Below are 72,089 nucleotides of genomic sequence, written 5' to 3' on the forward strand. Positions count from 1 at the left end.
AGGAAAAACTGTGTATATCTCTTATAGTGCTATTTAACAAATATTTGCTTTTTGATAGTTTGATTTTTTAAAAATCTTTTAAAATCATGATTAGATGCTGTATTTTAAGAATATTTTAAAAATGCAAATGAAATTTTATTTTTCATTTTCAAATCAGGAGAATGAGCATTAGTTTCTGATTCTTTGCTTCAAAGGCCTTGTTCTCCTTCTCTTCCTATGTGCTTCTGGTGGTGTTTTTCAAGGGAAAAGTTTTTATTGGTATACAATTTCTGGCTATGGGCATTTATATTGCAAGCTGGGAGGATAAGCAAGATTGCTCAGGAGTATTACTGGAAGTCATTCCCACATCAGTCACCTAGCAATGAAATAAATGTCTCCAAAAGCAACTATAAGCCAAAGAAATATATCTAGGACACACAAATTAATTGATTTCCCAGCTCAATTTCCCATTAACTGGATCCCAAGAATGCCTCCAGCTTCTTCAATATAACTAGCACTAAATTAAATTGGAAACAAAGGTAAATAGGGAGTGTTTCTGTTGTTTTAATCAATTATAATAAAATTATCCTGATTTTGACAACTTTACACAAAAGTATGGTCATATAATTATGTTGCTAGTATCCTTCCACCTTCTTGGAAGGTGTCCAAAAAAGTGATTGGCCCTAAAACTTAAGTTTCTCTAGCTTTGTGATGAATCTACCTCAGACTCTGAGTATAAAATGGTAAGATTTGTTGTTGTTGTTGTTTTTGATATAGCAGAGTACTACCTGGTTGGTAGAATCAATATATCCTCTTTGACCTTGCTTTTAATTTTTAAATTGTGTATACCATTTTAATTGTGTATCCAATGTTTTTGGGGAGACAGATCCAATAGTTTTGTTGTAAGTAATTGACTCATGCAGTTCTGCAAGCTCAATGGTCCTGGTCCCTAGTTCTTCAGCCTGAAGGCCTGAGAAACAAGAGAGTCATATGTGTAAGCTCCAGACAGTCCAGGTCCAAAGGGTAGAGAAGGCCAGAGGCCCACTTAAATATAATCATGAAGACAGAAAAAATCCTCTCTTATTCAGACTTTTTATTCTATTTAGGCCTTTAACAGAGTAAAGCAGACCTAAGTACATTGCTTCACTTGATCTAGTAATTCAAACAATAATTTCATCCAGAAACTTTATATACACACAAAATAATGCTTAGTCAAATATGTGAGCACCCTTCACTCTAATCCAATGAATATACAGATCAATCACCAAAAATTCATTTAGGAACTTGAATATGTGCGTATTTGGACATGTTTGTGTGTATGAATGTTTTCTTCTATATTAGAACCCAAGTGAAATACCAAGACTTTTAATTAAGGGCTTTTAAAATTACTTGTGTATTTTCTTAATAATCATTTTTAGAGGTGTGGCCCTGCTATTGTCTTATTAATCTTTGGGACCCTAGCGTGGTGATTTAAAATGGATCACTCTCTATTGGAAATACAGGACATATCTGTCATTCTCCCTGTAACTCTATATTGTCCCTGGTTGTGCCCGGTGTTGAGGTGGCCAAATTTTGTCTTCATACATCTTATCATTTGGGATACTTGATTGAATAATAGCTGCTAAAAACTACCAAATCTTACTATATGTATTATTTTTCCGGAAGATCCTCTAATAAATTTTCAGAAACTGGAATAAAGCTCCTGAAATTTCTAACCCTTAATATTTTTGAGTCAACATTACTTTTTACTATTCAGTCCTTTGGGCACTATATGATTTTAAGAGAATTGTCCTAATGTTAGCAAATTGGAGAATATGAGACAAAATGGTGGTGTAGCAGTTGTTTTGTGAATACCAAGCACTTCCTCATCCTTACTTTGGTATGCTCATATAGGTGACCACATGATTTAAGATGAACCCATGAGTACCACATTTATGTAATTATTGTGATAAGATAAAGTTTGAGGGTAGCATTAATTGGACACATTAATTCATTCATCAAAAGTATTTATTGAGTTCCTATTATGTGACAGATACTGTGCTAGACATTCATTAGAATGGTCAGTAAAATCAACAAATTAATTTTTCTTGTGGGGCTCAGAATTTAAAATGGGGGAGGGTAACAGTAAATGAAGATAGAAAGCACATATTTAGTTTCATAAAATAAGGAAGGACTGAGAAAGTTTCCATTTAAAAAGTTAGTAGGGTAAACAGAATTATGTTTCTCCAAAGATTTCCATTTTCTATTCCTCAGCACCTATGAATATGATAACTTACATGGTAAAGGGACTTCACAGATATGATTAATTTAAGAATTTTCATATTGGAGATTATCCTGGATCATCCCATTATATTCCATATAATCATGAAGATCCTCATAAAGGGAGGCAAGAGAATCAATTAAGAGAAGACAATATTATGATGGAAGCATGGGTTAGAGTCAGAGAGAGAGAGAGAGATGTGAATATTCTGCACAACTGGTTTTGAGTATAGAAAATATTCCCATTAACCAAGGCATGCAACCAATCTCTAAAACCGAGAAAAGCCAACACAATAGATTCTACCCTAGAGCCTCCCAAAGGAATCAGACTGTCCAGCCTAGCAACCTTAACTCAACAGGACTGATTTGACTTCAGCCCTCTAGAACTGTGAGATATCGAATTTTTTTTTTTTTTTTTTTTTTTTTTTTTTTAGTTTAAGCCAGTTAAGTTTCTAGTGATCTCTTCTCACATAGGATACTACTCAACAAAGCAGTAGAAAAGGAAAACATTTAGCAAGAACTAACAAATGGGTCAAGGCTATCTTATCAAAAAGGGTAAGAAAGAAGAGTCTATGCAAAGACAGAAGATTCTTTGGTTAGAGGTAGTGTCCATTTAAGAGGAGATCCATTGAGGGTGGGGGAAAGCATCATTTTGGTGTTGCGGCAAAGAAGATAAACAATCTGAAAGAAGTTGGAAAAGGATGGAATGATCACAAAGCACCTGACTCTGCAGGACATGTTCAGGGTTCTGGGAGGCCATGGATGCTGCTGGAAAGACTACGTGAGTGGAACTTAATCAGACTTGCTACTTGAAACTATTTCGGTAGTTTCACCTGAGAGCATGATCTGTGTGTCTTGGGGATGGGGTGGGACAGGGGATGTGTCAGGCAACTTAGGAAAGATTGTAGAGAGATGGAGACAACTGACCTGAGTGGAAGTGCTGGAAGCAGGCAGACGCTGACATACCTGGAGAGTATTTGAAAGATAAAATACACGGGGCCAATGTGGCAGTGAATGTGACCCATACCCTCCCCCCGGAAATTTCATATGGTACATTAGTAAACTGAGAAAGGCTCTGAAAGAATGTTATTTGTGTGGCAAAAGGGTGCGAGCAGTTGGAGGTAATTAAGTACAACACAGAACGAGAGGGCAAGAGGAAGGGAAGAAGGAGACACATGACAAGAGGGAGATAGGAAAGAGTGGAGGAGAGAGGAGTGGACCCAAAACTGAGATAAGTCATTTTAGACCTTGATTTATTTCTTCCTGGGACCTTCCCATATTTTGGGTATAGAGACATTTTCCCCTTATTCTTATTTTTATTTATTGTCCTATAAGTAGCTCTTTGATGAACACTAATGCAATATGAATTTGAGACAACATTTCATAATGTAAATGTCTTTAACTTGCTGAGCAGATATGAACCATCTTCAACTGACTATGGGAATATATGTGTAGGTTCCTGATTATACTCTAATATTGTAGAGAGGAGGTTTGTGACTTCTCTTACACAAAAAGACACACACAGACACACACTCTTATGTGGGCCAGTTAGTGGAGAGCCACAGTTGACTCTGGAAGGCATGCCCAGCTTGCACCTTTACTAAAGTCCTAAGATTACACGACTCTGAGTTCTGCCACCAGACATGTCACATCCTCAATTAATGTAAATCTACTATAATTTTTTTTAAACTAAGGGTTTGTATTATCTCCATTAGTAAGTTTAGTAAGTTAAAATATATAGAATGTCAATTACTTGTGTATTTGTCAGTAATTAGATAATTATGTAGTCATAAATTATCTTCCTAGGCCCTCATGGTCTAAAGTGAGTGTGGACGTTAAGAACAGGAAGCAAGCAATGGGCCTCCTCTTGTATTCTAGCAGAGACATTAGAATCCATGTATGTTGACAATCAGAATTCAATGCTTCATGCTTGGTGTTTTCAAATACGTAGATTTTAGTTTATTAGAAAAATCGTGTGAAATACTTAAATCCCAAATGATTCAATTTTAGCACTGATGTACATATCTTAAATTCTGTCATAATGCACATTCGTTATTTTATTAAAGAAGACTCAAATATTCACATTGATATGTATTTTGGCTATTAATGAATTACGTATCTTAAATATTTCTCACTTCATTAAATTATCTTACTGCTTCACTTTATATTCGTAGTTTTTATAATAATTTTCAAGTATAGAAAATTTTGATGATCAGAATTCTACCATATTGACATAATCAATGTTAGCATTTAGTATATATTGTTAAAATATTACAATGTTTGTGTATATATTTGTTATTGTACTCTTTATTGCAAAATTTGGATCACATTGCATATATTTATCCATTTTTCCATTTATATAACACTATAGCCAAAATATTTATTGATACTAACATATATACATTAGCAATTTCAGGTCTATGATTAAGATTTCATTTTCAGCTATACTATAATTTACATAGCAATTGTCTGATATTGGTCATTTATATTGCAGTAAATGTTTTGATATTTCCAGCAGTGTGATAATGAATATCTTGGTAACTATGCTTTCTGTTAAATTCACATAAATGTAAATTCATCTGAATTTTGTGAAAATTATTTTTGGCTTTGATTTAAAATTTTACATTTAAAACAATAATAGTCTATTCTTCCCTACTTTTCTTGTTTAAGTGTTTTGTTTAGAGAATTTTGTAGAGCTTTATTTCACTGTCTTTCTCTAGTTATCACACCCAAATGGCTCTTAAAAGTTCTATCTTCATCTAAACCTAATGTCAACATTGAAAGCAACAATGAAACAGTGTTAAGACTCCATTGTGTCATCTAAATGTCACTAGATCATTCTTTCAACATTGACACAAAAGCATTAAAAGTGCTTTAAAAAAAAATTTCCCAGTGCTACTTTTATCCAGAGTACAGGCAAATTAAATTTCTAATAGTATCAATTTAAGTACTATGTACACACACACACACACACACACACACACACACACACACATACACACACAGAGAAGTTCATATATATTTTTCCACATCCTGAAGTCTGCTAGCTTGTCACCTGCTATCATTTAATGCATACCACAATAATAATACTTTTAATTACTTCAAATAAAATTGTTATTTGAAATGATTGATATTGAAAATAATTTCTAATAACTTCAGTTTTAACAAATGAAGTTATATATATGTGTGCATTTGTACATATATATTCACATCAATATAAGGTACATGAACATATATATATACATATATATATAGTATGTGTACACACACACACACACACACACACATACATACACAGAAAGAAAAAGAAACGCACACATAGTAAGTCAGAGCATAGACTACAAGATGTTCCTCAATATCCATTGTCCTCCTTCTCCTAGTCAAAGCATGCTTAAGTGTCCAAATGGTTTCTCCAAAGACTATGTCCAGCCTCTTTTACAAGACACAATCATGTTTAAATTTTAGAAAAATGATTATTGGTGGAAGCTGGGAGTGCACACCCCAGGAAGCATCTTTAAGGCAAGAGCTTGCCTTTTTTCTCTGTTTTATTTTCTTGTCAACCTCAGCATAGGAATTTCAGCAACTGTACTGGAGACACAGTTTCAAGCTACTTGGGGGAAGATTCCACTTACAAGGGACAAATGACATAGAAAAAAGCTTGCATCTCTAGCAAGTCAGCTCTGGACTATTTACTCAGACTTTTAAATGAAAGAGGAGGAAATATCTATCTTGGATTTCTGTGTGACTTATAACTTAAATAAAAGTTCCCTGTATGTAAAGGAAATACAAGATATTTATGTTTAATACTTTATTAACCATCACTTTTATTATTTTCTAAAAGAGTTGTATATAATGGATCTGTATGTACTCTGTGCACACGTGTATAAATAAATAAATGACATAAATAAAAAATCATAAGGATAAATAACTGCAAAATTCTGAAATAAGTTGTATTCTAAATATGACATAAAAAACATGACATAAATTCAGATATAATGTGACTATAGGATGCTGTGATAACTTTAAAAAGATTTTTAATCTATATGGTTATCATTTTAATGTATTTAACTAGTATATAAATGTGACTATTGACCATGAATGACATTGTTTTCTTTTCTTTTCTTTTTTTTTTCTTTTTTTTTTTTTTGTCGTGCTGGGGATTGAACCTGGGGCCTTATGCTTGCAAGGCAGACATTGTTTTCTTTAGACATTAGGTTTGCTTTTTATTACCAGACCATGAAAGTGCTCTAGAAGCATGATTTCCTTTATTCAAAGATAACATTCTAAAGAGTAAAATAAAATATGGATGTAAATCTTCCAAACTTTAAAATTCTCCTTGAGTTTCTGAAGGGGGCTTTTAGGAACTGACTTGGGAGATTCTGTAGAAACCTTTTGAAACATAAACATTCAGTTTTGTTCTATGTTTGAAGCAGGAATCTTACTATAAAAGAATTTCTAATTCACCCCAGTGGACATGTTACTAAAGATGGAATAAACCTTTTCTTATCTGCTACTATTTATGTTGTTATTACCTATTAAAAATCATTCACTGCTATATTTCCTATGAACAAGACACCATTTCTATATTATAAGAAAACTTCTTTCAAGGGCAATTCAATCTAGTTAAAATGGAACTTTTCAAAGAGTTTTTTGCAAAGTTAAATCTAATTGACTTACTAAGTTGAAGAAGAATAAAGAAACTTGCTAAAAATTTAGAATTCTATAAATTTGCCAAAATGAAATTCTTCACTTACTGATGAAATCATTGCTTACTTCTAGGTGAGAGTGTACCCACAACATGACTATTCTTTCCTCTATATTGATTAGTGACTGAGAAGATCTATAGTTAACCTTCACCAGACTCCTTGCTTAGCAACCTCAGCTCCAATAAGATAAATGCACTTGTCGAAATTCCACCTTCATTTTCAGAGATGAAATCATTTTAGTGCCAGTTATTTCAGGGTCAAATTTTTTAAATGTCCTTTTTATTTTGGCATATGACCTTTGGATGTCACAATTCTATCTGGGGTTCCTAGCCTTTAATTTCTTAGTGTTGTTTTCTCAGTCTTTTTTTTAATCTTATTTTCCTCAAGTAATTGCCAATTTACACATGTTTCTTGATGATCTCTTTAATCCTTAGATGAAATCTTTCATTTTTCATCCTGACTTGCCTGAATTATTGTCACTATTTTTCCTTCACATCAATCCATGGTTTGGGCCTGTTACCACTCAAATACTCAGATAGACTCAAGAATACACGTAGGCACTTTTTTTAAAGTAAGAAATCTTTTTGAACTATCAGCTCTGACTCAGGCCTACAAACAAATCAAATATTATCAAAAAGTATTTTGGCAAATTCTTAAAAATAACTAAGAAATAGAGGTTGAGAATGAGGTTTAGCGTAGAGTGCTTGGTTCATATGGCCCTGGATTGGTTCCCCAGCATTAAAGAAAAACAACAACAATTAAAAATAATAAGCTATTTCTAATTTACAAACTACAAGAATTCTTGATCTATACAAACATAGATTGTCTTTCATCCAAGGAGAAACGAAAATATGCAGATTTTCTGGTAAAGGATTAGGACTTGTATGATAAGTTAATTCCATTACACAGACAATAGAGTGACTAAATTTTAAAAAATTGATTTACCTTGTGTTGCTAAGGATATGGAGAAATTAGAACTTGTGATAGCATGTTAGTGGGACTAATAACTGGCAACACTACTTTGGAAAATTCTTGGGCAGTGGATGCTAATGTTGATCTTTTGCAGTGTGTATATTTCAGAAATTGTATTCCTAGGTATAAACAAATAAGTATGTAGAGATAGAAGCACCAAATTTACCAAGAAAGTTCAGAGAAGAAATACTGTCAATGTTCAAAAATTAAGAAACAATTCAAATATTGAATGATGGAATGAATAAAATTAACTTCTGGTATATTTAAATAATGGAATGATATACAGTATGAAAATTTAAAAAAAGCTTTAACAGAATGTCATAATAAATATCTTGCATGCAGTATTGAACTTAAGAAGCTAGAAACAAAAGATTTAATTTATCTACAACTTGAACAGATCTAAACTAACAGGCATTCTTAAATATTTCCTAACTTGAGAAACTCTTGGAACATAATTTTTATAACTTTTTCTTGTTTACTCTTCTTTTACACATCTGTCACTGGTTTCTTTTCATTGATCTACTTCTTAATTGTGTGCACTCAAGAAAATTGTCCTTACTCTTGTATGACCTGTATTGATACATAATACACTCACCCAAGCAGAGATTAAAAGTTGTGGGTTAAAAAGCAACTTCAACATGTGATTGAGCTCAGGATGGTGCCTACCCTCTTATTAAATCAAAATAAAGTTCTAGAAAAATCGTAAGTATAAAAACAAATACTGAATGGTTATAACATTAGCAAATGTTCACACGTAGAAATCCACATAGAAATCTGCACAAAGATATTTATAGTAACTTCATTCGTAATTGTCAAAACTCAGAAGTGAAAGAGAAGCCTATGAGTAAGTAGTGTAAATAAGTTGGTATATACAGATTAAAAATAAAGGCGGTATGAAAAACATGAAGCTTAAAGGTCTATTACTAACTGAAAGAAACTCGTATAGTATAAACATTTCATGTACCCAATAATATTGTGGAAGAATCAAATCTATGGAGAAAGTTAAAAAATCAGTGATTTAGAGGGGTTTCTAGAGAGACAGCAATAAATAGGCAGAGTACAGACAATTTTTTGAGAAGTAAAACTAGACAGAAGATACTGTCATGGTGAAGGTATGAGCTAGATTTCAAAAGGCTCATAACACTGATGAAATAGAAGTTACTCCTAAACCCTGAGAGCGAAAGATCACCAATCAGGACACATATTCAAATTTTGATAATTTACAATTCTTGCTAACTAATTCTAGTCATAATTAATAAATACTTTGTATTATGGAAGTTGTAAAATAATTTCATTTCTTTGATTAATTGTACAAATAATACCACACAGGTATGTTTTTCCTCATAGTCATTATCTTGAGAATTGTCACATGTCTTCCAAACACTGTTCTTTACTTATAGCCAAAAAACTTAGAGAAACATCTGCCTAATTAAAACATTTTTTTCCATAGAAATATTCTACTCTTAATGCTAAATATAGGATTCATAAAGGAAACTGCTAGACTTATAGTGCTTAATGACATAACAATATAGAGTATTTAATAAGAATGCCATCCGCAATATCGGGTTGTTTTGATTATGTCTCTAAATTTATTCATTATAATTCTTGAAACTATAAATCCTCATTAAAATCTGCTTGAGAAATAAATAAGTAAAAACCTTTGGTTGATTGTCTCTTTATGCCTTAATTATATTTGAAATCACTTATTAAATATTAACACATTCACATTTTTTAAAGGTAAAATGATAGTGTTTCCAGATGGACTGGAAATCAGAAAATCTGGCTGTTTTCAACTCTGTGACATTAGATAAGTTACTTAATATTTCAGAATTTACATCCCCTTTTGGGAAAAAAAGTATTGGAACAAAGAAGCTAGAAAATATATTCAAAGAATGAATTTTTATCAGTCCATCCAAAAATATTTGAGAGTTCAAATTCAAAGAATTAGAAGAGAGTAATCATTTTGAATTTGAACATTGTGTGATTTACCTATTTACCCAAATTTTGTTTCATGGAGTCAGAACTGGTTTTCATATTCTCTTAAAATGTTGGCATTTTGAAATTTAATTTAATTGTAGAAGGCCAGATAAAATATTCATTTTACCTGTTTCCTCCAGGTATTTTTCTGTTTTCAAAAGCATGTGATATGCTATATTGTACTCCAGGAACTTTTCAGTTCAGAGGCTCTTTTAAGAGCCTGTAGGCATGAGAGAGACAATCCAAGTCAGATTTTGTCAACCTGGGATGTGAACTCATAATGGGGCACTCTGTGAGTCACGGGAAACCAGGAGTGGGCTGTTCCTTTTGTTCCATGAAGGAGCAAGAGCCCTGTGATAATGGGCATATTTTCAAGAGGAATCAGAAATCTGTATTTGATATGCAGTAATATCAATGAATAGGCTCATAATTTAAATCAATCACAGTAAGAACTCAAAATAAAACCCATTTTGAATCAAACACAATGCACCAGTGAGAAACATCCTTAGGGCAGAGTTAATATAAACTTCTCATAGAGCTCTAAGGTGTCCTAAGAGCATATATAATCCAGATGATAAAGCATTAGCAAAACTTTTCTAAGACAGTTGGTAGCAAAGTTCAAACTTGAGTATGAAACCTATAATTTAGATGAACTAAAATTTCTATATAATATTCATAGAGGTTTTGAGCATCTTTAAGCTTTTCAAGGAAAAATCCAAATGGCACAATTTGGGGAACTTTGTTAGAATTAAATATAGTTGTGATTAGAAACTGAATGAAAGGAAGCAAATTACACTGAAAATCTTTCATTTTATCTGTTTTCACAAAAAAAGCAGAGGAACAGGGGCGAGCAGGGATCAGAATGGTATGTCACGAAAGGGGACTTGCTAGAAGAGATGCTAATGATGTGCAGGAAGAAACCACAGGAGACACACATGATTCCACAATGTGTTCCATTTGCACGAATCCCTTCTTGTTACCTACCTCTCATTGTTCTGTCATGAATATTCCACACCCTTCGTTGTCTTGGTGTAATGGCAGCACACCCTCACTTCCATGTTCTCCCATTCGCTTCAGTTATTGCATAGGAATTATGAATATTTCATCAAGTGTCCTGGTATGGTCTGCTCTGACCTGTGATTTCAGCACAAGTACAAAGGTCATGTCAGACAGGGTCGATGACAAAGGAAGCAACGAACTGCACAGTACAGTGTAAAATATCAAAGCGGTGACACTACAGAGACAGGAGGTCAGAGGGGAGACCCCAGAACTGGTGGGAAGACTGCCTATGTCCTTAGGTGGACATGAGAGCTGGCGCTGTCAGAGAAAACAGAGGACCAGAAATCTGCCAGCAATTGGTCAGAGGTCCAAAAGGACAATCCAGTGTGGACCAGCAGGGATTCATCACAAATAAAGGACAGGTGTTGCCTTCTCAGAGGGAAGCAAAGTCATTCAATCTGACTGGTTCAGAGAAACACTGTTTTTCTGTTTGGGTATAAATAAACTATTTAGGGAATTTATTCAGTTTTCTTTCCTGTTCTCTGGAAAACTTTCCTTTAATAAGTGAGTTGTTTTGTTTTGTTTTTTTTTTTCCTTAATCAGTTCTATTTTCAACCTATAAAGAAGTCATTTATAAGTGATGGGTGTATCTATTGGAGCAGTTTCCTTAAAAATGAGGCTGGGAGATAAGGACCCTTTTAAATATGTACACAAAGGAGTAAAATAAATATAAATTTTCACAAGTACCCTGATGAAACCATGATGTTCCACAAAGTAACAGTAAGAAAATCAGTGACAAACGTCTGCTCGATATTTATAATGGAAATGATTTTAGGAGACATGAGGGAAATTTGATGTCCCAAAAGGGGCAATTTCCCTCCTTGCTGTGGCCAATGCCATCTGTTGCTGCTATTTCTTCTTAAAACTCCAATCATTTTAGACCACTAAGAATTTTTCCTTCCTTTCTTTTTTCATTAGTTATATATTCTCTGTATCATTTCAATTTCTTCTTTTACTTCTTTCTTTCTTTCAATCCATAAACTTGAGGTATTTTCCTTTTTTCCTCCCTCGATGATTTCATTCTGTTTCAGGCTTACATGATAACCCCTCATTCAACATGTTTATATTTGCACCCTCAACCTCCTTCTCTAACTCATGTTTCTGTATCGAATACCTTTTTAAGAGATGATTAAGCCCAACCTGTTTACATCGAAATCTGATTCCTCCACCCATCTTTTGCTTAAGAGAAACTATATCCTTCTCATCATCCAGATCTAAAATCTTAGAATAAATTTTGATTTTTATATTTCTTAAGTCCTCCCTATGTTCAACATCAGAAAATTCTATTAGCTCTGTCTTCAAAATACAAACAGAATATGATTCCTTCACCTGCATCTCTTTCCAAGAAGCAATACCTTTCCAAATAATTTCCTTAGTTCTGTTCTTACCTCTTATACTTCTACATGCTGTCCCCAAAACAGTAGCCAGGGGGGGCCCTCTAAATGTAAATCCCATCATGTCACTCCTGATCAGCATACATGGGCCACTCAGTTCCCTGAGCAAAACCCCAGGTCCTAACAGCAACTTACTGAGCCCTGCTGCTTTTCCCACTCCTCTCAGTCATTCAGTCATTGCCTATTTTTTATTCTTTTCTTCTTTCTTTTTCTTTTTTTTTTTCTTTTTTTTTTTTTTGTAGCTGGGATTGAACTCAGGGACACTTAACAAGGTGAACCACATCCCCAGCCCTTTCTGTATTTTATTTAGAGACAAAGTCTCACTGTGTTGCTTTAGGCCTCTCTAAAATGCTGCAGTAGTCGACTTTGAGGCTCCTGCCTCAGCCTCCCAGCCACTGGCATTACACACATGTGCCACTGCACATGGCCATCATTGCTGTGTTTTATTTTTTTATTTTTATTTTTTGTATTTGTTTTAATTAGTTATACATGACAGTAGAATGCATTTATGCATTTTGATAATCATACACAAATGGAGTGTAATCTCTCATTTTTCTGATTGCACATGTTGTAGGATCACATGGGTCATAGAGTCATATATGTACAGGAAGTAATAATGTCTGTTTCACTCTACTATTCTTCCGACCCCATACCCCTTCCCCTACCTTCGCTCTCTACCTAATATAAAGTAACTCTATTCTTCCCTATCTGCCTCCACCCCTTGTTGTGAATTAGAATCTGCTTATCAGAGAAAACATTAGGCCTTTGGTTTTTTGGGTTTGGCTTATTTCACTTAGCACGATGTTCTCCAATTGTCATTGCCTTTTTAAACCTGTCTGTCTGCTTTTCTCCTTCTGTCCTGTTTTGCCAACACATGTCAGAGGTTGATGTTGTTTTGGATTTCTGGAAGATTCTTTCTCCCTGGTTAGCAGGCTCACTCCCTCATTTTGTTTACCTTTTTGTTTCAACTTGTTTCACTTTCTCAATGATGATGAGGTGAAATCAGTCCCACACACATTCCACATCATCAAGTTTTACTTTTTCCTATTTTCAATATTCCTCAAAGTGAATCCAATTCTTCATATTACATTAATTTTTCAACCCACTGCAGTCTAAATTCCATCCCATTTTCTCCTTGAAAATATCCTCTGAAGGGTTACTTTTAAGTTGCCATGTTGCAGATCACAGTTTAAATGTCATTTACTCAGACAAGCTTGTCTTAACTTTCAAATATAAGTTGGGAAAATCTGGTCATTCTCTGTTTCCACTGCTGTTCTTTTTCCATTTAATGCCCAAAGTAATTTAGTATTATTTTTTTCTTTTGTGATTTTCTTCCTTGCTCCATGTAATCTCCAAAATGAGAAAGAGCATACGTGCTTTCTTCTCACTGTGTTGGTAGTGCATAGCATATAGCAGAATATGTACTGAGGCATATACATTTACCAAAGGAGGGAAATCTCCAATGGCAGCAGTATTTTTAGGCATTGATTTATTTATTATTTAGGTACCTAGGATTGAACCCAGGGACACTTAGCCACTTAAACACATCCCCAGTCTTTATCATTTTTAATTTTTGAGATAATATCTCACTAAATTGTTTAGGGCCTTGCTAAATTACTGAGGTTGGCTTTAAACTTGCCATCTTTCTGTCTCAGCCTCTGGTGCTGCTAGGAATATAGGCATGGGCTACCATTCACAGCTAAACCTTAACTTATTGAATAATTTGAACTTTGGCATTCATTCTTTTTAACATACTCCACTCCCTTTTTAATTGTGTTTTTCTAACTAACCTTTCTCTGTCTGCTACGTGTACCACATTTTGGCTAACCACTTATATTTTTATTTCATGGAATTTAGTCCAAAGCTAAATTATTTTTCATTCTATCATCTCTCTAGATGATCTCAGCTAAGTCCATTCCATAATCTAATAATGATAAATTAAGATTTAATTATTATTTATTCTACCATCTCCCTAGATGATCCCAACTAAATCTATGCCATAGTCTAATAATGATATATTAAAATTTCCCAAAACCATGCCATTCTCCTAGTTTACTTCCATGACTATCAAAGACATGGAAAACTCCTTCTCTGGAACCCCAAACTTAAATCATGAAAACCTGAATTCATGTCTTCCCCATGAATTTTCTTCTTGTTTTATGCACTAAGTTGCCAGCCCTCTTATCCTCTCCATTTCAACAACCTAACAAACTTTGTTCTCTATTTCTTAATCTTTACAGCTGTTTTACGAGGTTTTGTGCTTTTATGTTCTTAATACTTCTCATTCTCCTTTTGGTCATGAATATCTTAGAATAGAGCACCATCTCCTCTCACCTGATGTACCACACCACATCCGGATGGGTTCTCATCCCGACAAACTCATATGTGCATGGAATTCCATTTCAGTTCGTGATCCCTCCCCCTTTCCCTTCCCCTTTCACTCCTATTCTTCCCTCCCTCTCCCATTCTCCTTCCTCAATTCTATTAGACTTCCTTTTGCTCATTTATTTATTTGTACTTAATTTGTTCTTCCTACCTGTGCATTAAGGTGAAGTTCCCTGTGGTGTATTTATAAATGCGTATAACATGATTTCTTAAGAATTCATTCTGCATTGCCTCCCCTTACCCATCCCTCCACTCTGCCTCTCCACTCTGGGTAATGGATACTTCTGGTTCTGAACCATGGTTCTTTCAGTGATATGCTGGGTAAAATATCAACTAGCTTATGGATTTGTGATTTTTATTAGATGGTAAAAATTATATATAGCATGTTGCTTGTTGTAGATACATGATAATTATCAATAAAGTTAACAAAATAATAAAAATATTTCCATATATCTAATTCTTTCTGGAGAAATAGGAAATATAATCGTTTTGTAAAATAATCTTTTCTTTTTTTAGAATTCAATTTTAAATCAACACTATGGTAATAGCACTAAATTAAATGTCAGAAGCTTATTTTCTGGTCTAAACTTGGTAACGATTTTCAAGTTGGAAAGCTGAATAAATCCTTATGCTTTTAAAAATTTTTTTTATATAAAGGGAAAGTAGTACTTTTATGATTATGAAGGGAAAATAAAAGCTGTTTTGCTGGAATTTTATTTAGAACTTCTTTTTGTTGATTTGCTAAAGAAGCAAAAAATTGGTGAGTGGCAACAAACTTTGAATCTAAGTTGACAGTTTAAAAACCATTTTTAAAATTTGAAGTCATTTTTAATTGATGTATGAGGCAAAATTAATTATTTTTCTTTCACTAAAATGTGGTTTCCATTTCAAAATATGTTTGTGTATTTTATAATGGATCTAGTTTGATACAAAAATTATACACATTTATGCAATATAATGTTTTGATACATGTATACATCATATTTACAATAGGATAAATATATTTAGCTCTTCAATTATCATTTCTTCGTGGTGAAAACATCCAATATATTTTCTTTGAGCATTTTGAATTCTATTGTACATAATTATTGTCTATAGCTTCTTGACCAGAATCTCTTGCTCCTATCTAGCTGTAATTGAGGACCCATTGATTAAAGTTTCCCCATCCCACCCTCTACTTTGCTCTCCCCAGTTCCTAATAATGATCATTTTATTTTCATCTTCTGTGAGATCAATATTTTATCTTCCACACACGATTGAGAGAAACCATTTTTTATGGTTACACTTTCCTTGATTTAAACCCTAACTTTTCCATTCTCTGAGGTTTAGACTGATCACATGATTTCTCTAGAATTCAGTGTTATTTGTTAACTGAAATTATGGTAAACTTTAAACGAGAAAAAAAATGTAAAATGCTCTGTGACAGTATAGTGTCAAAAATGTATTAATTTTTATCAGCAATCTACATTTTAAAATTGTGAGATAATAAATTAGACTTGTAAAATACGGTTCATTTCAGTAAAATATAAGTTAAACTTGTTGATTTTCAAAATATTTTCACAAACTGAGTAAAATATTGTCATTTTACTTTTCAGATAGATTTTTGCAACTCTTTAGACTTCACTCTTACAGCATATTCTTGTAACGATCCTTAGTTTTTATACCTTTAAGATAGCAAATCAAAAGTCAACACATGCACTAAAATTGTATGATATATTAATGAATCACAAGATTCAAATATATAAAGTTTTTGAACAGTTTGTGGATTCAAGGTAAGAATTGAGGGAGAATTTTTAACAAATAAAATTGCAATACTGAAGGGAATGGTTCATTAAATGATTGCTGGAAGGAAACATAGAACTAAGAGATATTCCTTCTAGGCTACTTGTTTATGGTCAACCATTCCTTGTTCTCCAATTCCTGGAGAATGATTCTCATTGTTCTTATGTGACCTCTGCATTTTTGTATCAGTCATTTTGCTTTTTATCTTTTTCTTTGGGGAAGAAAAATATTTCTTGGCAACTTTTTTGATCTCAGTTAAAGTAGTCATGTTATCATTTGACCAATCCCCTGTACAGAATGAAAAAATATATAGAAAATTAAGCTCATTTTTAGAGTTAGATTATTTATGTTTTAAGAAATTGTAGGAGATTTATTGATGCTGTTTTAAATCAATTACCATAACAATTGAATCTTTAAGGATTTTGCTTTAATTTTTCTGTAGGTACTCTATCAATAATTTTGTATTTTATGTCATACAATACTTGCACTTAAACTTTATCTAAATGTAAAATAAAGAATGATGTATTCTTACATATTCTCATTTTATCCTCCCTTTATTCCTACTTTTAACACTGGATTCTATGAACATATACATATTGCTGTAGAGAAGAGATGCTTATCTGCATCTACCCACATAAAGTACATAGTTATCTGGTGTCTAACAAAGAATTCTTGTTTGAACATAAATTGATGCACTTATGACTTATTTCTCTTCAATTTACCATTAGAACACTTTATTTGGTTAAAGTTTAGCAAATTTTTTAAAAATGAACTTGATTTACCTAACGACTAATTGAGAACTATGCAATACATTTTCCTGTAAGGCTAACTTTGTTTAACTTGAACATACATATTAATAATGCTATAAAATTATATTACATCTTTGAGTGCCTAATACAGAAGGATGAATGCCCTAGAGAATATTTTAATGTCTCACTTTCAATAACCTCTTTCTTCCAAAGCATCTTTAAAATTAACCTTTCCTGCAAGACAATCCCATTATTCTACAGGAGGTTACATTATCTGAAAGTTCCTCTGCTCTTTCCTCTACACTTTACATTGTTAATTTCTTCCTATTTAACTGGTCGTGTTTCAGAGCAGAGAGAAGTTCTGAAATGGAATCATAAGCTCGAATTCAGCTGCTAACGGAGCCATTCATTTTGAATTTGAACTTTGGCAAATAAAATAGCCTGCTTATTTATAAAATGAGGGTAATAAATTTGTCTTGTAGGAGTGGTGAGAAGAGTAGCTAAGATAAAGATAGAGGACTTTGCAAAAAGCGTTTGGTCCTTAATAAACATTGATATGGCTACATTATTGCAGTATGCTGATTTTAAGTCCTTTGGGTATAAAGCAAGGAGTGGGATAACTGGGTCAAATGATGGTTCCATTCCAAGTTTTCTAAGGAATTCCCAGCCACAATTTATGAATATACCTTTTTCCCCATATCCTTGCCAACATTTATTGTTGTTTGTATTCTTGATAATTGCTATTCTGACTGGAGTGAGATGAAATCTTAGAGTAGTTTTGATTTGCATTTCTCTAATTTCTAGAAATGATGAACATTTTTTTCATATATTTGTTGATCAACTGTATTTCTTCTGTGAAATATCTGTTCAGTTCCTTAGCCCATTTATTGATTGGGTTATTTTATTTATTATTTTTGGTGTTGAGTTTTTTTTGAGTTCTTCATATAGAGAATGGGAGTCCTTATATTATGGATAAGATAACTTTTTAGTTATATGTGTTCAACGTATTGTTTATTCTTTTCTTCACTTTTTCACTCATGATAAAAATAATTTCCTTGTAAGAATGTTTTCTAGTTTTTCGGCCTAGTCCTTTATGAGTATTTGTATGTACATGTGTTTATGTTTATGCTGTTTAAGAAATGCTTACTTATCAAAGTTTACAAATACATTTCCTTTGACACTTTCTATAAACTTTATTATCTTAGCTTTTAAATTTACATATATATATATATATATTGAACCTGGAATTGAGTTGTTTCTGGTGGGGAATAAGTGTGAAATGCTACTTGTTTTCTATATGTTACATTTATTGAAATTGTTCACTGACCAACTTTTTCTCCCTGTACAGTGTTACTTTTGTTAAAAATCAATTGTTCACCTATGTGTCTCTTTTTTGAAATTTTTTATTCTTTGCTACTGATATTTTTGAATTCCAGTATTTCCATTACTTAGTTCATTTGACTTTATAAGGAATATTATATTTAGGAGGTAATAAAAATCCCTTTATTTGTTTCCAATATTGTTTGTCTATTCTTCAAATTCCCACAATAAGTTTCAGAATAAACTTGGAAAAATGAAAACATAAAAACAAAAAATTCAAGCAAAAGATTGGAGTTTTGTTTGGAATTTTCACTTAATCTTATTGTTTTCTTGTACACCATGCTTATCTTTATAGTGTTGAGTCTACCAATTCATAAATATGGTGCATCCTTATCTTGATTGGTTTTTTATTATCACGTGTAGTACTTTATGTTTTTTTTGTATATATTTATTTCTTTTTAAATGATATTTTATGTCATTTTTAATGGTTTTATTTTCCTACTTTTTCTTTTTCATTTAGAGGGGTCAAAATTAAAACTTACTTTATGCTCAGTAATCCTGATAAATTCACTTAAAATGTTTTAGTAATTTATTTATAGGTTTTCCTTGATGTCTGACTTTCACATATGTGTGACTTGAAAAGACAGTTTTATTTGTGTAATTTCTTAAATATTTTTATTTAAATTAATAGTAATAAAAAAGCTTTCATATCTAATTTCTAATCTCAGAGAGTAGCACATCACCCATAAATATTGTTTATGGTATTTTTCCTTTTTTTGATATCTTTATCAATTAAGCAAATCTTTTTCCTGTCCTAAATCGTAACTTTTCTTTTTTAATCAGGAAACAGTATGAAAATTTTTACCATTGTTTCATAGTATTAATTTTGTTCTGTGTCTCTTCATTTTTAGAAATTGATTAATCTTATTTGTACTATTAAAATGTGTATATCTTAATAATACTTCTTGACAATCTACTTTAATGCTGGAAAATTTCTACATATATAATCAAAATTTTTCAGATTACAAAACTTCAATTGCCAATTATTCCTAGAATTTTATTTTAGTCTCTGGATCATCTCATTATTTACTAGCTTAGGCAATGATATACGAAAGTATGATTAAACATTATTTGAGTCTTGTTTGTTTGATAATTGAAGAAAACTCAATTACTTTAGTTGTCACCTTTGAACACATTGTTAAACTTTTAATTTGGAAACATCATTATGTATGATTTAATGCAAAATAATAGCATTTTATATTTAAATGCTTATCTGTAGTTTAATTTTTGTATTTTAATAGCATATTTCTCAGGAAAATTTTCACTCTTCTAAAGGAATAAAGCAGTAATATAAAATTATCCATATATACCAATTGTGAAAACGTTAGAATATTTTTCATTGTCCTGTTTCCGTGATCAATATGAGGCCTTCTTCCCCCTGCAGAATCTATGGCCTCAAAAAACTGAGAGTACTAACAAAGATTACTTCTAGTTTTCTTGATTTTCTTTTCTTCAAAATGATCACTTCCTGATATTTTTCATAATTATTTTATTCATTATTGTTATTTCACTAAAATATAGGTTCCATTACAACATGCATATTTTGTATATTATCATGGATCTAACCTGGTACTGAAAACAAATGTTTAGAATATAGAGAAAGAGAATTCAAAGATGGTATCAACATTTCTAGCACAAGGACAGGGAGTATAGCTAAGTGATAGAGTACAGGATTAACATGGGCAAGGCACTGAGTTTGATCCCCAGCACTTGGAAAAGACAATTCTAGCATGAGCAGCATAAGCTCACTAATATTTTTTGTTGAAATTATAAGAGGGATATGATTTTTTTGGGAGGGTCAGTGATGCAATGGAATAAGTTGGAGGTATTTAGGTTGTAGAGTTAACTCACCTGGTGTTTTAGGATAATATTATTGCAGTATGACTAATAATTATTATTGAATTTTCTATATCCATCAATTGGTTTAACTGAATTTAATTTACTCTGTGAGACAAAGTAGTCATTACTTTGTAAATTGCTTCACTATTACTGTTAGGTGGTATCAGGAATTCCATTTTAATATGAAGAAACTAAAAATTAGAGAGTTTAGGAAACAGTCTCAAGTTACATACTAAACAAACTAGGGTTCAAATCTACACTAATATTCAAATAACATCAGTGTAATTGTAATTTTATTCCATTAAAATTGGTGTTTTAGGTAGTTTTGCATCACTGTGACTAAAATATCTGATTGGAAAAATCAAACAAACAAAACAAAACAAAACAAAACAAAAACAAACAAACAAACAACAACAACAAAAAAAGAACCCTTAGAGCAGGAAGTATATTTTGGCTAATGGTCCCAGAGGTTTAGTCCATTTGGCCAAATTAGGAATGCTCTGAACCAAAGATTAAGCAGAACATCATAGAGGAGGTCATGGTGAGGAGTGCTTCTCCATTCATAGGAGCCAGAATGCAGAAAGAGAAGGGAGAGGGAATCTCAAGGGTATGCCCCCAGTGACCCACCTCTTCCAGCCACACCCCACCTGCCTATAGTTACCACACACTTAGTCTAGTCAAACTAGGATGGACTGATTGGGTCACGGCTCCAATAACCTAATCATTTTGCTTATGAATATTCCTACATTAACATAGTAATTTTGGGGGACACCACATATCCAATCCATAACAGCTGGTAACAGGGCTGACATTAGACTCACAGATGGATTTTTAAAAGTTGCTTGGAATCTATATCAAATGATTTTGATTTTAAGGATCTATATTTTTAAGAAAGTCACCTAAAGGGCTGTAGTTCAGTGGAACAGCCCTTGCCTAGCGCGTGTGAGGGACTGGGTTCAATTCTCAGCACCACATAAAAATAAATATGTAAAGGTATTGCATTCATCTACAACCAAAAAAATTTAAAAAAAAGAAAAAGTTACCTAGAAGTTCTGATAAGTAGCCTGAGGGGGAAACCAGAGGTATATTAGAGTTTTCTTTCTTTCTTTTTTCCCTCTTCTTTTCTTTTTGCAACTTGGTTTAGTCTAAAGAAGAGAAAAATATGTTAGTACTGCAAATAAATTAAAAGAACAGAAATTGAAAAAGGTGACTTTTAGAAATAAAAATCTCTGAATGATGAAATTTAGGAAAACAAGATATTTGCTTGATACAACTATCAGCCAGGGTTCAATTAATAGAGCAGAAATCAGAATGGTGGATACTATACAATAAAGAATTACATTTCACACAATTATGGAAGAGTTAGAAAACTAAAAGTCTGACAATGCTATTAGAAATATCTGAGGATGTTTAGGCCCTACCCTCATTGTAGGTGGCATAATTAGAGTTTACAGGGAAATCCAGGAACTAAATTCTCTATATGCTATGAAAAGACCATGATAATGCGTGATATCGAAGCTGAAAACAGAATGATGGCTTTATGGCTACTGAATTTGCACAAAAAGCAATTTAGCCCAAGGTGACTCTCAGCAGGTCCAGCACTCAGAAAGGAGAGTTCTTAATAATGCAAGAAACAACAAAAATAAACTAGACTTTAATAGGCCATCTCTATCAGTTTCACATTTTCTCTGACCAAGAACTTTTGGAGGAATGATTGCTCCTTTACATCCATGTCCTAAATAAATCAGACATATTTTCACTGTTGGCCAACTATCTTCAAGGATGAGATTCTGGGAACACAGCTGATACAGAATGGTATAGCATACTTAGGCAGAAAAAAAGTTAGTGTTGGATGATGTCATACAGGTTGATTGGGCAAAATTTTAACAACACAAATGCAGTATGCTTATACTGAATTAAAGGATATGAGGCAAAATTGAGGCATGAGTTGATAAAATTGTTTAATGCATTTTTCTTTCTAATACACTATTTTCTAATTCACATCCTGGTCAATACTTACTCAGGATATTTATTAAAAATTGAAATAATTGCAACATTAGAAAGTACTATATACATATATACATACATACACACATGTATATATACATATGTACATATATATGCACATTATGCATACATATGTAGCTTTTTGTTACCTCTATTTTCTTGTTTAATATAGGGATGACAAAATTCCCTACATTGGTTGTAGAGAACTTAAAAAACATTTCCTCATTCTTTTCTATGTCTTATATAGTATATCTTCTCCCTGATATATGATGTAGTTCCTTCACATTTACCCATGAGACATGACCTATTTCCACTTTTTGTGATATTTCAATTTATCTTCTCTATTGCACTGAATTTAGTCAATTTTTTCTCTCTAGTTCATTTTGTTTTCTCACAGTTTCAAAAGAGCATTATTTAAACACCGAACAATTTTGAACTTTATAATTTTTAACTTATTTTCTTTTATATTTCCTTCTCATTAAGCTAACCTTATGAATTTTAATTATAGTACTAATTTTGTTTTTCAAAAATGGGCTCCTTTATAATAATATTTTCAAGTACATTTGCATTCATTTTCATTTAACTATTTATTTTAACTTGGCTGAAGGACATTTTTGCCTATTTAATAGTTTCCACTAGGATTATGTAATCTAAAATATGCCTGGAAGTTTAAATCCTGGAACAGGTAAACCAATTAGTCAATGAAAATTTGGAAACTGAGATATTTGAAATCAGGCATTAGACCATAGCTGAAAATTCAAATTAACCTAATTTTTTTTGAGAAACTCTAAAGCCTAGGAATTACAATAAAATTGTTCAGAAAGGCTGTTTTTAATTCAACTAATTGTCTGTTAATGGAAATACTAAGTAATGATCAGAGTTCATTAGTAGGATCAGGTTTAAAAGTAAGTGATTATCCAAGAATCCTCACGCTGCCTGTGCTACAGTATGGGTCTTCTTTTCTCATTAAGAAAAAAAAGCAAAAAGCTTTTGTGTCTGGAGAGCTTACTTCATCTACTTTTTTTAATCCTGTCACCTCTGCCAAGAACACACCACAGGAATTTGAAGCAATTATTGCTTAATAACTCATTCTTAAGTAAATTAGTAAATATATAAAATAATAGGCATAGTAAATGAAATACCATAGAAAGAACAAAGCCAAGTTCAGAACTTGACCCTTAGGTAAAAAAAAAATAAGTAATGGAATCCAAAATTATTACTTTCACTATCAAAGCACTTGAAATGTTTCAAAGCTACTATCTCAATTTTAATCAGGCTTTTCAATATGTCCCCATACACTTATTTGATTTTATGGCATTATAACTATTTTCTCTCATTCTTTATGCTTCTAAATGTAGATGAAAAATCAATTATTTCTGAATTGAAAATACTGAATGCAGTTGAAATGAGAAGCTCACATTAAGTTTACAACCCTATTTGTAATCTAAGAGATGATTAAATTTAAAGTATATCTACTTCATGGAAAATTAAGATAAGTCCTGCTAATAACTGAGTTGTTGATACAATGTTGGAAGTTCAGTGCATTGACTTGAAAAGTCTTCCCATTATTCTGGTGGGTGTCTGTATTGAAGAAAACTATTGCTATTCTTTTAAATATAGGTATCTCTTAACTATTACAGGACAATATTGGTAACAGGCACAAACAGCATTAGAGAAGTTCAGAGAAGAGAAAAAGATCATTTGGGTAAGTCATTATTAGAGCGATAAAGTATCTGAACATGAAACTTCCACTGTAGGGTCTTATTGCTGATATAACCCTTTTGTTCACTTAGATTTTGTCATAAATATCACAATTTTTAAAATTATTTCTTTTGAAAAGATATAAAAGTAATAGTTCATAGGTATGTCTTGAAGGGATTTTTGTATAGATCTTTTTTTTTTTTTTAGAATTATTGTAATACAGTTAGGAACATTAGACTGTAAGATAAAGTAGAATATTCCAGGAATAGTTATATGTGAATTTTAAAATTTTCCATTTATATGTCTATAAACTCTTTTAACTACTAGCTTTTGACCCTCTATTGTGTGCCAGACATTATTCTAGGCACTGAGGATACAGAACAGTCTATTTCCTGTAAAGCACAGACTACATCAAAAGACAAATAATTGATACAATAAATAATTGAATTATGGAGAAATGTTCCCAACCTGGTTCTGTTAGTATTGGGGCCAGATAATTCTTCGATGTAGGAGTCTATGTTCTATAGCTTTTTAACAGCATCCTTTTTCTACCAAATAGATACTAAGATTCCCTTTAGTAGTTATGAAAATTAAAATATATATATACTGTATATTAGAATGTGCTATGATTGAAGCCCAAAGTCCCATGTGTTCAGAGGGTGAGGCTATTGGGAAGTGATGTGATCATGAAGGATCTTACCTCATCAGTAGATTAATCCATTGATCACTCCAATGGCCTACTGGGAGGTGAAACTTAGTGAGAAGTAGGTCACTGGGGGCATGTGATGAAAGGATGGATCTTCTCTTTGGATCCTTTCTTTAGCTCCCTCTCTGGTCCCTGGCTTCCATGAGGTGAGCAGCTTCCATTTGCAACACACTTCCACAATGAAAGATATAAAGTCAGCTAACCAAGTACTCAAACCTCTGAAACCACGAACCAAATAAATTGTTAATCCTTTAAGTTGTTCTTTTCATGCATTTTAGTCACAGTGATAAAATACTAATACAGAAATTGCTACCAAGATGTTGTGGCAATGCTGTGACTATACTAACCATGTGGTTCCCAAGTCTTTAGTCTTTAGGAATGATTTTGGGGAGAAGTTTCAAGATGTAGTTAATGCCCAACAGAGGGGAGCAGAAATTATGCATCTTCTCACTGACTCCTATTCTTCATTCTTCCATTACCCTGAAACCACTGATAAGCAACAGTTTTTACAAATCTCAATATCTATCCTTTCCATGATTTGCAGATTGTTATTTCCTTTAATATGCATTTAAAGCATATTTTGTTTCTCACCTAGGGGTTCTGTTTTGGAGATTAGAAGATTATACATTAATTTGGTCATGAAACCTTTATATAAATTACATGCAGTATTTCTAAAGCTCCCAGCAATATTACAAGTTCTGTATGAAGTTAAGGAGCAGGTGCTTACCATAAGGTTTGCATTTATGTTTGTTGGACTGCAAAACTCATGTTCCTTCCACTTTATCTCCAATTGTAGCAACAGAAGATTTATTTTCACCTGTTCATTGTATTTTTCAGAGTTGGTAATGCCCAGTGAATGTGGTACGTAGAGTAAAAGTCATCAGGAGACTTTGTGGACTCAAGTATCAACTCTGAACTCCAAGTTGCAAAGGTTTGGTTCACCACTATTAGTGATTTTTACTGTGGTGATGGGGTGACTGAAAATTGGTGAGCAGAGATCATGGATATGTAGCGTTACTCTGATTGTTTACTACAGATAAAAAAACACCCTAGAAAGTCTTTCTTTGAGGCAAACAACATATTCTCAGTGTCTTTAGCACATATTTAATGTATAAGAGATCTTTGCACAGTTTTTCTTTCTTTTTTTTTTTTTTTAATTTTAGCCCCGTCAGTACAGAGAGCACATATTCACTTACATGGGAGTATGCAGCGTAGAAGCTTTATTTCCCTAGCTAGTTAGCACATAGTACAGAATTTTAGCTTGGGGTTCTCAAAGCAGTTACAAACAATACCTTTTACAAATAATAACATCATTAGAATGATTGATTATATAGCATCTTAATGTGGCCATTATAGAATGAATATATTTTTAATTTTGATAGTATGAATTCTACCACTTATTGAACAATTAGTTATAAGCATGACATAATTCCTGTATGTTCACATTTTCTGGAATTTTGAGCATTTTGGGGGGGTGCAGGGACCAGGAATTGAACTCAGGAACACTTAACCACTGAGTCACATTCCCAGCCCTTTTTAAAATATTTTATTTAGAGATAGGGTCTCGCTGAGTTGCTCAGTCCCTCTATTTTCCTGAGGCTGGCTTTGAACTCACCATCCTCCTGCCTTAGCTTCCTGAGCCTCTGGGATTACAGACGTGAGCCACTGCACCTGGGGAATTTTGAACATTTTTGAAATGACTCTAGGACTGTGAGAGGAACAGCCAAATGCTGTAAATATGACTGATCTTCATCTACAAGGTCCCAAGAGAACATCTGTCATTAAAATTTATAATTTATTTTGCTTGCAGTCTTTCATTTATACTACAAACTAAGTATTACTCTCAGTCTCTTTTAGTTTACATGGTACATTGCATCAAGGGTAAATTTATATCTTAAAGACACAAAACATGTTTTTGTTGGTATGGAGAGTGAATAATAAATTGTTTACAAAACAAACTATGGAGCTACATAAATTGTCATTCTTATCCTATGATGTCATGTTACACTGAATGAGATTGAAATACATCTAACATTAATTCAGGAAAATGTATACACTAGTGTGTGAGTACAATTCATCTTTCCTATTCAAATTTCTCTGCTCTCTTCAAGATTAATATTGCACCAACTGGCATACTGCTCTTTCTATTATTACTGTGACATTCAGTTTTGCCAATGAGTTCTTAGATGGATGGTGTAAGTCATCTATGCTAATTAATGATACTAAAATACTCTTAAATGTTAAATCATGTTCTTGGTATATTTAAGACAAAGGCCTTTCCAAGGTGCTCTTGGAGAGGTTTTTCTCTCTCAGCTATTATCCTTAATCCCTAAATTAATGTATTTGGCATTTCTGTATTGGAATGCTAATTTATTCAGTTAGCAAGAAAAAATGATGGCAAATAAGTTTTCTGTTCATTCTTGGGATAATATCCAGATCCAAGAGAGAAATCCTTCCTTCTTCTTATTCATCTTTTTTTCCTTTCCATTCTTTCTTAATTCCTTTGTCCCTCTTCTCAACCTTTCTCATTTTTTCTATATTTTTTCTATATTTCAGTCAATTGATAGTACATTTTCAAAAACACATGGTGAGAGTCCTCAATTATTTGTTTCAGTATTAGCAAATCACAAAAATGTAGTGACTTAAAAACAGCAACCATATATTTATCTCGCAATTCTGCAGGTTAGCATTGGTCTGGACCCAGTTGAATGATTCTTCTAATCTGGGATGGACTCACTGGGATTATTCAGGTTTCTACAGTCAATTGACAGGTTGGTTGGTAGCTATCTGGTTCCAGGTGACCTCACTCATGTGTCTGGCTGCTGGATGCCTATCAGTCCGGACTATGAGTACTATTAGGCCACCTTTTTCTTGTCATTCATCATGCCTGCTTAAGATAGTTCACAGTGCAGCTTCAGGGTTTGCAGAGCAGCAAAAGGCCAAGTTCCGATGTGCAAGCTCTTCAAAATCTCTTCTCATGCTATGTGCTATTGCCTGTTGATCAAAGGAAATCATATGATGAAGTGTGTAATTAATGTCTATTGCCAAAGCATCTTCCACCTGAACCTATTTTACTAGGTTATCTCTGTTGTTACTAGAAACAGAATTTGTATAACAGTGAGCAGTACAAAGCTAAGCATCTATGTAGACTGAGGAACTTCAAGAAATTTAAAAAGAAAGTTAAGGAAATTTTTAAAGAAATTACCAGTTTTGAAATTTTGCCTTCTGTATCCATGGACTATTAAAAAAATTTAATATCACAAAACACTGTGAGGTGGGGTATATATTTTTGCTCACTCTACCAGTGGGAAAAAACTGAATAAGATTGTCTTTCACATTATTAAAGAGAGAGTGAGTAGCGTAACCAGGATTTTGACCGAGGTTATGTCATGTGCCAAAAGTTTTGTGTGTCTTTTAAATTCTTTTTTGTAGTATGATGCCTATAAGTAATAAAGCCCTTTAACTGATGCAGTTTTCTGTACTCATCAACACTATAGAGTCCATGCCATAATTCAAGTGGCAAAATGCATTGCTTAACTTCAATATGGTTCTTGATGTGGCAACTGACATAAGCTCTCACATACTGTCCCAGGGACAGGCTGATTGAGAAAGAATTAAATTCGACAAAGCAAATTAAAAAATAAAATAATTGCAGATAAGTTTGTAAACTTCACTGAAGGCATTCCTTAGAAAGAAGACAAGTAGAGGAAAGGGGAGGTATTGGAGGACAAAATTGACCTAATCAAATGTTCTGTTGTGTGCATTTACCAACATGCAAAAATGAGTTCTACTGTTATGTAAAGTTATATAAACATACTGAAACACTGAATAAATCCCTCTACTTATGATTAATCTTTGGAGCAATATATTGCAGCCATTGACTACCTGTCAACTATATGCAAGTTAAGATGTTGGCGACAGATGCAAATAAGACGTCGCTTCCATAGTTCTTGGGGGTATATATGTGAAATAAATGCAATATTTTATAAAAAGAAAAACATTTTAAAAGCATGTAAGAGTGGACTGTCATAAATAATGAAGGGAGGAACGTTTTCGTATTCATTTGGGATAATCAGATAATTAAGGGCGATTTCTTAAACTTTCCATTAGAAAAAGAGGACTGAGGTAGCAATTTCAGTATACAGGACATCAACATTAAATTGTGAGCATGATTTCAAAAAATTAGGAGCATTTCAAGTACAAAGTATAAAAAAATTACCTCCTTCCAAACCACTATGCATTTCATTAAGAAAAAAGTTAAATAACTTCAACATTATATCATTATTTCTTATTGCCCATGCATTTGATTTTAACTTTTGATGAGTTGATGAGAATGTTTAAAGCTTATTAAATTGCTTTTTTTTCCCAAAGGTACATATACGTGTATGTAGAGAAATACATGAACACGTATATATGTGTGTATACACAGGTATTTTTATATATAGTGATTACAATTCTGTCAAACTGTTCATTTTAATGGCTATGTTGGACAAACAAAACAAACAAAACAAAACAAAACAAAACTGAAGCAAACGTAACCGAAGTTAAAGAAAACTTCTAAGTGGCAACACATTTAGACCAAATGCGAACTGCATGCAGTGAAATATAGACTCAGTTATTGGATTAAAAGTCAGAATGAAGGTTTAAACTCTGAGGTTTATCTATGCTAAATGGACAGATGAGCATCAGTGAACATAATTTTTGGTCTCCCAAGTTCCCAGGAATAACAGTGTTAATTCTTTTACCTGATAATATTCCAATTCAATAAAATATAAGTAAAGCAAAAATATTAAATCATTACACAAAAATAAATGAAACACATTAAAGATATTATCTAATCACAGTAAATGGAGATCAAATGGGCTGCCTTTAAAAAAATTAAAAGATCATTCAGTATAGCAGGAATCATTTGTATTATTTCAGGGAGAATGGAATGCTTTGCCTCCCCATTCTTTCTCTGAAAGTCAACTTTCATCTACACTTAGTTCCAGAGTAGTGAGCAAACCAATAAAGATTGAAGGCCTATAGCACACACATCTCCTTACAGTCTACTGGACAATATGTAGCATAAGAACCAATGTCAATAATCTTTTTCTATATTTTATTGTGTTAAAATTTTCTCAACATGTATTTGTGCCTCGTCCAGCGAGTACAATGAAGACTCGGCTCTCAAATGAAGTTTTAAGGTCTTTATTTTTATGGGAGAGCTTCTGAGCCGAGTGCCTGGTTCTTCCTCCTCCTCCACCGCCGCCGTCTTCTTTTTCTTCTCTTGTCACGCATGCAGCTCTCTCTCTCCTTCTTCTCTTGTCGTGCACTGTCACTTCTCTCTTCTTCCTCTCTCGTCACGCCGCGGCCGCCTCTCCTCTTTTCTCGTCCCACAGCTGCTGCCTGCCCTCCTTGCCTTGCTTGCTCTCCCTGCCGCCCAAAGTACGCAGCTTTATGGGAGATAACAGCCAATCACCTTAATGGGTCAGGCGTTTGGCTGTGGAGACTTAATGGTGGGTAATGAGGACCTGTACTGATCACGAGCTAAGCACGGACGCGGAGGAGATCAGTCAGCCAATAGAAAGCACTTGCAGCTGGGCTTCTCGGTGCCAGAGGGCGAGGCCAGCCACCACTGCGGGCCCTACAGGGCAGCGGCCTCCAACATATTTGAAATGTGCTTTCATAGTTTTAAGGCAATTGTATTTTAATCTTTATTAAATTGACAATGATTGTTGTCTCTCAATAAGACGAAATAACTCTGGGATACTTTCGTCATTGCAGATTGGGAGTAGCCCTTTGTGAAATTTCCTTCTGACCCAATATTATAGTTACCCTGTTTAATACTAGCTCCTTAGGTCCCAGGAGGGACAGAGAACATCTTTGCCAAGGTCAGAGTTATCTAAGCTTCTGTCATGGTTTGGATCTTATAATGTCTCCTGAAAAGATTTTGTTTTACACAATGCAGGGATGTTCAGAGGTGAAACAATTATATTATAAAAGCTATAACTTTATCAGTGTTCTAATCCACTTGATGGGTTAAAATTTTAATAACCTATAGAGTGTTAGCTGTCAGTAGGTGGGGCAGAGCTGGAGGAAGTAGCTCACTGGGGGCAGACTGTATCCGTACATGGCACCTTCTTCTCTTCTTGCAGACTGCCATGAACTGGGCACTGTATCTCTTCCATTCCCTATCCAAGATGTGCCGTCTCACCTCAGAACCAGAGAAATCAAGTTAGCAGAGCATGGACTGAACCTTTGAAAACCATGAGCTCAAAATAAACTTTTCCACCTTTAAGTTTTTCTTGTCCTATATTGAAGTCACAGAGACAAAAGAAAAAAAAAAAAAAATGTCTAACACAGCTTCATTTCAGAATCAGGCAAGTAGGAAACCCACATCACCCAGATCACCCAGACTTGGGTCAAACACAACATTTTAGACATCTTCTCAGTGTTTTACCTATATCAAAACTTCTATCTATCTATCTATCTGTCTATCTATCTATCTATCTATCTATCTATCTATCCCTTTGGACTCTTATTTTCCCTCTCATTTTGCCATGGTCCAATTTTGCTTTCTTCCTTGATAGTGGGGTAAAGTGTCTATGTTATTAGTTCTTTCGTTTTGGTCTTTTATATGCAATGCCACATTTTATATAAATTCCAAATGAGAAGGCTTTCATTCACTCAAGTTCCTGAGCATAGGACCACTTTGGTTTTCAGGCTACTGTGTTTGCTAGATATTTACTAATCTACTTAAGAGTCAAGCAGAAGGAATTGGAATATTCTTTCTTTACCATTCCTATCCCAAGTAGGGGTAAAATAAAATTTAAATAGCCCGTAGATTTGTTTTAAACTATGTCAAAATATATTTTTTACTACAAGGGAACAAGTTTATTGGTAGAGTTTTGCAATTAATATGACAAAACAACACCAATATCACTGTATTTTATGGAATAATTTTCAAATAAATATAAAAATATGAATAGAAGTTTTTATTATAGTAACACTCCTATTTAGTCCTCATTTTCCCATGATGGTATCATTTAGACTAAATTTAGGTAGCATTGACTGTTTCATAACCCCCATCAAAAAGTCATGAGGGAGGTTTCAAGATGGCGGCCTAGAGGGTGGCTGCATTACGTGTTGCTCCAGAACTCAGGATTCAAGAGAGGAGATATTGAGACGCTTGGGACCAACTCAAAGTAGCCGGGTGACTCTCACCCCCTGGGGGGGCATCCCGGATGGGACGGGGGTCCCGGAACGCAGGAAACTTTGTGAAGTAGAACTGCCGGCGAGACGCCCCTCCCCCCGCTGGAGCGCCATAGAGGAGGCTGCTCGGCACAGCGCTGGGACTCGGAGCAGCCACTGGGGCTCCGGCGGCTGCCCGGGGGAGGAGTGGCGGGGAGAACTGTGTGGACTCAGGACACCGGGGCCTGCCCTGAGGAGGAGGAGAGGAGCGTGGCCACTTGGATTCGGAGAGACTGCGCCAGAGCTGCAGGCGGTTGCCAGAGGAGAAGCCGCGCGGCGAGCTGTTTGGAATCAGAACGACGCTTCTGAACACCGGGGCCTGCCCTGAGGACGAGGAGGAAGAGGAGCGGCCGCTTGGATTCGGGTGACTACACGGGAACTACAGGCGGTTGCCAGAGAAGGGGCTGCGTGGCGAGCTGTTTGGACTCTGACCACTTCTGAACCCTGGGGCCTGCCCGGAGGAGTAGGAGAAGGAGGAGAAGGAGCGCGGCGGGTCCTTTGGACTCGCAGTGACTGCATTAGCGCTCCAGGCGGCTGCTCAGAGGAGAAGGCGAGTGGTGAGTTGTTTGGTCTTAAAGTGACAGCTCCTGAACACAGGGGGGCTGCCTGGAGGAGAAGCGTGGTGGGACGCTTGGTCTTGAGTGGCCGCACCAGAGCTCCGGGCGGTGCCCAGAGGACCCGTGCAGCGGGTCACGTGGATTCAGAGCCACTCAGAGGGACTGCTCCTGAACACCCGGGGGGTTATCTGGAGAAGGAGGAGGAACGGGCAGGGTCACTTCGACTCGGAGTGATTGATTGCCCCGGGCTACGGGTGGTTGGTGGGAGGAGGAGGCACGAAGTGAGTTTCTTGGACTCCTAGTGACCGCACCGGCATACTGGGCGGCTGTCTGGAGGAAGAGGCCTGTGGCGGGTCTCTGGGACTCAGAGCGATTGTTCGGGGCCACAGGTGGCTGCTCAGAGGAGGGGCCACGCAGCCAGGCGATTAGGTGCAGAACAGGGTCCCAGGATCTAGGAGGCTTCTGGGTGGAAGAGCCGCACAGAGACAGGCTTAGGGCGGAGCGAAGGTTCCAGGCCTATGGGCAAATTCTCTGAGGAGGGGCAGCCTAAGGAGATTCATCTGCGAAGGGTGAGGCTCCCAGGCCCAGGAGGTAGGGCCGGGCCCCTGGAAACTTTGCAGAGGAAGGCAGCCCAGCCCAGGCAGTAGCTGTAAATTGAGGGGAACCTCTAGGAGGAAACTGACCAGCGAGACCTCCCCACTGGGTGAGACTTCCCTGCCTGGTGAGGTTTCCCCACAAGGACGGTAAAACCAGAGACACAGGCCCAAACAGGCCTTGCCTCAGCCCACAGCCTAGGTCCCCTTTGGATGACCATTGGTCAACAAGTGGAGGCACCTCTGCCCACTAGCAGGGAATATACCCCACCTGAAGGCCACCACTCCTAGAGAGGCAGCTTCCTTGTGGAGCACCGCATTATCAACCTCCTCCAAGACTTCAGCCTACTGAAGGCTAAGAGGGGATATATATAGAAATCTTCAGGGTCATTGTAAATCAACAGAGGAAATCTGCAATATCTCAGCGGTCCACTGATATCTGAACAACATGAGAAAACAAGGAAAGAAAATGCTGCAAACAAATCTAGATATTACATCAATAAAACCCAATGACAGCATGGCAGAAGAAATGACAGAAAAGGAGTTCAGAATGTACATAATTAAAATGATCAGAGAAGCAAACGAGGAGATGAAAGAGCAAATGCAAGCATTGAATGATGAGATGAAAGAGCAAATGCAAGCATTGATTGATCGCACCAATCGACAGTTAAAAGAGCAAATACAGGAAGCAAAAGATCATTTCAATAAAGAGTTAGAGATATTGAAAAAAAACCAAACAGAAATCCTTGACATGAAGGAAACAATAAACCAAATTAAGAACTCCATAGAAAGCATATCCAATAGGATAGAACACCTGGAAGACAGAACCTCAGACATTGAAGACAAAATATTTAACCTTGAAAACAAAGCTGAACAAACAGAGAAGATGGTAAGAAATCATGAACAGAATCTACAAGAACTATGGGATATCATGAAAAGGCCAAATTTAAGAATTATTGGGATTGAGGAAGGCCTAGAGAAACAAGCCAAAGGAATGAACAACCTATTCAATGAAATAATATCAGAAAATTTCCCAAATCTGAAGAATGAAATGGAAAATCAAGTTCAAGAGGCTTACAGGACTCCAAATACACAAAATTACAACAGACCCACACCAAGGCACATTATAATGAAAATACCTAACATACAAAATAAAGACAGAATTTTAAAGGCTGTGAGAGAAAAGAACCAAATTACATTCAGGGGGAAACCAATACGCATATCAGCAGATTTTTCAATCCAGACCCTAAAAGCTAGAAGGTCCTGGAACAACATTTTTCAAGCCCTGAAAGAAAATGGATGCCAACCAAGAATCTTATACCCAGCAAAACTTACCTTCAAATTTGACGATGAAATAAAATCCTTCCATGATAAACAAAAGCTAAAAGAATTTACAAAAAGAAAGCCAGCATTACAGAACATTCTCAACAAAATATTCCATGAGGAAGAGATGAAAAACAAAGGAGCAAATCAGCAAAGGGAGGAATTATCCTAAAGGAATTGTCAAATAAAGGAGGAAACAAGTTGTGTCAAACAAATAAATAAACAAAATTTTAAAAATGAACCAAATGACCGGGAAACCAAATCATTTCTCTATAATAACCCTGAATGTTAATGGCCTGAATTCATCAATCAAAAGACATAGACTGGCAGACTGGATTAAAAAGATAGATCCAACAATATGTTGCCTGCAAGAGACTCACCTCATAGAAAAAGATACCCATAGACTAAAGGTGAAAGGATGGGGAAAAACATACCATGCACATGGACTCAGCAAAAAAGCTGGAGTATCCATCCTCATTTCCGATAATGTGGACTTCAAGCCAAAGTTAGTCAGAAGGGATAAAGAAGGTCATTTCATACTGCTTAAGGGAAGCATAAATCAGCAAGATATAACAATCATAAACATCTATGCCCCAAACAGTGGCTCATCTATGTATGTCAAACAAATCCTTCTCAATTTCAGAAACCAAATAGACCACAACACAATAATACTAGGTGATTTTAACACGCCGCTCTCACCACTGGACAGATCTTCCAGACAAAAATTGAACAAAGAAACCATAGATCTCAACAACACAATCAATAATTTAGACTTAACGGACATTTATAGAATATTCCATCCAACCAAGAGTGAATACACTTTCTTCTCAGCAGCACATGGATCCTTCTCTAAAATAGACCATATATTATGCCACAAAGCTAATGTTAGCAAATACAAGAAGATAGAGACACTAGCATGTATTCTATCAGATCATAATGGATTGAAGTTAGAAATAAATGAAAGAGTAAAACACAGAAACTATTCCAACATCTGGAGATTAAACAATATGCTATTATATGATGAATGGATAACAGAAGATATTAGGAAGGAAATTAAAAAATTCTTAGAGGTAAATGAGAACAAAGAAACATCATATCAAAATCTCTGGGACACTATGAAAGCAGTACTTAGAGGGAAATTTATTTCATGGAGCGCATTTAATAAAAGAAGTAAAACTCAACAAATAAACAACCTAACACTACAGCTCAAAGCCTTAGAAAAAGAAGAACAGACCAGCACCAAAAGTAGTAGAAGACAGGAAATAGTTAAACTCAGAGCTGAAATCAATGAAATTGAAACAAAAGAAACAATACAAAAAATTGACAAAATAAATAGTTGGTTCATCGAAAAAATAAACAAAATTGATAAACCTGTAGCCACACTACCAAAGAGAAGACGAGAGAAAACCCAAATCACTAAAATTCGGAATGAACAAGGAAATATCACAACAGACAGGATGGAAATACAAAACATAATTAGAAGCTATTTTGAAAATCTATACTCCAACAAAATAGAAAATTTCGAAGACATCAACAGATTTCTAGAGACATATGAATTGCCTAAACTGAATGAGGAGGACATAAACAATTTAAATAGACCAATTTCAAGTACTGAAATAGAAGAAGTCATCAAAAGCCTACCAACAAAGAAAAGTCCGGGACCAGATGGGTTCTCAGCCGAGTTCTACAAAACCTTTAAGGAAGAGCTCATTCCAATACTTCTCAAAGTATTCCATAAAATAGAAGAGGAGGGAACCCTCCCAAACTCATTCTATGAAGCCAATATCACACTGATACCTAAACCAGACAGAGACTCATCAAGGAAAGAAAATTTCAGACCAATATCCTTAATGAACATCGACGCAAAAATTCTCAACAAAATTTTAGCAAATCGCATACAAAAACATATTAAAAAGATAGTGCACCATGATCAAGTGGGTTTCATCCCAGGGATGCAAGGTTGATTCAACATCAGGAAATCAATAAACGTAATTCACCATATTAATAGACTTAAAGTCAAGAATCACATGATTATTTCAATAGATGCAGAAAAAGCATTTGATAAAATACAGCACCCCTTCATGCTCAAAACACTAGAAAAAATAGGGATAGTGGGAACATTCCTTAATATTGTAAAGGCCATTTATGCTAAGCCCATGGCTAATATCATTCTAAATGGTGAAAAACTGAAAGCATTCCCCCTAAAAACTGGAACAAGGCAGGGATGCCCTCTTTCACCACTTCTATTCAACATCGTTCTTGAGACTCTGGCCAGAGCAATTAGACAAACCAAAGAAATTAAAGGGATACGAATTGGAAAAGAAGAACTCAAACTATCCCTGTTCGCTGATGACATGATTATATATTTAGAGGAACCTGGAAATTCCACCAGAAAACTCTTAGAACTCATAAGTGAATTCAGTAAAGTAGCAGGTTACAAGATCAATGCCCATAAATCCAACGCATTTTTATACATAAGTGATGAATCTTCAGAAAGAGAAATTAGGAGAACTACCCCATTCACAATAGCCTCGAAAAAAATAAAATACTTGGGAATCAATCTCACAAAAGAGGTGAAAGACCTCTACAATGAGAACTATACAACACTAAAGAAAGAAATTAAAGAACACCTTAGAAGATGGAAAGATCTTCCATGTTCTTGGATAGGAAGAATTAATATTGTCAAAATGGCCATACTACCTAAAGTGCTATACAAATTCAATGCAATTCCAATTAAAATCCCAATGACGTAACTTACAGAAATAGAGCAGGCAATTAGGAAATTCATCTGGAAGAATAAGAAACCCAGAATAGCTAAAGCAATCCTTAGCAGGAAGAGTGAAACAGGGGGTATTGCAATACCAGATCTTCAACTCTACTACAAAGCAATAGTAACAAAAACGGCATGGTATTGGTACCAAAATAGAAAGGTAGATCAATGGTACAGAATAGAGGACACGGACACAAACCCAAATAAATACAATTTTCTCATACTAGACAAAGGGGCCAAAAATATGCAATGGAGAAAAGATAGCCTCTTCAACAAATGGTGCTGGGAGAATTGGAAATCCATATGCAACAGAATGAAACTAAACCCACATCTCTCACCATGCACGAAACTAAACTCAAAATGGATTAAGGACCTCGGAATCAGACCAGAGACCCTGCAGATTATAGAAGAAAAAGTAGGTCCAAATCTTCACCTTGTTGGTCTAGGACCAGACTTCCTTAACAGGACTCCCATAGCACAAGAAATAAAAGCTAGAATCAACCACTGGGATAGATTCAAACTAAAAAGCTTTCTCTCAGCAAAGGAAACTATCAGCAATGCGAAGAAAGAGCCTACAGAGTGGGAGAATATCTTTGCCAATCATACTTCAGATAGAGCACTAATCTCCAGAATCTATAAAGAACTCAAAAAACTCTACTCCAAGAATTCAAACAGTCCAGTCAACAAATGGGCTAAGGAAATGAATAGACACTTCACAGAAGAAGATCTACAAGCAATCAACAAACATATGGAAAAATGCTCAACATCTCTAGTAATAAGAGAAATGCAAATCAAAACCACCCTAAGATTCCATCTCACCCCAATTAGAATGGCGATTATCAAGAATACGAGCAACAACAGGTGTTGGCGAGGATGTGGGGAGAAAGGTACACTCATACACTGCTGGTGGGGCTGCAAATTAGTGCAGCCACTATGGAAAGCAGTGTGGAGATTCCTTAGAAAACTTGGAATGGAACCACCATTTGACCCAGCTATCCCACTCCTTGGCCTATACCCAAAGGACTTAAAATCTGCATACTACAGAAATACAGCCACATCAATGTTCATAGCTGCTCAATTCACAATAGCCAGACTGTGGAACCAACCTAGATGCCCTTCAATTGATGAGTGGATAAAGAAACTGTGGTATATGTATACTATGGAATATTACTCAGCCATAAAGAATGATAAAATTATGACATTTGCAGGCAAATGGATTAAATTGGAGAATATCATGCTAAGTGAGATAAGCCAATCTCAAAAAGCCAAAGGACGAATGATATCGCTAATAAGTGGAGGATGACACATAATGGGGGGGAGGGAAGGGTTAGAGTTAGGGTTAGGGAGGGGGGCAAGTATGGAGGAAGGAACTACTGTATAGAGGGTAAAGAGGGGTGGGAGGGGTGGGGGGAAGGGAAAAAAATAACAGAATGAATCAAACAACATTGCTCCATGTAAATTTATGATTACACAAATGGTATGCCTTTACGCCATGTACAAACAGAGAAACAACATGTATCCCATTTGTTTACAATAAAAAAAAAAAAAAAAAAGAATGACATTTGTTTTAAAATTCTGATGGAGTAGTTGTATAGCACAGTGAATAAATAAATGGGTCTAGACCCAATCTACCTGAAATTAAAAAAAAAAAAAAAAAAAAAAAGTCATGAGTTAAGGATTGTCAAAGAAAAGTCATATCATTTCATCTTCATTCAACTCATTTCTTAGCCTAATTGAAAGTAGTGTGCCTGGCACTCCAAGGAATATCAATATTCTCAGAGGCCACACATGGTTGATAAAGAATTCAACAGACCCCTCCTTTGCGGAGTCTCTAAGTATCCTGAGATTCACTCTTCTAACTATACTTTTTGTTGTAACTCTTCTGCCATATATAAAGTCACACAATGTATCCATTTTACGTGTGTTCACCTGAGCAGAATATATTGGGAGGCAAGGAAAAGATTTGACTTGAAAGTCTGGGACTTAGCCTTCTGTTTAATTATGATGTAGTTCTTTGGTTCTATTTATATTTCCTAAATTTCTCTAAATAGAATCAGCAGATTTGCAACATAGTACACATAAAACTCCACTCAAATTTAAATGGAGAAAAGACTGGGAGAGTTCACCCCTTAGGTATCAGATTCATTATTCTCACTATGACCTTCCACTTGATCATTTGCTCTCAGTCACCACAGTACCTGGAAGCTTCCTTTGCAATTAATCCTATCCACCTTACAGCCTTCATTTGCTTATGGTAGGGGCTAGCACTCTGACTAGAAAGAATCCTTTAAGAATCAATTCCTAATCAGTAATGTCACATGGTTAAGGATATATTTCACCTCTCTGGGGGAAATGCAGAGAATAGATAGGATGGAGGTAACACAGACAAAGGGAATGTTCAGCAAGTAAATGTCATGTTGCCAGGAGTGAAGTGCTACAAGGGAGTTAGGGACAGTAAGAATGAAGACACGTTCTTTACATGCTCTTTCAGTGGTTGATGAAGTAATGGAATTTACAGAAAAGGAGTGGAAGGACAATTGACAACTAAACATGATTCCCTTTGTTACTCAGAACTTTCTAGTGCTTTTGCTCTGTACAGCAGCCATCCCTGCTCTGGGTTTATCTATAAAATTAGACAGTTTGACACTAAACACATTGTATCTCTGACAATGTAGTCAACTGCAAAAGGGTATTCAATTCCAAAAACTCTGAGTTCTTTGAAAATATTTCTCTCAAATGAATTCTGTATTTTATTTTATACATATTCATTAAGACAAATGACATTTTAGCAAAATTTCATCTAAGGATTTTAAATTGGAACTTAATTAATACAGATTGAAATAAAGACTCTACCCAAACAGTTGTTTTTTGGGTTTTTGTAAAAATTAAAACTACAGAGAAATAATTGAAATTTTAACTTTTTTTTATCATTTAATGTAATTGAGAAACTTTAACTCTTTCCAGTCTCATATGATGAAAAAGTATTAAATACTGTAGCTAACTTTTAGAAGAAATTTGCTAATTCCCTGGACAATTATAACACATGTAGGCAATGCTCTCTAATCTCACTGTAATTATATTTCATGCTTCATGGAAAAATTTAATCACTACGGATGTAAAAGAAAGATTATGTATCCCCTGAGAAAATAAGACAGGGTAACCTAGGTATCACAGAAGATGTTTATCTTTATGCAAAACCTTCAAAGTTCATAAATTTCCATACTGTGGTCAAAGAATCACTTATTAAATATTATAGCAAGGATACTATATTGCCAGATTAAATAGATTCTAAATATAATACTGTATTACAATGAAATTTAAGCATAGCATCCCTGCCAGTGAACACCAGTTTATCCTTTTTTTAAAAAAATATTTCCCCTCTGATTGTGGTTAAATAGAGTTCTGAATGCTACTTGTTATTGAAAGGTATTGACTTGGCTAATACAAAAAGAAAGATTTTTTTCATTTTGTTTTAACTTTTATAATTAATATAACAAGTAAACTATATTAAATGTACTTGTTTGAAACAAATCTGTAATTCGTGCAATACTATTTTTAAATTTTAAGTACAAATTAGTGTCTGAAACATTCATCTAGGATCTTAATTTATATTGATTCACTATCTGATTTTCTGAATTATATCATTTACTAAACCTGAGCTTAAAATCAATAGTAAAGTGCTATAATACAACTCCACTACAAATAGATAAAATGGAAAGCTCAGGGACTTTACAGCCAAGTAAAAGCATTCTACCTAGGCCAGAGACCCTAGATAAAGTTACTCGAGCAATTTATGCAATATTTTCTTCTGGGAGTTAGTTCTGATATTTCCTTTTGTTATAGTCAATTAAATAAGTAAGTTATTAGGTTAATAAATACTTTAATGTTGTATTTCATCTTAATTTATTAAAAAAATTTTATTCTTACTGTTATGGTTTGGGTCTGGAATATCCCCCAAAGCTTGTGTGCTGAAGGTTGGTCCCCAGTGCAGCAGTGTCAGGAACAGGGCTTAAGGAAGTGGTTGATGCATGGGGCTCTGATCTAATCACCATGTTAACCCAATGACGAATTCATATTTTAAAGGACTGTTGGGCAGTGGTGGAAGCTGTAGGAGGCAGGGAATAGTTGGAGGAAGCAGGTCCATGGGACATGCCCTGGCCGCCTTCCTCCTCTCATTCTCTATCTCTGTCTCTGTCTGCCATCTCTCTTTACCTCCATCTTTTTCCTGGTCACCATGAGATGAAGCTTGCTTATGAACATGACATTCTACATCTCTACAATCTCAAATAACAGGGCCAAGTGACCTCTAAAACCTTGAGCAAATATGTATCTTTTCTCCTTTAAATTGTTACGGTTTAGATATTAGGTTATGTGTATGACAATGCAAGAAAGCTTAGAGGTGAAATAATTGGGTTATGAGTGTCACCCTAATTAGTGCATTAATCCCCTGATAGGGATTAACTGGGTGGCAGTCAGGTAGGGTGTACCTGGAGGAGGTGAGTCCCTAGGGGTATAATGCTGGGGTTTATAGTTTGTTCATGGTGAAAGCTCTCTCTCTCTCTCCTTCTGCTTCCTAGTGTCAAGTTCCCAGCTGCTTTCCTCTGCAATACCTTTCTGTCCTGACGTTCTGTGTCATCTCAGGCCCAGAGGAATGGAATTTGCTATCTTTGTACAGAGACCTTATTTGTGAGTGCCAAATAAACTTTTCCTCCTCTAACATTGCTCTTGCCAGGTCTTTTGGTGGCAGCAGTGAAACAGCTGACTGAAACAGTTGTTTTCTTCATGTACGTTGTCACAGTGATGGAAAACGGACTAGCACAATAACAATTATGTATAATTAAATACATGGTATGATATATTAAAATAAAACTAATTTGTTAACAAATATTAAATATATTTAATTTATTGAAATGAACAAATATCTATTTAATATTAATTCAGCATCTGTGCTGTAGTAAACAGTAAGTGTTACATTCTTATCTATCATTTTTTTCTCCCTGATTATAAGTATCTACTTATAATAATATATAATATATATTATAATAATATAATTTTGATTATATATATATTATAATAATATAATATATATATATTATAATATATATATAATATATATATTATAATAATATAATTTATATTATATAATATATAATATAATTATTATAATTATATTATAATAATATAATAATATAATTTTGACTTATCAATTAGCTGGTGCTATTTTTTTTTTCTAGTTACGCAACATGCCAGACTCATTTAGTATTGGTAGCAGTTTATTACTGATCACTGATTATGAGTCCTTGAACATTAATATGAATATATGTATACATATTCATATATATATTTAATATATGTGTTTTTCCTGAGTGTTCATGCTCTATGACATTGAATAAAATATAATAATATCAGGAAATATGTAAAATGGAAGGGTAACAGGAATATGTAATATGCTGTTTCTTGGTAGTCTCCTAGATGATTGCTGTGCCACTCAGTCTATTTTATTCTACGTGTACATCAGAATGTGCAAAGATTATTCGATGAAGAAAAATTTTAGAAGTCAACAAGGTGATCTGAAGACTACAAAATGAACACCAAAAAATTTTTAAAATTGTAATAGGAAAGTGAACAAGATATGGTTCTTTTTTTCAGATTATTCGTTGTGTGTTTGTTTGTGTTCTTGAAGTTGTGGGAATTGAACACAGGGCCTTAGGCATAGTGGGGAATCACTCTACCAATGAGCTACATCCCTTACCCATAAGTTACAGTTCTCAGTATATCAATAGTGGACTTTTCATTGTAGCAACATAATGGCAATCACTTAAAGCTTGCTAATCTTGATATCAGCTTGACAATTATTTAATTAGTTGCAGATAAAAATATCAAAGTGAAAAATTAAAAGTAAAAAATTTAATGTTAGCCTCAAATACATATGCAAAGGCTAATTCATTAAAATAATATTGGATGGAATATGAAAATTATTTCAACTTGGTTTTATTATTTAAGTAATTTATTTTCCATTCCTTAGAACATTTAATCAGTGTTCAAGTATGTTGGGATCTTAAGCTCCCCTGCTCTTCTCAACCAGAGACAAGGGAAGGGGACACTCCCCAACAAGGTCAGACGGGGATAGGTAGGGCTGACTGACCACCTTCACACAGCCCTCCAGGTGGAGGACAGATGAGTCAGAGAGACCAGTCACAGCAGGAACTTGTTTATTGAGGAAGTCACACAGCTTTTATGTAGGGTAGAGGCTAGGCGGGAACCAATCAGCTTAAAGGTCAACAAGGAAGGCGGGGGTTCATGCAGATGAGAATCCCATAGGACTATATGGCAAGCACGAGCTGATCACGTTCACAGAACTGTTGTTAACCAATCCCTGACGGTGGTCTGATTTATCATCATTAACTACTGAAACCACCTTTGAGGCCTTGATCTTGCTCCTTTGCCAGGGAGTAAGGAGTCAGCCTGAGTTAGTTAACATGTCATTAGTCCCAACATATCCCCCTTTTTTGTTTTACATTAAGGGTGTGTCTGTCTTAGGTTGCCCCTGGGAGGGTCTTACCCTTCATGGAACATCACCCTAGCAGTTTGGGGGTCTGCCTTACTTGAAGGTGTGCTTGCCTTAGGTTGTCCTCCTCTGAGGATCTTACCTGTCATTGACTACCACCTTAGCACTTCAGGGGGGACCCTCAGGAGGAGCAGGGCTTAAGGGAGAGACACTTAGACCCCAGTGTCCTGATACGAATGATCCATGATCCTATAGGGCTCCCAATCATTATTATGAAGGGTGGTATAATGCTGTCAGACCACCATGAGCTGCACAGACTTAGCCTAGCTTTTCAGAAAATGGATAAGCTTATCGATTATGCAAGGCCCAAAGGTGAACACAAGGATAATGGTGATTTGCAGTCCCCTAAGTGGGAGGAGGTAGGGGAGCCACCCGTGTAACCCAGTCCAGAGAAAATTAGAGTGGAGCTCGCTCCTACAATGTTCCAGATCTTCTTGTAGGTTTTTGATTTTATCTTGTACAATACCAGAGCAGTTGGTGTAGAAACAGCACTCTTCACCAAGGAACAGGAAAAGCCCTCCTTCCTTCGCCATTGCAGGACGACAGTGGCCAAGGAATCAAGTTGAACCTGTAGATCTAAGATGGTAGAGCTGCAAAGCGCAATGTTAGGAGCGCTGTGTAGCTCTCAAGGAAGTCCACTGTCCAGAGTCATGAGGTCAAAGAACCCAATCTTAATCACTGTTGTCCCATTTTTGCTACTGTGCATTACACTCTTTCTTAAATGTCATTTTAAGCAGTTTACATATATTGACTCCTGAGTCTGTATGAACATTAGTTAACACAATTTAACATTATATCCAAAACATGAATTAAAGAAAGGCTGAGAGCTTTTAACTTCCCTTTTGTGTGGCAAAGTGGTAAAATGCTTTCATGTTTAACCTTTAAACAAATCAGCCTCTCAATAACTTTTAGAAATACATTTAACGAATTTTACATATACCCTATTGATGGCAAGTCCTATATTGAATATTAAATGATAGGTTTACCATTACAGACAAGTTTAATTTGGAGACTAGCAGCTTGATAAATTTTCTGCTTTAAAGACTTGTATACCTGGAAAATATGAACACATTTAATATACAAAGAATAATGTTTTTAAGTATGTTACTCCATGGAATAACTTTGTAAATTAATCAGATGTCTCTAACAAACTCATTTGAGTAATTCCATACATGTCAACTCTAATTCACTCATCTTATTGTAAAAAAACCAAGATATCAGACAAGTGTAAAAAAACCGAGATGCTAGACAAGTGTAAACAGTATTTGCCATCTCTTTCCTGTTGAAAAAAAGTCCTAGAAAAATTGATGTTAGACATTTTATAAACATCAACATTTTATTAGTTTGACCACCTAGAGACTTGTGAGTTAATTTTAAAGACATTTTACTTCTATTAGTTTACCCAATTTAAATTGAACCTTTTTAAATCACTTGAATTAAAAATATTTGGATCCATTTTTAAATTTTAATTTTAGGAGTGCTCAATTTTGATACAGACAAAACATGACATCAGACAGCATGACATACAAATAATACAAAAATCAAAGGCCTTGTAACTTTATAGGTGAATCTCCATTGCAACATAACAGATGTTCAAAAACTCTAGTTGAATAAAAAAATAGAACTGATCAAAAAAAACCATGAGCTCAAAAAATATAGAATTCAAACAAAAACAAGAGTCCTGGAAAAATGATACGGCCGTTAATTACTTTAGTAAAGCACCATAAAATTTACTTTTGCTGTTGTTCAGGTAAGACTCTAAGACTCTTTTTGCTCTCTCTCTCTTTTTTTTTTTTTTTCCTCCTCTTGGGTTTGAGACCATCTCCTACTAAGCATTCTGGCTTCCTCCATTTACATTTCAATGTAAGCCTTGACTGAGATCTGGATCTGAAAGGGGCTAAAATGTTCTAGCAGAAACTTGATGCCTAAGGCATTTTAACACTTTTTCCTGGTTCAATTCACATTTGGACACAGAAAATTGTGAAACAATTATCTCTCACTACTTGTGGGGAATGGGGCTCCTATATCATATTCCTTACTAGGACATGCCACTGATGGTTGGGCTGGTTACTCCCTCCACACCGGCGTATGTGGGACCTCATGGCAGAAGGACTAGGTGGGCTGGGCTGGGGAATGGAAGCAGAAACAGCTGAGTCAAAGTTGGAGGAGGAGAAGGAGGGATTAAGAGGAGGAGAAGAAAGAGGTGTTCAAGTTTGCAGGAAGAGCATAAAAGCACAAGAAAGAAGAGACTTGAAGATAAGGAATCCCTTTCCATCTGCCTTCTCACTTGCGGAAGCTGTGTGCCAATATCTTTGGTAGCCACAATCTACCTTCCCATGGAGTGATCTTTCATCCCTGCACAGGCCAGTTTATGGTTGGTAGTCATTCCTTCCCAAACTAACATTTTAGCATTTACGAGGAAGGCCATACAGGGAGGATACCCAGTATTATAAAATGGTCACCGGGAAGATTTCCCATCATCCCAATAAGATGGAGGCAATGAGCCTCCCCGAGGCAGAAATGGGCCCTCGCTATGTGTAGAGGCTGGCTGCCCTCATGGTTCCTCAACCTCGGGAGGAGCGGATGGAGATGGACTGGGCTCGTCATTAAAGGTCTCCCAAGGTTGTTTACTATGTGGCAAGTTTCTGGAAGGAGATGCAATGGGAGGAGCCGACGGTTCTTTAGGCGGCGGCTCTTTGGGGGGAAACTTGGAGCCCCCTTTGGGAGGTCCTGGAGAGAAGCAGGCCTTAAGGGCGGATAATGTAGGGCAGACTCCCAATGGGGGACCCTCCCCTAAATTGATTTCCCTCTTCCTAACAAATTGTTCTACATGATCCCATGTGGACCAGTCAAAAAGATTAGTGGCAGGAAGCCAAGGGGCCACCTGAGCAAAGGTGTCCCAGGCTTTTTCCGCCTGTGTATCAGACCACTCAAGGCCCCTACTCTTCAGCATGAGTCTAGGAGCTGAGAGCGCAGGGTCACCATGTGTGGTGTGTGTTTGCCCATCTTTTCAGGGATGCCTTACTTGGAACTCGCTTGGCCCGATCTGCCAGTACTTTCGGTTTCAAAGCTGCCTCTTCGCTTTGGCTGCGGATCAGCCTTGAGGGTCCCCACATTGGGCACCAGATGTTGGGGTCTTAAGCCCCCTTGCTCTTCTCGACCAGCGACAAGGAAAGGGGACACTCCCCAACAAGGTCAGACCTGGATAGGTAGGGCTGACTGCCTACTCTCAGACCTCCAGGCGGAGGACAATCAGACGCATCAGGGAGACCAGTCATAGCAGGAACTTGTTTATTGGGGAAGTCACACAGCTTTTATGTAGGGTGGAGGCTAGGTGGGAACCAATCAGCTTAAAGGTCAGCAAGGCATGGGGTTCACGCAGATGAGAGCCCCATAAGACTATATGGCAAGCACGAGCTGATCATGTTCACAAAACTGTTGTTAACCAATCCCTGATGGTGGTCCGATTTATCATCAATAACCTTTGAAACCACCTTTGGGGCCTTGATCTTGCTCCCTTGCCAGGGAGTAAGGAATCAGCCTGAGTTAGTTAACGTGTCATTAGTCCCAACACAAGTATAATTAAAAAATTCATGATTTTTGTATGAAAATTTCTGAGATACAATTCACACTTGTGCTATGAGTTATTAAAGGTGTGACTTATGAAGGAATTGTTTCCATTGACCTGATTCTCTGAAAAATAAGTTTTCAGCATACTTGAATATGGTTATATAAGGAAGTGTTCTTTCTTCAGGTCTCAGCTGACTCTCTGGCCTAATGGACTTATTTTTGGAGATTTTAAGGTGAAATATAATCATGTCCTCAAAATGTGAGCTCTCAGTCCTCAGAATAAGTAAATAAAGAAAAAAAATTTAAGCAAAATATAAAACAAAAGAAAGGTACATAAATTGACTATTTATTCTTATGGGTGAGTAGAACATAATGACTATTGCACATACCAACTATATCATATAAAGGCCAGACTTACAAGGGAACTGAGAGCATTTAGAAAGGCAATTGTAACAGAAACCTTTGATTACAGGGAAATGCTCTAGCTTTCAAAGGACACTCTGCAAACAGGCAAATCTATAATTGCTTTGTGTAGTTCAAACTACTGAGGCAGCATTGTGAATTCAATATAAAGCTGAACAATACGTTAAGGAAGGAAATAGCATCAAATTAATTGTTAATAAAACTGGCCTTAGAAACAATAATACTAAAATTCTGAGAACTTTGATGACCACAACAAACCATAGGGGAGATAACTTTCATAAGTATTTATTTTCTCTTGTAATAATCTGTTTGAAATTGAAAATATCCCTAAGTTTATTTTTTTCTGAGCAGCATCAATCATTGCATTTGCTCTCACACTTTAATTTGCATAAAAGCAACTGGACAGCCTGAAAAAATCTATATTTTAAGCTTCTCTCTCCCAGAAACATTGACTAGCGTGCCTGTTTAAAACCAAATCTCCATATTTTTATTAAGTACATTGTGTAAGTCTTAGATCTCCCTTTAGTAACTCCCACTAATCATTGGAAATTGAGTTACAGAAAAGGAAATCAAAGCTAAAAATAGAAAAAATATTTATTTCTCCCTAAAATGAATGAACATGAGTTGTTACAGGGATGGTATAGGAAGGAAAATACACTCATCAAAATTATGGCACAAGGAAAATTAATGAAGGAGATTACTGAGTCAGATGTTCATTTAACTACATAAATCTTTGAACAGAGCTTCCAAATCTGAAAACATCAGGGGATCATTCTAAAGTTGAATTGCATTCAATAATGATACAACCACAAGATAATTTAAATTATCAACTCTCGAAAGAGCTGAGAAAATGACATGCCATCTTTTCTAGATACTGAAATACTGGACATGATACTTAGGGATTTGGAGAAAAATAATCTTTAGTTCCTAAAAGATGTTCAGGACTTCACATAAATAATAAGGAATGTTACTTTTTTCTAAGTTGTCTTGAGGAAAACACATTTGCATCTGGTATTTTCAGTGTTCATATTGTGTGTTGCCAAAGCTTGGACAATTTTTCAGAATGTTTTCCCAGTTTCCATTTGAAATTGCAGGGATGAAGCAATAAGACATTCTTTTTTTCTTTCTCAACTAGACACAAAAACATGAACTTGTTATGTTTTTTTTTTTTTAACCTTCATTTCTTTCTTATCCTAAATTCTAACTCAGCCAAAAATAGTAATGATAATAATTTACAAGCATGGCTGAGCACTGACTATAGCAACTATACCATGTGAATCATGTTACTTAATGCTCATGACAGTCTCTCAGGATAGGTACATTCATATGGGCATATGCAGATGAAGACACTGAGTCTTATAAGGCATAAATAAATCCCCAAAGTTACAGGGCTAATAACAGAACAGAAAAAGCCAAAGGTTGAATGTGAGGCATGAAATATATCAAAGTATGAGACATGGAGGCCTAACCTTGCTTCCGGCCTGTATTTCTTTCAAGCAAGGAGTAAGCACCATTAGAGGGCCTAACATTTTAAGGCAGTATTCTTGATGACAACGGGCTAGAGGAAATAGGAAGATTCATAAGACATGGTCTTTCCCTTTAATAAATTCACTGTCTATTAAATGAAAAAGACAAATAAATAATTATCAATTCTAAATGTCAGTAAAATTAACATGATACATGGGTACTGTAGTAGGAATAGCTAATGCTGCTTTTGGAGAGACAGGAAATATTTGACATACTACTTGCAATTGATCTTACTCTTATACAATGAAAAAAAACTTTACGAAAAAGAGTAGAGATATTTCAAGCAGAGGGAACAACAATGGCAACCTAAAAGAAGACAAGAGCAGTTTACCAATCACATAATAAGTGCCAAGCACAGCACTGAAAGCCGTGCATACTCTTATTTAATTGTGAGGCTGGTCATATTTTTCTTAGAAATTAAAACTTAGAAAAATGACATGTAAGGAGATTAAATGATTTACTAAAGGTCAACGCCAAATAAGTGATTACACAGGGGATGGGAGTGGGGAAGTTTTACTTTAGTGATCAGGCTTTTAACGACAATGTGACAATTATTCCCACCTGAAAACTTGGTTGATGCATTTGGGAGCCAGCAGAAGAGCATAATTAGATCGGAGCAATTGTGAAGGACATAATGTGAAATGAGGCTGAAGAGTGAGATTAGGAGCAGATTGTGGATGGCCTAGGATGCCTTACTGCAGAGTTTAGAATTCACTCTATAAGCAATACTCAGCGACTGTTAAATATGAGGAGAGGAAGTGTGATGATCAGATGTATGTCTTGGGAAGATCACTGTAGAAGCTATATGGAATCAGGATGGGAAAATATAGTATGTAGGTTGACAATCATGAAAAATATTTAAAAATTTTTCATGTTAGATGAAAAAACTAAAAGTTGCGATATGTTTTGAGAAGGAAGAACTGATTTGTGAGATATCACAATGACAGAATTTGGAAATCTATTTTATTGGTGGATGGTCCCAGGGTAGTTGATTATAACAAAAGTTTATAAGAGTTTACTAGATTTCAGGCATTAAACTTGTGTCTTACAGTTGTTCAGCCCAATTGATCATCTTAATGGGATGTGTCATTATTGCCCATTATACAGGTAAAAAACTATGACAGAATAATTACCCAGAGTGCGTAGATGGTAAGAAATAGAGCAAGATTTAAACTCAACTAGTTGTTTTATTAGAGGGGTTGATTAAAACGATGGCAACACATTCAACTGATATTTGTAGATAAAGCAATATGCTGTATGTCTTGGAGAATACAAATCACAATAGAATATTCTGCAACATAATTAAGAGACACATTACCAGAGGGAAATCGGCAAATTGTCCAATGAGCTTCTTTTGTATGATTTTTCCAATTGTAATATTAACATTCAATCTTTAAGGCATGGAACTTGGTATCTGTTTCCTCAGAATGATCAAATTTAAGAATTCAAGTTAATGATGACAAAGGTCATTAGAAAAGGATACCTAAGGTTATAGCCTCATTTTTTTTCTTGTTTTATCAGTGTTTTATGATTATATATGGTAGTTGAGTTTGTCCTGACAACTCATACCTGCATGAAATTCTGTTTGGGTTCATGATCCCCACATTTTCCCTCCACCTTTCATCTCATTCTCCTTCCAGTACTTAACGAGACTTCTGGTTGCTCGTCTAGTTTATTTATATTTGATTGGTACAATGTAATTTTTAATAAGATATGATATCCTTAGAATTTGGTCAGCTGGATCATCCTTCTCTCATATGAAATAGGCTTCATGTGAAACCAAGTGTTCAGAGTGAGCATGGAGACAGTGCTCATTGATTTTGGTACATGATGCACGAGTTTAAAATCATTTGACTCAGAGCCTAACCAGTCTCTCTACATAATAAGGAAATGCCTACAGAAAGACAGGGTATTCAAATTTAATCTGAGAGGAAACTGTTCACCATTCGGAATCTTTAGATGAATCACGCAAAGTGTGTATGGATAATTCTCTTATTCTTCATGTGCTGAGGGAAACTATTGACAGTAGTTCATGCAGATGTACAGTTATGTGTTCACATGCATACATGTATTTTATAAAATACATGTTCTACATATATGTACTACAAGATATACCAAGATAGTTTTTTATATAACAAATGGATCTTTATCCATGACCATTCTTTTCCATTATGTGTTAATTTAGAGCATAGAGTCAAGTTCTCAGTCTTACCTCATTCTGTAAAGCTTACAGTGTCATTGACTAAAAGGATGAAGTCCTTATGTTTATATCCATCTCAGAGACATTACTACAGAACTGAGGGTTTTCCACCTGGAGAAGCTAAGTAGAAATTTGAAATACAGAAATGGAGCCCAAGCAAAATGACAATGCTATCAATAATAGCAAAAATAATCTGATAAATTTATTACAATAGCTTTCAATTTCCACAAAATAAATTTTATATACTGCCTCTTAATATTTAAAAATTTTCATGCAATGGAATGCATGAAAATACGCTTCTCTTTATAAATATTAAAACTTGAAGCTGGATTATATATATATTCTTTGACTTTGTATGAGTTTATACATGACTTATGAAACATCGTAGCTTAACAAGAAAGTATACAGTATAATACTTGTTCTTTACCTTTGTGATCCCATGGCTGATTGGGAGCCACAGCTTGCTGCCACTGCCCAGCATTACAAGAGAGTACAGTAGCCTGGAGATAAATATCAACATTCAAAATCTGAAGTATATTGTTTACTAAATGTGTATTGTCTTTGCAGTATGGTAATTTTTTTAAGTTAAATCATTTCAAGTTGTAGACCAAAAATATACTATTGAGTTAAAATCCAAATGTGCTTACTAGTTCCAAAGTATACAAGCCCTCCATTGCATCAGACTCAGAAAAATAAATAGTTCTGTATTTATTTGAGTCATTCTGATGCCCAAAAAGTTACTTTTCCCATAATAATGTGATAACATGAGTAAATATGAACAACTGATCTTCATTACCTCAGTCTTCACACTCAGGGTTTAATTTATGTGGCAGTATATTAACTGAATTTATGAAATATCTATGTTATGAAAATTAACTTAGAAAAAGAAGTTCAACAACTACACCATGAAAGTGAACCTGTATTTCAATAGTCATGGATGAACTATTTATTCTCTTTTTTTGTCGATTTTCATTTTGACATTTTCAAAAATTAAAAAAAAGGAACATCTAGAAAATATTTGTTTTCTCTGTTTTGTTTTGGCTTGCTACTGAAAGGAGAGGAGACGTGAGAATCTACTAAGTCACAACAGACTGTAGTCAGATACAGTCAAATGTGATGCTGACCATAGTTCTTTTTATGAGGAAAACACTGTATAGAAAAGACGTGGTTATACCTGTTGTGTATGAAATCCACAAGTTATACACATTTTCAAGTAAAAGAAAAATACATCTACATGGTAAAATTAAAACTTTCTGTTTGGCATGGCGTATCACTCTGGCTAATTCTCTATAGAGCATGAAAGCATCTAATGTGTCTTAAGTTCAGTGGTTCACTTAGTTGCTGCTATTTTACTAGAGCTAATATATTATATGCCTCATAATGGAAATCACTTTCCTAATCACGTGTGGTCGATGACTAAGCTCATCATTCCAGTATACACATGAGTAGGTAGATTATTTATGCTGTTAAAAGAAAAGCAAAATCCAAGGCAAAGTAATCATAGATAAATGTTTCTCTTTCAACAAATGTCAGTTTTAAAATTCTATTTCATCAACTTACTTCTCTCCAGTTTATGAATAATAGTTTAGTTAGTGTTGAGAAAAGAATGAACATCTAATAGTGGTGTTTTACAAATGGATGATGACATATTTTGTGTTAAATTTCCTAAACTGGAAGCTTCTGAAAATTTTGAAAGAATCTTATATTTGGTCATTGAGTACTAAATCACACAATTTGATTTTCTGAAAACACTCTAATAGAATTATTATCATTTTTCCTTGTATTTTCTGATCAATTATTAGCAAAAAGGATAAGAACAGATTGCACCAAAGGTCTATCTTCAGATAATGCCAAGCATTTCTTTAAAGTTGATTTATTGATTCCTTGTTCAGTATGTGCCCATTTGCATCATATAACCTATTCAGCAGAGGTAAACAAATGTTAACTCAAATTCAGGGCATACTCTGAATCCTGCATGTTGGTAAATGACTCCAGAAATACTTGCATTCAAAATGAATTTGCCATTATCTTGTTAATAGGCCCTATTGCTTTAAATCTACAAGGAATGCAAATAACTGATAATTCTGTACTCATTAAGGAAATCTCCAGTGACTTACTTCAGTTAAATGTTCCAACAGGCATGTTTAGCACTTCTTTTGGGATTGGTAAAGTTCCAAAAGTCTGTAAATTAAAGTTCTGCAGAGTGCTATCAAATATGCATAATGAAGCCCTAGATGTAAATTAAGAAGATTTATATGTCTGCATTCTGCTTACGTTATTCAATAGTAATGCCTCACAGGTTTTTATGAAGCAAATAAAGTGTTCTTTTTCTTGAATTCCATTTTAAATGGTCACTATGGATTCATTCTTACATTACTTGGTTCACCCATTATAGAATGAATTGCTGTTCTAAATCTATAATTCATCCTAAAGGTTTATCACACAACACAGTCAAATTACATGGTACCCCATGCATTCTGTTGCAAAGAAGTGGTCTAAAGATATATGAGCAGTGCCAGCAGATTCAGAGATAAACACATGCTATTCATATTACTGGTCTTCCAAAACATGGTCCAGGAAGCACAGTGAGTCACTGACTGAGCTCCCTGTCTTCTTGGCATAGTGAGGCAACACTGTCTTTTGCACTCTGAAATTTGAAGAATGCTATCATAAATTTGATAAGGAATTTAAGGTCTGCTTAAAGGAATATGTGGATTTTACCACCATAAAGATAATTCAATGGTTTGCAATATATACTTCTCTTGATGAAGAAAGTCCCAGATCCCAGTATGGGAAGTGTAAGCTAGCTTCATGTACTTGAGGATGTACATTGTTTTATAAACAGTTAAGCAAGAAAATAACAGAGTACCTTCAAATCATACTGTGCCATTAGACTAGAGGTATTTGAAAAGGAGCAAATAGGAGAATTTGGCATTCCATTTAAAGAAGATGTTCTGAGATATTGTGACTAAAAGGAGAGAGGGAGCGCATGTGGCTCATGCCTATAATCCCAGCAACTCAGGAGTCTTATGCAAGAGGATGACAAGTTCAAAGTCAGTGTCAGCAACTTAGCAAGTTCCTAAGCAACGTAGTGAGTTCCTAAGCAACTTAGTGAAACCATGTCTCTAAGTAAAATAAAAAGGGTTGGAGATGTGATTCAGTGGTAAAACACCCGTGGTTTAAATCCCCAGTACCAAAAAATAAAAATAATTTAAAAAGTAAAAGTTACTGAGGGAGGACGCGAGGCTGAATTAATCATTGATGTTGAAGATTAAAAGAATGTCTAACAAGTTTGGGAGTTATACATATCTTTGAATGTTTATGCATACATCAGAAAATACTATGTCCAACCTAAGGATTGGCTTATTTCCTAAACAAACAAAACAAAAATAACAAAACTCTTAATGGTCTAAATTAGAAATCATTTTTATTATAGTCTTTTTTTTTTCAATTTACTTCAGGTCATGAGTAGATGTAAGAAATTGTGTTATGTTGGATATTGTAAACAACAACAACAACAAAAAGAGAGATTAAAGAAGACTGTATACTCAAAAAAATTTACTGTCAAAGTGATCACATTTTATGAGAATTCTCCTCTAGTCATATGTTTTCATTTTAAATATTTGTCCTTAAGCTGAATGTATTGTATTCTTAATCCACTGTAAACATTCTATTTCTGTACTCTGAATTTGAAGGAAACGTTTCATAATCATTGCAAAAATGGATAGCAGGGGAAATTTTACCCTGCACCTATTATTTTAATTTTTTCTTCAATCTATGGTAAATGAATGTTAATATCTCAGGAAGATCATTACTCTTTTCATGATTTCATGTTTGTATCTTTAAATGAATTTTAAAAAAATAGGTACACTTCCTTGACATTTTACATAAAATTATTCATTTTAAATTCAAAGTTCTGTGATTAATAAAATGAGAGAAATATAGCTGAGGCTTTTTGTTGTATACTTTTATTTTATTTCTAAGAGAAGATTCAAATATTTGTCATTAAAGATCTACTCTGGATTCAGGGTCATTGCGCTTTGCATCTTTATCTCTGAATGTATCTGTAATAGGTTGTCATGTTTTGAATATGTACAGTGTCCCCCAAAGATCCAAATGTTAAGGACTTTGTCCCCAGAATGCTGCTACCAGGAGAAGGTGAACATTTTGAAGTGGGGTATAGTGGGAGATCCTTGGGTCACAAGGTGGGAGATGCCTCCAAAAGAGAATGTGGGATTGCACCTTCACCTTCTGTTTTGCTGCTCCAGCAATGACATGCATTCACTTCGTTGATCCTGACCTGCACCCTGCCAGTGCCACCCTATACACAATGAAGTAATGCAGCCAGGGTATAGTCCTCCGCAGGCTTGCACTAGCATGTTAGGACCATGAGCCCTCAAAATTCCCTTCATTTCCTGAGAGGTTTTTGCAATGTATTTTGTTTTAGTAATGCAACTTAATATGTAGAGATTGGATTACTCAATCCCAATTTGCTGAGGACATTTGCTAGAGCAATCGGGGCGGGGGGCGGGGTATATCTCTCTTCCTAATCATTCTTTGAATTTTGAAGAGAGCTTGAACTGTAGTACTCACAGAGAGAGAGAGGAAAGGAGATTAGAAGAAGGATCAGCAAAGAGAACGGGAGGGAGAGAAGATCAAGACAAGGAAGATTATTCGTAATGGTTGGGCAATGGTACCTGGTTATTTAGTCAAAGATTACTCTGAATGTTTCTGTGAAAGTGTTTTTCCAGTAAAATTTAAATTTAAACTGGTAGATTTTGAGTCAGTAGACACTCCCCATAATATGGGTGGACTTCATTTAAACATCTAAAAGCCTTAAAAGAACGAAATCTGACTTTCCCAAATAAAGTATCCTGTCAGCAGACAGCCATTAGTCTCTGACTGCAAACTTTCTATAGTTCTTTGGACTGCTGCTTTACCCCTAAGACTCTGTACTTGCACCTCAATAGTCACATGATCCCACTGCAGTAAGGGTTCCCCTGGAACAATAACTATGTGGGCATGTGCACCCAGACCAAAGAGAAGGTGGTATGGCAACCGGCAGTTCTCATGGGCAACTCTGTTTCAAGTCTGCTGCAACTCTCTTATGTGCTACACAGTTGCAAGTCTGTTGTAATTCTATAGTATAGAATACCTAATCAAAATGTATGTTACCTTATAGGGAAGTCGAATAAGGTAACATGTAAAGCAGGTGAGCATATAAAGCAATGCCCCTCTGTGCTTGGAGCTGAGATTTTGGAAACAAATCTGCTAGGACAGTGCAGGCACTAATAAATGCTGCTTTCTGCTGAACACAGTGCGGTCCTCTCTGAGAGAGCATCCCACAAAATTGTCAGTTAATTATTTAAAATAAGTCTTTCTCTCTCTCTCTTCTCCCTGTCTGACTCTCTGGTGTGTGTGTGTGTGTGTGTGTGTGTGTGTGTGTGTGTGTGTGTGTGTGTGTGTGTGCGCCCGTGTATGTGAAAGAGAGAAAGATAGAAAACCAATGATCCTGTTTCCCTGGAGAATCTAGTAGATCATTATAAAATTGTTATTTTTGAACTCACGCATATTGAAACTGAAGTTTTCAGATGAGACTGGATTCCCCATTTTGCAATTTCCTTCTGGGTTTCTGTCTCACGAAATTTGAAGAATAAAATCCATGGAGAAAAATGGAAGGGAAGAGTAAAAGAAGCATCATTTATTAAGTGACAAAAGAAAGAACTCCCGCCACACGGGAGGTGGCCTGAAAGCAGAAAAACCCATTCTGGTGTACAATGTTAACAGGCATTGAAAGCAGCACCAAAGCTACTGCCTTTGAGTTTTAATCCTTCCTATCAATTCCCATCGGGGTTCACCACTGCCTCCCATTTCCCCCCAGATGCGGTTTCTGCATTTCATCAAAACCTCAGCTGGGACCCATCACTTCTGATTGCTGACTATCAACTACTCTTATTCAATACCTGAAGTCATGAGACATACTTCTGATCTCTCAGTTAGTTGAGACCACTGACACCACCAAGTATCGTTTTTATCAAAATAACTTCTTGTTGTTGTTGTTACTAGGGATTGAATCTGGACCACTTTGCCAATGAGCCACATCCCCAGCCCCACCCTGCTTTCTTTCTTTTTTATTTTGAGACAAAGTATCTCTAAATTGTGTAGGCTCTCCATGAACTTGTCATACTCCTGCCTCTGCTTCCAGAGCCCATGGGGTTACGGGTGTGTGCCACAGTGCCTATCTTTGTTAAAATTACTTGATTTGATTTTCTCTTCTTTACAAATGAAGGAATTCCAGTACAGTTTGCATATTTTGAAAGATGTAGAGTGAATTAAAACAGAGAAAAGTCCTTAACTGAGAGATGCTAAGAGTTTCCTCTGTAAATTTACAATAAACAATCTTACTTTCAGCCTCTTCATCTGCAAAATGAGTATAATTATACAGAAGTCTTTTGAGGTGTAATTAAAATGTATGGTGATATTGGTGAATTATAAGATGTTGTAAGATACAAAATAGGTGCCAATTTCAAGAAAGGTGTTTTTCCTATTTCTTTTCAGAAAAAGATTTCAAGTTAATATTTATCTTATGCTTCTTTAGAGTTCCAATAGTTTAAAAAGAAAAATAGAAATATTTCAAGGTATATTTAAATAAAATGTACAGATAGTTGATTAAGACTAATAAATCTGTGCTATTCTACTGAATTATTGTTTGAGTTTTAGTGTAATGGTGAGAAAGTTTAACCAAGCACCCCTCTGGCTTTAGTTCTATAAATATTACAGTGATATTTCTCCCACATCATAATCCAATATTGTATATGAACCTACAGAGGTTTCCTCCAAATAATAAAATAATCTTGAGCATATAGAGTATATTAGTATGATTTGCTATACAGCTTTTCTGATAGTATTTCCTATTTGAAATTTCTACTTCAGTGTATTAAATCCAAAGTTTTGCAAATTTATATAACTGTGCAGGCTTTTATTCACAAGATATGTTGCATTCTTTTCAGTAATATTAGAGAAAACAATTGAAAATTATGACAATAGATCTATGCTTATATAGGACATTTATATTTATTGGAAAATCTGGACCCTCATGATTCTGTATCATTACTATAGCACTCTATTTTTTAGGTTCCATTCCCATTTGTTCATTAAATCCTATCCTGAATCTCCAGCAATTAAGAAGAATGTTAAAGGAATAGATAAGTAATTGTTAATCTGAAGATCTTATTTGAATATTTGTCAGAGATGTATAGATTTATGAGACTGAATAAAGAAGAGGTAAATAAAATTAAAATTTATACCCCGCTTTCTAGAACCCTAAAAAAAGTTTGATAGTTGTCATTATGACTCTAATTTCTGGGGGGAAAAGAGGATCTAATTCTTAAGAATTCAAAAAAAAAAAATGATTAGTACATATCATTCCTTCCATTGTTTCTGTGAAAAAAAAGTGAATGGAAAGAGTGTGTTCCAGAGCAAGATAGATTACGAGAGAAATGGAACAGACTTCCTCTTGAAAAAAAGGGTAAGAAATGCAGAAGAAACAACTACTCTTCAGCTAGAAACTCTGACGGAAAGCACTGAATCACAGGGCAGGCAAAATGGAGAAATAGTGGAATATGAAGACTATGAAAAATCCTGTAAAGAAAAGAATGGAATGCCTGACACAAAACATCTCATGCTCCTGATCTGGAAAGATGGAAACTGAGAAAGCTTTCCTATAGCCTTTTTTTTCTTTCTTTCTTTCTGTTTTTAATAATTTTTTTATTTGTTTTTGACAATGTAGTACACAAATGGAGCATAACTTTTCATTCTTCTGACTGTACCTGGTGCTGAGTCACACCAGTCGTGTAATCATACGTGTATATAGGGTAATAATGTCTCTTTCATTCTACCATCCTTCCCATCCCACTGCTCCATCTTTCCCCTAACTCCTCTTTGCACAATTCAAAGTTCCTTCATTCTTCTTTACCATCCCCACCCTACTATGGATCAGAATCTGCTTATCAGAGAAAACATTCAGTCTTTGGTTTGGGGGGAGTTGACTTATTTCACTTAGTATGATACTCTCTAGTTCTACCCATTTACCTGCAAATACAATAATTTCTTTCTTCTTTAAGACTGAGTAATATTCCATTGTATATATGTACCACATTTTCTTTATCAAAAATATGGAACAGTTCATGAATTTATATGAAGAAGTGAAAGTAAGATAAGTGCCATCACGAAAACATGTGAAAGTGTAAAATCCACTAGAAGAGAAGATGCAGGAGAGAAAAAGGATCAAATCTTAACAAAAAGAAAACCAAAAAAAATCACAAAGATGAACAATAAGAGAGGAAGAAAAGAACAAAGGACATTTAAATCAAGAAGATAATAATTAAAATGATAGGAGTAGGCTCTCAATGGAGACATAAATTCTAGTATAATAAAAATTGGACAGAACCAAGCTTCAGTTCCCCGAACCAGGGTGGCAAGTTCCTGCCCGTAGGTTGCTTCAGGGACCAGGACAGGGCAGCCAGGTATTTCCCCAAGCAGCCCGCAGCCCAGCCCCCTCCGGCGGGAAGCACCTACCCAGGCTAGCTTCTCGGAGCAGACTGCCCAGTGAGAGCCTTTCCACACAGAGCCAGCCACAAGGCCCCAAGCCAGCTGTGACCTCCGGCCTGCAAACAGCCTTTGGGACCAGGGCAAGGCAGTCAGAGACCTCTCCAGGCGGACCTGCCCCCCAAACGCCCCCCCCGCCCCCCCCGCAGGCTTTTTCCACGGGGCGATCCAAGATGGCAGACTAGAGGGTGACTGCATCTCAAGTCACTCCAGAACCCAGGATTCAAGAAGGGAAGTCATTGAGAGACTCAGACTAAAATAGAGCCTCGGGGTGAGTCTCCCCCACCTGGTGAAGCGGTGAAGCGCTGCCCAGGTGGCAGGCCTGGATTCGGGTGGCTTATTAGAGCAAGGCAGAGCAGCTAGAGTCCTCCCCAGGCGGCCCTGCACACTCCGGCGGTGGGATCCCCCCACAGGACCAAATTCTCCAGCATCTCGGAGCAGGCCCCCCCAGGGAGAGCCTTTCTGCACAGAACCAAGCTTCAGTTCCCTGAACCAGGGCGGCAAGTTCCTACCCACAGGTTGCTTCAGGGACCAGGACAGGGCAGCCAGGGATTTCCCCAAGCAGCACACAGCCTGGCCCCCTCCATCAGGAAGCGCCTTTCTGGGCTAGCTTCTCGGAGCAGACCCCCCCGTGACAGCCTTTCCACACAGAGCCAGCTCCAAGTCCTGGAACCAGTAGAGGACTAGGGGCAGCATTCCTTGGAAGCACTGCATTATCAAGTTACTCCAAGATTTCAGGCAACTGAAGGCAGGAAGGTGATACGCTGGAAATCTACAGGGACACTATAAGCCAATAGAAGAATTCTGCAATATCACAAAGTCCCACTGACATCTAACCAATATGAGAAAACAGGGGAAGAAAATGTCCCAAACAAACCTAGATACTATATCAATAAAACCCAATGACAGCACAGCAGAAGAAATGTCAGAAAGGGAGTTCAGAATGTACATAATTAAAACAATCAGGGAAGCAAACGAGGAGATGAAAGAGCAAATGCACGCATTAAATGATCGCACCAATCAACAGTTAAAAGAGCAAATACGGGAAGCAAGAGATCATTTCAATCGTAGGAGATATTGAAAAAAAAAAAAACAAACAAACAGAAATCCTTGAAATGAAGGAAACAATAAACCAAGTGAAAAACTCCATAGAAAGCATAACCAATAGGATAGAACACCTGGAAGACAGAACCTCAGATACTGAAGACAAAATATTTAATCTTGAAAACAAAGTTGACCAAACAGAAAAGATGGTAAGAAATCATGAACAGAATCTACAAAAGTTATGGGATATCATGAAAAGGCCAAATTTAAGAATTATTGGGATTGAGGAAGGCTTAGAGAAACAAACCAAAGGAATGAACAATCTATTCAATGAAATACTATCAGAAAATTTCCCAAATCTGAAGAATGAAATGGAAAACCAAGTTCAAGAGGCTTATAGGACTCCAAATATACAAAATTACAACAGACCCACACCAAGGCACATTATTATGAAAATACCTAACATACAAAATAAAGACAGAATTTTAAAGGCCGTGTGAGAAAAGAATGAAATTACATTCAGGGAAAAACCAATAAGAATATCAGCAGATTTTACAATCCAGACCCTAAAAGCTAGAAGGGCCTGGAACAACATTTACCAAGCCCTGAAAGAAAATGGATGCCAACCAAGAATCTTATACCCAGCAAAACTTACTTTCAGATTTGACGATGAGATAAGATCCTTCCATGATAAACAAAAGCTAAAGGAATTTACAAAAAGAAAGCCGGCATTGCTGAACATTCTCAGCAAAATATTCCATGAGGAAGAGATGAAAAACAACAATGTAAATCAGCAATGGAAGGAACTAGCCTGAAGGAATAGCCAAACAAAGGGGAAACCAAATCATGTCAAAAAACAAACATGAGTCAAATGACTGGGAATACAAATCATATCACAATAGTGACCCCGAATGTTAATGGCCTGAACTCATCAATCAAAAGACATAGACTGGCAGAATGGATTAAAAAGAAAAATCCAGCAATTTGCTGCCTGCTAGAGACTCATCTCATAGAAAGAGATACCCATAGACTAAAGGTGAAAGGATGGGAAAAAACATACCATGCACAGGGACACAGCAAAAAAGTTGGAGTATCCATCCTCATTTCAGATAATGTGGACTTCAAGCCAAAACTAGTCAGAAGGGATAAAGAAGGACGTTACATACTGCTTAATGGAAGCATAAATCAGCAAGACATAACAATCATAAATATCTATGCCCCGAACATTGGCTCATCCATGTTCGTCAAACAAATCCTTCTCAATTCCATAAATCAAATAGAAAACAACACAATAATACTAGGCGATTTTAAAAGACCTCTCTCACCACTGGATAGATCTTCCAAACAAAAATTGAATAAAGAAACCATAGATCTCAATAACAATCAACAATTTAGACTTAATCGACTTATATAGAATATACCATCCAACAAAGAACGAATACACTTTCTTCTCAGCAGCACATGGATCCTTCTCTAAAATAGACCATATTTTATGCCACAAAGCTACTGTTAGCAAATACAAGAAGATAGAGATACTACCTTGTACTCTATCAGATCATAATGGATTGAAATTAGAAATAAATGACAGAATAAAAAACAGAAATTTCCCCAATACCTGGAGATTAAATAATACACTATTATATGATGAATGGATAACAGAAGATATCAGGAGGGAAATAAAAAAATTCTTAGAAGTAAATGAGAACAAAGACACATCATATCAAAATCTCTGGGACACTCTGAAAGCAGTACTTAGAGGAAGATTTATTTCATGGGGCGCATTCAACAAAAGAACTAGAAATCAACAAATAAACAACTTAACACCACAGCTCAAAGCCTTAGAAAAAGAAGAGCAGACCAACACCAAAAGTAGTAGAAGACAGGAAATAGTTAAAATCAGAGCCGAAATCAACGAAATTGAAACAAAAGAAACAATTGGAAAAAATTAACAAAATAAATAGTTGGTTCTTTGAAAAAATAAACAAAATTGATAGACCCTTAGCCACACTAACAAAGAGAAAGAGGGAGAAAACTCACATTACTAAAATTCTGAATGAACAAGGAAATATCACAACAGACACGAGTGAAATACAAAACATAATTAGAAGCTATTTTGAAAATCTATACTCCAACAAAACAGAAAACCTCAAAGACATCAACAAGTTTCTAGAGACATATGAATTACCTACACTGAACAAGGAGGACATACACAACTTAAATAAATCAATTTCAAGCAATGAAATAGAAGCGGTCATCAAAAGCCTACCAACAAAGAAAAGTCCGGGACCAGATGGGTTCTCAGCCAAGTTCTACAACACCTTTAAAGAAGAGCTCATTCCAATACTTCTCAAAGTATTCCATAAAATAGAAGAGGAGGGAACCCTCCCAAACTCATTCTATGAAGCCAATATCACCCTGATACCTAAACCAGACAGAGACACATCAAGGAAAGAAGATTTCAGACCAATATCCTTAATGAACATCAAAGCAAATATTCTCAACAATATTTTAGCAAATCGCATACAAAAATATATTAAAGAGATAGTGCACCACAATCAAGTGGGTTTTATCCCAGGGATGCAAGTTTGGTTCAACATCCAGAAACCAAAAAATGTCATTCACCATATCAACAGACTAAAAGTTAAGAATCACATGATTATTTCAATAGATGCAGAAAAAGCATATGATAAAATACAGTATCCCTTCATGCTCAAAACACTAGAGAAAATTGGGGTAGTGGGAACATTCCTTAACATTGTAAAGTCCATCTACGCTAAGCCCATGGCCAATATCATTCTAAATGGTGAAAAACTGAAAGCATTCCCCCTAAAAACTCAAACAAGACAGGGACGCCCTCTTTCCCCACTTTTATTCAATATCGTTCTTGAGACTTTAGACAGAGCAATTAGACAAACCAAAGAAATTAAAGGAATATGAATTGGAAAAGAGGAGCTCAAACTATCCCTGTTCGCTGATGACATGATTATATGTTTACAGGAACCTGGAAATTCCACCAGAAAACTCTATTACTCATAAGTGAATTCAGTAAAGTAGCAGGTTACAAGATTAATGCTCATCAATCCAATGCATTTTTATACATAAGTGATGAATCTTCAGAAAGAGAAATTATGAAAACTACCCCATTCACATAGCATCGGAAAAAATAAAATACTTGGGAATCAATCTCACAAAAGAGGTGAAAGACTTCTACAATGAGAACTACAGAACACTAAAGAAATAAATTAAAGAAAACCTTAGAAGATGGAAAGATCTCCCATGTTCTTGGATAGGCAGAATTAATATTGTCAAAATGGCCATACTACCTAAAGTGCTATACAGATTCAATGCAATTCCAATTAAAATACCAATGGCATACCTTACAGAAATAGAGCAAGCAATTATGAAATTCATCTGGAAAAATAAGAAACCCAGAATAGCTAAAGCAATCCTCAGTAGAAAGAGCGAAGCAGGGGGTATGGCAATACCAGATCTTCAACTCTATTACAAAGCAATAGTAACAAAAACGGCACGGTATTGGTACCAAAATAGACAGGTAGATCAATGGTATAGAATAGAGGACACGGACACAAACCCAAATAAATACAATTTTCTAATACTAGACAAAGGGGCCAAAAATATGCAATGGAGAAAAGATAGCCTCTTCAACAAATGGTGCTGGGAAAACTGGAAATCCATATGCAACAGAATGAAACTAAATCCCTATCTCTCACCCTGCCCAAAACTCAACTCAAAATGGATCAAGGACCTCGGATTCAGAACAGAGACCCTGCATCTTATAGAAGAAAAAGTAGGTCCAAATCTTCAACTTGTTGGCTTAGGATCAGGCTTCCTTAACAGGACTCCCATAGAACAAGAAATAAAAGCTAGAATCAACCACTGGGATAGATTCAAACTAAAAAGCTTTCTCTCAGCAAAGGAAACTATCAGTAATGTGAAGAGAGAGCCTACAGAGTGGGAGAATATCTTTGCCACTCATACTTCAGATACAGCGCTAATTTCCAGAATCTATAAAGAACTCAAAAAACTCTACACCAAGAATACAAATAATCCAATCAACAAATGGGCTAAGGAAGTGAACAGGCACTTCACAGAAGAAGATGTACAAGCAGTCAACAGATATATGAAAAAATGTTCAACATCTCTAGTAATAAGAGAAATGCAAATCAAAACTACCCTAAGATTTCATCTCACCCCAATTAGAATGGCGATTATCAAGAATACAAGCAACAACAGGTGTTGGCGAGGATGTGGGGAGAAATTTACACTCATACATTGCTGGTAGGGCTGCAAATTAGTGCAGTCACTCTGGAAAGCAGTATGGAGATTCCCCTGAAAGCTTGGAATGGAACCACCATTTGAACCAGCTATCCCACTCCTTGGCCTATACCCAAACAACTTAAATTCAGCATACTACAGAGATACAGCCACATCAATGTTCATAGCTGCTCAATTCACTATAGCCAGACTGTGGAACCAACCTAGATGCCCTTCAGTTGATGAATGGATAAAGAAACTGTGGCATATATACACAATGGAATATTACTCAGCCATGAAGGATGATAATATTATGGCATTTGCAGGCAAATGTATGAAATTGGAGGATATCATGCTAAGTGAGATAAGCCAATCTCAAAAAACTAAAGGACAAATGATCTTGCTGATAAGCGGATGAGGACATATAATGGGGGGTAGGAGGGGTTAGTGTTAGGGTTAGGGTTAGGTTTAGGGTTAGGGATAAGGAGGGTGGTAAGAATGGAGGAAGGAAGGACTGTATAGAGGGAAAAGAGGGGTGGGAGGGGTGGGGGGGAAGGGGAAAAAATAACAGAATGAATCAAACAACATTGCCCTATGTGAATTTATGATTTTTAATTAAAATATATGAAAAAGGATATAATACATTTCTAATGTTCAGAAAAACACTGCATGAAATTTCAGTGTTTTGATTCTCAGAAAAATGTTTAGCAAAAACAAACCCAGTTTTCTTTTACTAAGAAACTGAGATAATAGTATTGATTTATCACTGGGGAATGAATAAGAATTACTTGATTAAAATTAAAAAAAAATTGGAAACATTGGCATTATGCTTTAATCAAAGGTTGATTATCCAGACAAAAATCTCAATTAACAAGCATTGAAGATAAACTATATGATTGAACAATCAAACCAAACATTTATAGAACATGCCATCCAAAAACTTTAAAGAACACATTTTTTTATATACATATTTTTTCTCATCAGAACATGGAACATTCCCTGGGAATGATCATCTGTTAGTCCACAAATAATTCTCAACTCATTAAAAAAATCAAAATTATAACATATGTCTTCTCTGACATAATGGAACAAAACTGGAAATCAACAATAAAAAGAACTTTAAAAATTGTACCAATATGTGAAACTGAACAATATGATATTGAATTTACATGGGGTTATTAAAGAAATTAAAACTAAATTAAACAAGAATGGAAGCACAACATACCAAAAACTTAAAAGGTAAAGAAAAAGCAATACAAAGTGAGAATTTTTAGCAATTGAAAACTAAATTAAACAAACAAAAAAAGAAAAATAATTCAAATAAACAACCTAACATTGCAATTCAAAGAATTAAATAAGGAAGAAAATAACTATAACTAAGTAGAAATATGAAATTGAATCCAAAAAAATTTTAAAAGATCAATGCAACAGTTTTTCAAAAGATAAATAAAAGCAACAGGCATTTAATTAGACTAACCAAGATAACCAAGATGAAAAAAAGTAATTCCAAATAAATAAAATCAGAAGTGAAAGAAGAGATATTATAACTGATACCACAGAAACAGGAGTATCATTAAAGCCTACCATGAATGAAATATGTCAAAAATTGAAAAACCTAGAAGAAATTTCTGGACTCATTTAATCTATGAAAATGGAATCTTGATGGCATAGAGAACAAGAAAAGATCAATAAGTAGTAATGAGACTGAATCAGCAATATTGTCTTAAAATAAACAAAAGCCCATAATCAGATTGGTTCACTATTGAATTTTGCCATATTTTTAAGGAAGAGTAACAAATCTTTTTAAACTATTCTAGAAAGAGTTGAAAGAGAAGAGTCTCCATACTCATTCTGTGAGGTCAGCATGACTTTGATACCAAAATCAAACAAAGGAACAACATCAATAATAAAAAAAAAAGACCAATATTCCCAATAAACAGAGATATTAAATTTCAAAAAATGCTGTCAAATCCAATCCAATAGCACATCAAAAAGATTATTCATTATGATCTAGCTGGAACTTGTCCCAGGGACACCAGGATTATTCAATACATACCAACCCATAACTTGAAAACAACACACCAATAGAATGAAGGATGAAAACAATGTGATTATTTCAATAGATGCAGAAAAGCATTTGATAAATTTTGACGTCTCTTCATTATAAAAACTATGAACAAAATAGGTATAAAAGGAACATACCTCAACATAATAGATGCTTATATGCCACAACACAACCAGCATCGTATTGAATAAGGAGAAGTTGAAAGCCTTTGTTCAAAGATCTAGAACAAAAGAAGAATGCTCACTTTCAGCACTCTTATTCAACATAGCCATGGAAGTCTTACCTAGAGCACTTGGGAAAGAAGAAAGAAAAATGAGGCATAAAGCAGTCAAGTGATCCCTGTTGGAAAATGGCAGGACTTCATACATAAAATGAAAGAAAAGAATATAATAACTGATAAGCAAATTTAGTAAAATTGCAGGATTGGAATTCAATATAAAATATCATGCATATTTACACACTGATATCAAATCGCTAACTTGCTGAGACAGAAATAATGAAAGCTATCATAATCATATTAGCTACCAAAATGAAAAGGAAAACATAGGAAAAAATTTAACCAATGAAATGAATAACAACATAAAATTGTAAAACAAAGATAAAATAAATTGAAATTACAAATATATGGAAACCTTACCCATATTCATAAATTATAAAAGTTAATACCTTTTATGATGCCTATGTTATCCAAAGCAATATACAGATTGAATGCAATCCCCATCAAAGTTATCAGTGGCATGCTTCATAGAAATTGAATAAAATGATCTTAAAATTCATGACAAAAGACTGTGGGTAGCCAGAGCAACTTTGAGCAGAAAGAACACAGCAGGAGGCATCAAGGTACCTGATCTCAAGACAGCTACAGGGCTGCAGTAACCAAGCCATCATGGTAATGGATAAAAACGGATACACAGAACAATGGAATATAACAGAGATTCCAGAAATAAAAGATCATGCAGCTATAGTCAATCAATTTTTTGCAAAGTTGCCAAAAATATACAGAGGAAGGACAATCTCTTTCATATATGATGCTGAGAAAACTGGGTATACACATTTCGAAGAATAAAATGGCCATCGTATCTTACAAATTACAAAAATCAACTCAAAATGGACCAAAGTCTTAAACTATTCAACTACTAGAAGAAAACAGTATAGACATTGACTTTTTTTTTTTTTTTTTTTTCCAAATCACAAGCAATAGCAGAAGCTAAAATAGAAAATTGGAGTTGTTTTCCAACTGAGAAACTACTGGATAGCAAAGGAAAGAATCAACAGCATGAAGAGACAATCTGTAGAATTGGAGAAAATATTTATAAACTATTCACCCTAGAAAGGATTAATATTCAGAATATATAAGGGAGTCAACAAACTCAAAAACAACCAAAAAAAAAAAAAAAAAAACCCCAATCAAAGAATGGGAAAAAGATCTGAATGGACATTTTTCAAAAAGAGAAATATAAATGACCAAAAAGTATATGAAATGTATTTAACATCACTAAACATCAAGGAAATGCAAATCAAAACCACAATGAAATATAATCCCATCCAATAATGGCTATTCTGGAAAAAGCAAAAAATAGCAAATGCTGGTGAGAATTTAGAGTAGGGGACTCTTACATCCTGTTGGTGCTAATATAGACTAGTATAGCCATTGTGGAGAAAGATAGGTTCCTCAAAAAAGTAAAACAGATCTACCATTGTTATGGGGCGCAACTTAAGAACAGACCGATCACCACTGAGAAGTCCAAATTTGAGAGTCTTTATTAAGCTGGCCAGCTGACTGTCTCACACAATGCCCCAAAATATGGCTATTGGGAGAAGAGCCCAGACCACAGTGTTGTAGGGGTTCTTATACCAAAAATCACATCAATCATAAGTGTCTGTTGCTACGATTCAAAATTACAAACTAACATCATGTGATCATTGACAGAGGAGGAATTGGGTCAAACTGACCCTTACCTAGGTACAAACTAAAGAATGGTTGCTAACATCCACACAATTACCGTTTACATGGTACATTGGTTAAGAGCAATAGAGGTCAAAGGAGAGAAATTTTTACTACATAGGAGTTGCCACTGTATATTATTAAACATGTCACGCTAAGTAACTGATGATGGGTACAGAGGTGGGGTGTTCCCATGGGAGAAACTTATTTCCTACATAACATGGAGTCTCAGAGAAAATGGAGCCTGTTTAGTCATTTCCCTTAGAGTCTGGCCTATAAAATTCTCATGGAGCCAGATCTGTCAGCCCATCACACCATATGATCTATTTATCCCACTTCTGATTATACATTTAATAGAACTGAAATCATTCTATCAAGGAAATGTCTGTACTCTCATGTTTATGACATCACTATTCACAGTAGCGAAGAGATAGACTCAAGTTAGGTGTCTATTAGTGGATAAACGGGTTAAAAAGTGTCATGCACATGTGTGTGTGTGTGTGCACACACACTCACACACCAAGGATTATTATTCAGCCTTAGCAAAAAATAATATCCTGGCATTTTCAGAAACAGAAATGAAACTGGTGGATAGTGTATGAAGTGAAATAAACCAGACACAGAAAGTCAGACACTCCATGTTCCCTTGAAAAGCAAAATTTAAAAATTAATCTGAACAAGAGAAAACAATAGCAATTACTAGAGGGTTGGAAACTTTGAGGGAAGAGAATTGAAGAAGTTTCATTATGGTTAACAAAACAGAGGTAGAAGGAACACATTCCAGTGTTCTATAGAACAGGAAGGTGACCATAGTTTAAAATAAACTATTACATGTTTCATGCAGAAATGGAAGAGAGGAGCTCAAAGGTTTCAAACATAAAAAAAAAAAAAAAAAAAAAGTGAGAGATAGAAATACTAGTTACCTTGATTTGATCAGGACATGCTGCATACATGTATTGAAATATCTCATTGTACCCTGTACGTGTATACAAGTATGTGTTAATCAAAAACAAAATAAATACAAAGTAATGCTAAAGAAATCCCTCACTAGTAATAAAAATGTTATTTGATTTTCCACTCACTAAAAATAAAAGACATGGAGGATTTTAATGCCAAAAATGTCAGTAAGTTTAATTGGTCCTAGAAAGCTCTTTTAAGATTATTCATCAGCAGTTTATTTTGAAAATGATTTTATGGTGTAAAAGTAATAATTAAATCATAGATAAATTATATTTTCAATAATAGGAACTTCATAAGATATTCACATTTGTGTGTTTATATTCCTGTATGGAATGTACATGATTTTTTGCTAATCATATAAATTTCATTTTATATTTTAGAAATCAAGAAAGCCAAGTAAGTTGAATTCTCTGGTTATGATAACCTCCAAATTAGTCAATGTGGTAACTATATTAGTGAAATATATTCAATAAAATTATTTTACGTGCACGGCCAGTAACATAATTACAAAAATCCCACAATCCATAAAGAATCCAAACACTCAGTTCATGATGTCACCATCTTCACACTAATGTATCTCCGTGTCAACTCCTGGTCTCATATGTCATTGCCGACACAATATATTGCCACAACAGATCACCCAAAGAAAGAGTCTTTGATTTACAGCTGAGCACAGACACAGATACAGCATGACTGTCTACGACACATGCATTGGTAAAATGAGAAAAACTTCTATTTGTTTCTCCAATTAGCAGCAGCATGAGCTGCAGTTGCCTTTTTTAGAATTACTACAGAGTAAATGGCGAGGGGAGAGAATTTCAAAGTAAAATGTGTGGAAAGGTAAAATATTAAAATCTTATTAGAAAATAATTAAGTAGGAAATCACAATCAAAAAGTAAAGTCACCTTTTTCCATATCAAAATGAATTATAAGTATGCAGGTACTCTTTGAATTAAGTTGCCATGTCATTAAGGTGGTGCTTTGGTAATGAGTTGATAGAACAAAAGTAAGGACAGTTGTCATTTTCGTATTAGTGAATATTCAATGCATGTTAATTACACAGATTATTGGGTTTATTATGGCATTTTTGTATAGGTATATAACATACTTTGATCATCTACAAAGACTGAAATGAATGTGTGTGTATGTATTAGTGATTGTATATAAAGAATTTTATTGGCACTTCTAAAGGAAGTTACCGATACATGGACACATATGCCTCATACCTTATGTGTCATCCACTCACACATAAAATTATTAAACTCTGACCCTAAGCTGCCTGGTATATAAAAAAAAAAGTGAGATTAAGTGGGGAGTGGGGCACATACTGGTAATCCCAGCTGCTCGAGAGGCTAAGGTAGGCAATTTGGAGGCCAGCCTCTATGTTAAAAAAAGGAAGGAAGGAAGGAAGGAAGGAAGGAAGGAAGGAAAGAAGGAAGGAAGGAAGGAAGGAAGGAAAGTATCGACACATAAGTGACAAGTATTTTTAAAATTTTTGTTAAATAATTTTTGTTTTTAATTGACATAAAATTAC

The sequence above is a fragment of the Sciurus vulgaris genome (assembly GCF_902686455.1).
Source record: "Sciurus vulgaris genome assembly, chromosome: 9".
Classification (NCBI taxonomy): domain Eukaryota; kingdom Metazoa; phylum Chordata; class Mammalia; order Rodentia; family Sciuridae; genus Sciurus; species Sciurus vulgaris.